Below are 72,089 nucleotides of genomic sequence, written 5' to 3'. Positions count from 1 at the left end.
TTCTCTTGTAAAGTAAGAATTATGATCATGTTTTGTAAATTGTGATGAAATGCACCAGATCTCTCTTAAAACAGTGCTTGTTCCCTGGGGAGGAAGTGGTTTAAGTGTTGCAGCAGCCTGTGCTTCGAGAATTAATTCTAAACGGCTGATAGATATTCCTGGTTCCCAGTGAATGGCATCTCAAGTACATTTTCCACTTACATTACACTTTATTGATGATAATAGGTTTCAGAACTCACACTAGCAGAGACCACAAGAAGCGACTCAGATTTCTCTGGAGAAGCGATATTCTTCAATCTAACAAGTAGAGTAATAGGAGGGTTATTTAGTCTATCAACATTTGCCTTGACTCCTAGCTTCTGGACAATCACTAACCTGGAATTATCCATCCTTGGAACAATTCGTGTTTGTTTCAGGAAGGCCAGTAATAGTTTAGTGATACCAGCAATTAGGTCACTCTTACCTCATAGATTTTATAATTCAAACACTATTATTATTAATCTATATTATATAGGTTTTTATGAAGTCAGGGCATTCCACTGTCTGAGAGAAGATAAATTGTATCAACAATCACAACAAAGCCACTAAAGGGTATACTAAACCAGCAAGTAGGTACATTTTCATAAAGGCTTCTAATTTATTACTATTATAGGAATGTTTCTATTTCTTATACACATTCCTCAAATCTGACGGAAGAATACATGCTTCGTTTAGGTATGCTATGAATAGCGTGCAGATCAGACAGGGACGTAACTACTTCCATAACAGCTGCTAAGCATACCAGCAGCAGAGCCGGGCTCCTCTGCCAGATATGGCAGTACTAATAATATTAACTAGTGTGCAGCAGGCATGGCAGGATGTATTGATGATTTACTTATAGGGCTGGTAGCAGTGGGGTTAGGCCCGGCATACCCATCAGACTCCTTCTGTCCAGTGCAAGTAAGCATCAGGAATCAGAAGGACTCTGAGTTGCGTGGTAAGGAACATAATTACAGTAACCAGCACTACGAGGTTCTTGAGGAGCAAGACCTATAGCAGAGCAGGAATCTATCTAGGAGCAGAAAAAGCCTGAAGTGGAGGGTGCAGCACAGAACATGAGGTGTATTGAGCAGCACAGCCGTGTCAGCATCTGCCATTCTTGATTTCCTTGCATTGGCGTGAGAGGTGCCTAATTTATTAGGAGGCAGAAGCCTGCTAACAAATTAGGCACATCTCTGTCCTGCTCTGCGCCAGAAACTGAACTCTATGCCAGCTACAGACTGGCATATTAGCTATAACTTCTGACTAGGGATGAGCGAACTCGAACTGTATAGTTCGGGTTCGTACCGAATTTTGGGGTGTCCGTGACACGGACCCGAACCCGGACATTTTCGTAAAAGTCCGGGTTCGGGTTCGGTGTTCGTCGCTTTCTTCGCGCTTTTGTGACGCTTTCTTGGCGCTTTTTGAAAGGCTGCAAAGCAGCCAATCAACAAGCGTCATACTACTTGCCCCAAGAGGCCATCACAGCCATGCCTACTATTGGCATGGCTGTGATTGGCCAGAGCACCATGTGACCCAGCCTCTATTTAAGCTGGAGTCACATAGCGCCGCCCGTCACTCTGCTCTGATTAGCGTAGGGAGAGGTTGCGGCTGCGACAGTAGGGCGAGATTAGGCAGATTAACTCCTCCAAAGGACTTGATTAACTGATCGATCTGCAGCTGTGGATCATTGAGCTGCTGATCCTCAATTGCTCACTGTTTTTAGGCTGCACAGACCGTTTGTCAGTCTCATTTTTCTGGGGTGATCGGCGGCCATTTTGTGTCTTGTGGTGCGCCAGCACAAGCTGCGACCAAGTGCATTTAACCCTCAATGGTGTGGTTGTTTTTTGGCTAAAGCCTACATCAGGGTGAAGCTGTCACACCAAGTGCATTTAACCAGCAATAGTCTGTTCATTTTTTGGCCATATACAAAATCAGGGGCAAGCTGCGCCTGTCACCAAGTGCATTTAACCCTCAATGGTGTGGTTGTTTTTTGGCTAAAGCCTACATCAGGGTGAAGCTGTCACACCAAGTGCATTTAACCAGCAATAGTCTGTTCATTTTTTGGCCATATACAAAATCAGGGGCAAGCTGCGCCTGTCACCAAGTGCATTTAACCCTCAATGGTGTGGTTGTTTTTTGGCTAAAGCCTACATCAGGGTGAAGCTGTCACACCAAGTGCATTTAACCAGCAATAGTCTGTTCATTTTTTGGCCATATACAAAATCAGGGGCAAGCTGCGCCTGTCACCAAGTGCATTTAACCCTCAATGGTGTGGTTGTTTTTTGGCTAAAGCCTACATCAGGGTGAAGCTGTCACACCAAGTGCATTTAACCAGCAATAGTCTGTTCATTTTTTGGCCATATCCCAGTCTAATTCTGTCACTAAATCCATACCGGTCACCCAGCGCCTAAATACTAGGCCTCAAATTTATATCCAGCTAAATCTGTCCCTAGTGCTGTAGCTGGGCGAGTTATTTAGTGTCCGTTCAAGCACATTTCTTGTTCTGGGTTGAAATACAATTCCCAATTTAGCAATTTCATAATTTAGTGGTTCCTGCTATATCAGAGCTCTTTGAAATCTATCCCAAAAAGGGTATATAATATTGAAGGTGCACATAGGGTCATTCAGAGTAACTTCACACACACCCGCTACTGTGTATTTCCAAGTCTAATTCTGTCACTAAATCCATACCGGTGACCCAGCGCCTAAATACTAGGCCTCAAATTTAATTCCCTCTAAATCTCTCGTTACCCACCGCTGTACTGTTGTTGCTGGGCAAGATATTTAGTGTCCGTCAAAGCACATTTTTTGTTCTGGGTTGAAGTACAATTCCCAATTTAGCAATTTCATAATTTAGTGGTTTCTGCTATATCAGAGCTATTTGAAATCTATCCCAAAAAGGGTATATAATATTGAAGGTGCACATAGGGTCATTCAGAATAACTTCACACACACCCGCTACTGTGTATTTCCAAGTCTAATTCTGTCACTAAACCCATACCTGTCACCCAGCGCCTAAATACTAGGCCTCAAATTTAAATCCCTCTAAATCTCTCGTTACCGTTGTCCTGTTGTAGCTGGGAAAGTTATTTAGTGCCCGTCAAAGCACATTTTTTGTTCTGGGTTGAAGTACAATTCCCAATTTAGCAATTTCATAATTTAGTGGTTCCTGCTATATCAGAGCTATTTGAAATCTATCCCAAAAAGGGTATATAATATTGAAGGTGCACATAGGGTCATTCAGAATAACTTCACACACACCCGCTACTGTGTATTTCCAAGTCTAATTCTGTCACTAAATCCATACCGGTGACCCAGCGCCTAAATACTAGGCCTCAAATTTAATTCCCTCTAAATCTCTCGTTACCCACCGCTGTACTGTTGTTGCTGGGCAAGATATTTAGTGTCCGTCAAAGCACATTTTTTGTTCTGGGTTGAAGTACAATTCCCAATTTAGCAATTTCATAATTTAGTGGTTTCTGCTATATCAGAGCTATTTGAAATCTATCCCTAAAAGGGTATATAATATTGAAGGTGCACATAGGGTCATTCAGAATAACTTCACACACACCCGCTACTGTGTATTTCCAAGTCTAATTCTGTCACTAAACCCATACCTGTCACCCAGCGCCTAAATACTAGGCCTCAAATTTATATCCAGCTAAATCTGTCCCTAGTGCTGTAGCTGGGCGAGTTATTTAGTGTCCGTTCAAGCACATTTCTTGTTCTGGGTTGAAATACAATTCCCAATTTAGCAATTTCATAATTTAGTGGTTCCTGCTATATCAGAGCTATTTGAAATCTATCCCAAAAAGGGTATATAATATTGAAGGTGCACATAGGGTCATTCAGAGTAACTTCACACACACCCGCTACTGTGTATTTCCAAGTCTAATTCTGTCACTAAATCCATACCGGTGACCCAGCGCCTAAATACTAGGCCTCAAATTTAATTCCCTCTAAATCTCTCGTTACCCACCGCTGTACTGTTGTTGCTGGGCAAGATATTTAGTGTCCGTCAAAGCACATTTTTTGTTCTGGGTTGAAGTACAATTCCCAATTTAGCAATTTCATAATTTAGTGGTTTCTGCTATATCAGAGCTATTTGAAATCTATCCCAAAAAGGGTATATAATATTGAAGGTGCACATAGGGTCATTCAGAATAACTTCACACACACCCGCTACTGTGTATTTCCAAGTCTAATTCTGTCACTAAACCCATACCTGTCACCCAGCGCCTAAATACTAGGCCTCAAATTTAAATCCCTCTAAATCTCTCGTTACCGTTGTCCTGTTGTAGCTGGGAAAGTTATTTAGTGCCCGTCAAAGCACATTTTTTGTTCTGGGTTGAAGTACAATTCCCAATTTAGCAATTTCATAATTTAGTGGTTCCTGCTATATCAGAGCTATTTGAAATCTATCCCAAAAAGGGTATATAATATTGAAGGTGCACATAGGGTCATTCAGAATAACTTCACACACACGCTTCTGTGCATTTCCAAGTCTAATTCTGTCACTAAATCCATACCGGTGACCCAGCGCCTAAATACTAGGCCTCAAATTTAATTCCCTCTAAATCTCTCGTTACCCACCGCTGTACTGTTGTTGCTGGGCAAGATATTTAGTGTCCGTCAAAGCACATTTTTTGTTCTGGGTTGAAGTACAATTCCCAATTTAGCAATTTCATAATTTAGTGGTTTCTGCTATATCAGAGCTATTTGAAATCTATCCCTAAAAGGGTATATAATATTGAAGGTGCACATAGGGTCATTCAGAATAACTTCACACACACCCGCTACTGTGTATTTCCAAGTCTAATTCTGTCACTAAATCCATACCGGTGACCCAGCGCCTAAATACTAGGCCTCAAATTTAATTCCCTCTAAATCTCTCGTTACCCACCGGTGTACTGTTGTTGCTGGGCAAGATATTTAGTGTCCGTCAAAGCACATTTTTTGTTCTGGGTTGAAGTACAATTCCCAATTTAGCAATTTCATAATTTAGTGGTTTCTGCTATATCAGAGCTATTTGAAATCTATCCCTAAAAGGGTATATAATATTGAAGGTGCACATAGGGTCATTCAGAATAACTTCACACACACCGCTACTGTGTATTTCCAAGTCTAATTCTGTCACTAAATCCATACCGGTGACCCAGCGCCTAAATACTAGGCCTCAAATTTAAATCCCTCTAAATCTCTCGTTACCCACCGCTGTACTGTTGTTGCTGGGCAAGATATTTAGTGTCCGTCAAAGCACATTTTTTGTTCTGGGTTGAAGTACAATTCCCAATTTAGCAATTTCATAATTTAGTGGTTTCTGCTATATCAGAGCTATTTGAAATCTATCCCTAAAAGGGTATATAATATTGAAGGTGCACATAGGGTCATTCAGAATAACTTCACACACACGCTTCTGTGCATTTCCAAGTCTAATTCTGTCACTAAATCCATACCGGTGACCCAGCGCCTAAATACTAGGCCTCAAATTTAATTCCCTCTAAATCTCTCGTTACCCACCGCTGTACTGTTGTTGCTGGGCAAGATATTTAGTGTCCGTCAAAGCACATTTTTTGTTCTGGGTTGAAGTACAATTCCCAATTTAGCAATTTCATAATTTAGTGGTTTCTGCTATATCAGAGCTATTTGAAATCTATCCCTAAAAGGGTATATAATATTGAAGGTGCACATAGGGTCATTCAGAATAACTTCACACACACCCGCTACTGTGTATTTCCAAGTCTAATTCTGTCACTAAATCCATACCGGTGACCCAGCGCCTAAATACTAGGCCTCAAATTTAATTCCCTCTAAATCTCTCGTTACCCACCGGTGTACTGTTGTTGCTGGGCAAGATATTTAGTGTCCGTCAAAGCACATTTTTTGTTCTGGGTTGAAGTACAATTCCCAATTTAGCAATTTCATAATTTAGTGGTTTCTGCTATATCAGAGCTATTTGAAATCTATCCCTAAAAGGGTATATAATATTGAAGGTGCACATAGGGTCATTCAGAATAACTTCACACACACGCTTCTGTGCATTTCCAAGTCTAATTCTGTCACTAAATCCATACCGGTGACCCAGCGCCTAAATACTAGGCCTCAAATTTAAATCCCTCTAAATCTCTCGTTACCCACCACTGTACTGTTGTTGCTGGGCAAGATATTTAGTGTCCGTCAAAGCACATTTTTTGTTCTGGGTTGAAGTACAATTCCCAATTTAGCAATTTCATAATTTAGTGGTTTCTGCTATATCAGAGCTATTTGAAATCTATCCCTAAAAGGGTATATAATATTGAAGGTGCACATAGGGTCATTCAGAATAACTTCACACACACGCTTCTGTGCATTTCCAAGTCTAATTCTGTCACTAAATCCATACCGGTGACCCAGCGCCTAAATACTAGGCCTCAAATTTAAATCCCTCTAAATCTCTCGTTACCCACCGCTGTACTGTTGTTGCTGGGCAAGATATTTAGTGTCCGTCAAAGCACATTTTTTGTTCTGGGTTGAAGTACAATTCCCAATTTAGCAATTTCATAATTTAGTGGTTTCTGCTATATCAGAGCTATTTGAAATCTATCCCTAAAAGGGTATATAATATTGAAGGTGCACATAGGGTCATTCAGAATAACTTCACACACACGCTTCTGTGCATTTCCAAGTCTAATTCTGTCACTAAATCCATACCGGTGACCCAGCGCCTAAATACTAGGCCTCAAATTTAAATCCCTCTAAATCTCTCGTTACCCACCGCTGTACTGTTGTTGCTGGGCAAGATATTTAGTGTCCGTCAAAGCACATTTTTTGTTCTGGGTTGAAGTACAATTCCCAATTTAGCAATTTCATAATTTAGTGGTTCTGCTATATCAGAGCTATTTGAAATCTATCCCTAAAAGGGTATATAATATTGAAGGTGCACATTGGGTCATTCAGAATAACTTCACACACACCCGCTACTGTGTATTTCCAAGTCTAATTCTGTCACTAAACCCATACCTGTCACCCAGCGCCTAAATACTAGGCCTCAAATTTAAATCCCTCTAAATCTCTCGTTACCCACCGCTGTACTGTTGTTGCTGGGCAAGATATTTAGTGTCCGTCAAAGCACATTTTTTGTTCTGGGTTGAAGTACAATTCCCAATTTAGCAATTTCATAATTTAGTGGTTTCTGCTATATCAGAGCTATTTGAAATCTATCCCTAAAAGGGTATATAATATTGAAGGTGCACATAGGGTCATTCAGAATAACTTCACACACACGCTTCTGTGCATTTCCAAGTCTAATTCTGTCACTAAATCCATACCGGTGACCCAGCGCCTAAATACTAGGCCTCAAATTTAAATCCCTCTAAATCTCTCGTTACCCACCGCTGTACTGTTGTTGCTGGGCAAGATATTTAGTGTCCGTCAAAGCACATTTTTTGTTCTGGGTTGAAGTACAATTCCCAATTTAGCAATTTCATAATTTAGTGGTTTCTGCTATATCAGAGCTATTTGAAATCTATCCCTAAAAGGGTATATAATATTGAAGGTGCACATAGGGTCATTCAGAATAACTTCACACACACGCTTCTGTGCATTTCCAAGTCTAATTCTGTCACTAAATCCATACCGGTCACCCAGCGCCTAAATACTAGGCCTCAAATTTATATCCCGCTGAATTTGAATACAATACATTGGGCCAAATAATATATTTGTTGTTGTGGTGAACCATAACAATGAGAAAAACATCTAGTAAGGGACGCGGACGTGGACATGGTCGTGGTGGTGTTAGTGGACCCTCTGGTGCTGGGAGAGGACGTGGCCGTTCTGCCACATCCACACGTCCTAGTGTACCAACTACCTCAGGTCCCAGTAGCCGCCAGAATTTACAGCGATATATGGTGGGGCCCAATGCCGTTCTAAGGATGGTAAGGCCTGAGCAGGTACAGGCATTAGTCAATTGGGTGGCCGACAGTGGATCCAGCACGTTCACATTATCTCCCACCCAGTCTTCTGCAGAAAGCGCACAGATGGCGCCTGAAAACCAACCCCATCAGTCTGTCACATCACCCCCATGCATACCAGGGAAACTGTCTCAGCCTCAAGTTATGCAGCAGTCTCTTATGCTGTTTGAAGACTCCGCTGGCAGGGTTTCCCAAGGGCATCCACCTAGCCCTTCCCCAGCGGTGAAAGACATAGAATGCACTGACGCACAACCACTTATGTTTCCTGATGATGAGGACATGGGAATACCACCTCAGCATGTCTCTGATGATGACGAAACACAGGTGCCAACTGCTGCGTCTTTCTGCAGTGTGCAGACTGAACAGGAGGTCAGGGATCAAGACTGGGTGGAAGACGATGCAGGGGACGATGAGGTCCTAGACCCCACATGGAATGAAGGTCGTGCCACTGACTTTCACAGTTCGGAGGAAGAGGCAGTGGTGAGACCGAGCCAACAGCGTAGCAAAAGAGGGAGCAGTGGGCAAAAGCAGAACACCCGCCGCCAAGAGACTCCGCCTGCTACTGACCGCCGCCATCTGGGACCGAGCACCCCAAAGGCAGCTTCAAGGAGTTCCCTGGCATGGCACTTCTTCAAACAATGTGCTGACGACAAGACCCGAGTGGTTTGCACGCTGTGCCATCAGAGCCTGAAGCGAGGCATTAACGTTCTGAACCTGAGCACAACCTGCATGACCAGGCACCTGCATGCAAAGCATGAACTGCAGTGGAGTAAACACCTTAAAACCAAGGAAGTCACTCAGGCTCCCCCTGCTACCTCTTCTGCTGCTGCCGCCTCGGCCTATTCTGCTGCTGCCGCCTCGGCCTCTTCCTCCGCCTCTGGAGGAACGTTGGCACCTGCCGCCCAGCAAACAGGGGATGTACCACCAACACCACCACCACCACCTCCGTCACCAAGCGTCTCAACCATGTCACACGCCAGCGTTCAGCTCTCCATCTCACAAACATTTGATAGAAAGCGTAAATTCCCACCTAGCCACCCTCGATCCCTGGCCCTGAATGCCAGCATTTCTAAACTACTGGCCTATGAAATGCTGTCATTTAGGCTGGTGGACACAGACAGCTTCAAACAGCTCATGTCGCTTGCTGTCCCACAGTATGTTGTTCCCAGCCGGCACTACTTCTCCAAGAGAGCCGTGCCTTCCCTGCACAACCAAGTATCCGATAAAATCAAGTGTGCACTGCGCAACGCCATCTGTAGCAAGGTCCACCTAACCACAGATACGTGGACCAGTAAGCACGGCCAGGGACGCTATATCTCCCTAACTGCACACTGGGTAAATGTAGTGGCAGCTGGGCCCCAGGCGGAGAGCTGTTTGGCGCACGTCCTGCCGCCGCCAAGGATCGCAGGGCAACATTCTTTGCCTCCTGTTGCCACCTCCTCCTTCTCGGCTTCCTCCTCCTCTTCTTCCACCTGCTCATCCAGTCAGCCACACACCTTCACCACCAACTTCAGCACAGCCCGGGGTAAACGTCAGCAGGCCATTCTGAAACTCATATGTTTGGGGGACAGGCCCCACACCGCACAGGAGTTGTGGCGGGGTATTGAACAACAGACCGACGAGTGGTTGCTGCCGGTGAGCCTCAAGCCCGGCCTGGTGGTGTGTGATAATGGGCGAAATCTCGTTGCAGCTCTGGGACTAGCCAATTTGACGCACATCCCTTGCTTGGCGCATGTGCTGAATTTGGTGGTGCAGAAGTTCATTCACAACTACCCCGACATGTCAGAGCTGCTGCATAAAGTGCGGGCCGTCTGTTCGCGCTTCCGGCGTTCACATCCTGCCGCTGCTCGCCTGTCTGCGCTACAGCGTAACTTCGGCCTTCCCGCTCACCGCCTCATATGCGACGTGCCCACCAGGTGGAACTCCACCTTGCACATGCTGGACAGACTGTGCGAGCAGCAGCAGGCCATAGTGGAGTTTCAGCTGCAGCACGCACGGGTCAGTCGCACTACAGAACAGCACCACTTCACCACCAATGACTGGGCCTCCATGCGAGACCTGTGTGCCCTGTTGCGCTGTTTCGAGTACTCCACCAACATGGCCAGTGGCGATGACACCGTTATCAGCGTTACAATACCACTTCTATGTCTCCTTGAGAAAACACTTAGGGCGATGATGGAACAGGAGGTGGCCCAGGAGGAGGAGGAGGAGGATGAGGAAGAGGGGTCATTTTTAGCACTTTCAGGCCAGTCTCTTCGAAGTGACTCAGAGGGAGGTTTTTTGCAACAGCAGAGGCCAGGTACAAATGTGGCCAGCCAGGGCCCACTACTGGAGGACGAGGAGGACGAGGATGAGGAGGAGGTGGAGGAGGATGAGGATGAAGCATGGTCACAGCGGGGTGGCACCCAACGCAGCTCGGGTCCATCACTGGTGCGTGGCTGGGGGGAAAGGCAGGACGATGACGATACGCCTCCCACAGAGGACAGCTTGTCCTTACCCCTGGGCAGCCTGGCACACATGAGCGACTACATGCTGCAGTGCCTGCGCAACGACAGCAGAGTTGCCCACATTTTAACCTGTGCGGACTACTGGGTTGCCACCCTGCTGGATCCACGCTACAAAGACAATGTGCCCACCTTACTTCCTGCACTGGAGCGTGATAGGAAGATGCGCGAGTACAAGCGCACGTTGGTAGACGCGCTACTGAGAGCATTCCCAAATGTCACAGGGGAACAAGTGGAAGCCCAAGGCCAAGGCAGAGGAGGAGCAAGAGGTCGCCAAGGCAGCTGTGTCACGGCCAGCTCCTCTGAGGGCAGGGTTAGCATGGCAGAGATGTGGAAAACTTTTGTCAACACGCCACAGCTAACTGCACCACCACCTGATACGCAACGTGTTAGCAGGAGGCAACATTTCACTAACATGGTGGAACAGTACGTGTGCACACCCCTCCACGTACTGACTGATGGTTCGGCCCCATTCAACTTCTGGGTCTCTAAATTGTCCACGTGGCCAGAGCTAGCCTTTTATGCCTTGGAGGTGCTGGCCTGCCCGGCAGCCAGCGTTTTGTCTGAACGTGTATTCAGCACGGCAGGGGGCGTCATTACAGACAAACGCAGCCGCCTGTCTACAGCCAATGTGGACAAGCTGACGTTCATAAAAATGAACCAGGCATGGATCCCACAGGACCTGTCCGTCCCTTGTCCAGATTAGACATTAACTACCTCCCCATAACCATATATTATTGGACTCCAGGGCACTTCCTCATTCAATCCTATTTTTATTTTCATTTTACCATTATATTGCGATGCTACCCAAAGTTGAATGAACCTCTCCTCTGCCTGTGTGCTAGGCCTAAATATATGCCAATGGACTGTTGCAGTGGTGGCTGACATGAAGCCTGATTCTCTGCTATGACATGCAGACTAATTCTCTGCTGACATGAAGCCAGATTGTCTGTTACGGGACCTCTCTCCTCTGCCTGGGTGCTGGGCCTAAATTTATGACCATGGACTGTTGCAGTGGTGGCTGACGTGAAGCCTGATTCTCTGCTATGACATGCAGACTGATTCTCTGCTGACATGAAGCCAGATCGTCTGTTACGGGACCTCTCTGCTCTGCCTGTGTGCTAGGCCTAAATATATGCCAATGGACTGTTGCAGTGGTGGGTGACGTGAAGCCTCATTCTCTGCTATGACATGCAGACTGATTCTCTGCTGACATGAAGCCAGATTGTCTGTTACGGGACCTCTCTGCTCTGCCTGTGTGCTAGGCCTAAATATATGCCAATGGACTGTTGCAGTGGTGGGTGACGTGAAGCCTCATTCTCTGCTATGACATGCAGACTGATTCTCTGCTGTCATGAAGCCAGATTGTCTGTTACGGGACCTCTCTGCTCTGCCTGTGTGCTAGGCCTAAATATATGCCAATGGACTGTTGCAGTGGTGGGTGACGTGAAGCCTCATTCTCTGCTATGACATGCAGACTGATTCTCTGCTGACATGAAGCCAGATTGTCTGTTACGGGACCTCTCTGCTCTGCCTGTGTGCTAGGCCTAAATATATGCCAATGGACTGTTGCAGTGGTGGGTGACGTGAAGCCTCATTCTCTGCTATGACATGCAGACTGATTCTCTGCTGTCATGAAGCCAGATTGTCTGTTACGGGACCTCTCTGCTCTGCCTGTGTGCTAGGCCTAAATATATGCCAATGGACTGTTGCAGTGGTGGGTGACGTGAAGCCTCATTCTCTGCTATGACATGCAGACTGATTCTCTGCTGACATGAAGCCAGATTGTCTGTTACGGGACCTCTCTGCTCTGCCTGTGTGCTAGGCCTAAATATATGCCAATGGACTGTTGCAGTGGTGGGTGACGTGAAGCCTCATTCTCTGCTATGACATGCAGACTGATTCTCTGCTGACATGAAGCCAGATCCTCTGTTACGGGAGCTCTCTCCTCTGCCTGGGTGCTGGGCCTAAATTTATGACAATTGACTGTTGCAGTGGTGGGTGACGTGAAGCCTGATTCTCTGCTATGATATGAAGACTGATTCTCTGCTGACATGAAGCCAGATTGTCTGTTACGGGACCTTTCTCCTCTGCCTGGGTTCTGGGCCTAAATTTATGAAAATTGACTCTTACAGTGGTGGGTGACGTGAAGCCTGATTCTAGGCTATGATATGAAGACTGATTCTCTGCTGACATGAAGCCAGATTGTCTGTTACGGGACCTTTCTCCTCTGCCTGGGTTCTGGGCCTAAATTTATGAAAATTGACTCTTACAGTGGTGGGTGACGTGAAGCCTGATTCTCTGCTATGATATGAAGACTGATTCTCTGCTGACATGAAGCCAGATTCTCTGTTACGGGACCTCTCTCCTCTGCCTGGGTGCTGGGCCTAAATTTATGACAATGGACTGTTGCAGTGGTGGCTGACGTGAAGCCTGATTCTCTGCTATGACATGCAGACTGATTCTCTGCTGTCATGAAGCCAGATTGTCTGTTACGGGACCTCTCTGCTCTGCCTGTGTGCTAGGCCTAAATATATGCCAATGGACTGTTGCAGTGGTGGCTGACGTGAAGCCTCATTCTCTGCTATGACATGCAGACTAATTCTCTGCTGACATGAAGCCAGATTGTCTGTTACGGGACCTCTCTCCTCTGCCTGGGTGCTGGGCCTAAATTTATGACAATGGACTGTTGCAGTGGTGGCTGACGTGAAGCCTGATTCTCTGCTATGACATGCAGACTAATTCTCTGCTGACATGAAGCCAGATTGTCTGTTACGGGACCTCTCTCCTCTGCCTGGGTGCTGGGCCTAAATATATGCCAATGGACTGTTGCAGTGGTGGCTGACGTGAAGCCTCATTCTCTGCTATGACATGCAGACTAATTCTCTGCTGTCATGAAGCCAGATTGTCTGTTACGGGACCTCTCTGCTCTGCCTGTGTGCTAGGCCTAAATATATGCCAATGGACTGTTGCAGTGGTGGGTGACGTGAAGCCTCATTCTCTGCTATGACATGCAGACTGATTCTCTGCTGACATGAAGCCAGATTGTCTGTTACGGGACCTCTCTGCTCTGCCTGTGTGCTAGGCCTAAATATATGCCAATGGACTGTTGCAGTGGTGGGTGACGTGAAGCCTCATTCTCTGCTATGACATGCAGACTGATTCTCTGCTGACATGAAGCCAGATTCTCTGTTACGGGACCTCTCTCCTCTGCCTGTGTGTGCTGGGCCTAAATATATGCCAATGGACTGTTGCAGTGGTGGCTGACGTGAAGCCTCATTCTCTGCTATGACATGCAGACTAATTCTCTGCTGACATGAAGACAGATTCTCTGTTACGGGACCTCCCTCCTCTGCCTGGGTGCTGGGCCTAAATATATGCCAATGGACTGTTGCAGTGGTGGCTGACGTGAAGCCTCATTCTCTGCTATGACATGCAGACTGATTCTCTGCTGACATGAAGCCAGATTCTCTGTTACGGGACCTCTCTGCCTCTGCCTGTGTGCTAGGGCCTAAATATATGCCAATGGACTGTTGCAGTGGTGGGTGACGTGAAGCCTCATTCTCTGCTATGACATGCAGACTGATTCTCTGCTGACATGAAGCCAGATTGTCTGTTACGGGACCTCTCTGCCTCTGCCTGTGTGCTAGGCCTAAATATATGCCAATGGACTGTTGCAGTGGTGGGTGACGTGAAGCCTCATTCTCTGCTATGACATGCAGACTGATTCTCTGCTGACATGAAGCCAGATTCTCTGTTACGGGACCTCTCTCCTCTGCCTGTGTGTGCTGGGCCTAAATATATGCCAATGGACTGTTGCAGTGGTGGCTGACGTGAAGCCTCATTCTCTGCTATGACATGCAGACTAATTCTCTGCTGACATGAAGACAGATTCTCTGTTACGGGACCTCTCTCCTCTGCCTGGGTGCTGGGCCTAAATATATGCCAATGGACTGTTGCAGTGGTGGCTGACGTGAAGCCTCATTCTCTGCTATGACATGCAGACTGATTCTCTGCTGACATGAAGCCAGATTCTCTGTTACGGGACCTCTCTCCTCTGCCTGTGTGTGTGCTGGGCCTAAATATATGCCAATGGACTGTTGCAGTGGTGGCTGACGTGAAGCCTCATTCTCTGCTATGACATGCAGACTGATTCTCTGCTGACATGAAGCCAGATTCTCTGTTACGGGACCTCTCTCCTCTGCCTGTGTGTGCTGGGCCTAAATATATGCCAATGGACTGTTGCAGTGGTGGCTGACGTGAAGCCTCATTCTCTGCTATGACATGCAGACTAATTCTCTGCTGTCATGAAGCCAGATTGTCTGTTACGGGACCTCTCTGCTCTGCCTGTGTGCTAGGCCTAAATATATGCCAATGGACTGTTGCAGTGGTGGGTGACGTGAAGCCTCATTCTCTGCTATGACATGCAGACTGATTCTCTGCTGACATGAAGCCAGATTGTCTGTTACGGGACCTCTCTGCTCTGCCTGTGTGCTAGGCCTAAATATATGCCAATGGACTGTTGCAGTGGTGGGTGACGTGAAGCCTCATTCTCTGCTATGACATGCAGACTGATTCTCTGCTGACATGAAGCCAGATTCTCTGTTACGGGACCTCTCTCCTCTGCCTGTGTGTGTGCTGGGCCTAAATATATGCCAATGGACTGTTGCAGTGGTGGCTGACGTGAAGCCTCATTCTCTGCTATGACATGCAGACTAATTCTCTGCTGACATGAAGCCAGATTGTCTGTTACGGGACCTCTCTCCTCTGCCTGGGTGCTGGGCCTAAATATATGCCAATGGACTGTTGCAGTGGTGGCTGACGTGAAGCCTCATTCTCTGCTATGACATGCAGACTGATTCTCTGCTGACATGAAGCCAGATTGTCTGTTACGGGACCTCTCTGCCTCTGCCTGTGTGTGTGCTGGGCCTAAATATATGCCAATGGACTGTTGCAGTGGTGGCTGACGTGAAGCCTCATTCTCTGCTATGACATGCAGACTGATTCTCTGCTGACATGAAGCCAGATTCTCTGTTACGGGACCTCTCTCCTCTGCCTGTGTGTGTGCTGGGCCTAAATATATGCCAATGGACTGTTGCAGTGGTGGCTGACGTGAAGCCTCATTCTCTGCTATGACATGCAGACTAATTCTCTGCTGTCATGAAGCCAGATTGTCTGTTACGGGACCTCTCTGCTCTGCCTGTGTGCTAGGCCTAAATATATGCCAATGGACTGTTGCAGTGGTGGGTGACGTGAAGCCTCATTCTCTGCTATGACATGCAGACTGATTCTCTGCTGACATGAAGCCAGATTGTCTGTTACGGGACCTCTCTGCTCTGCCTGTGTGCTAGGCCTAAATATATGCCAATGGACTGTTGCAGTGGTGGGTGACGTGAAGCCTCATTCTCTGCTATGACATGCAGACTGATTCTCTGCTGACATGAAGCCAGATTCTCTGTTACGGGACCTCTCTCCTCTGCCTGTGTGTGTGCTGGGCCTAAATATATGCCAATGGACTGTTGCAGTGGTGGCTGACGTGAAGCCTCATTCTCTGCTATGACATGCAGACTAATTCTCTGCTGACATGAAGACAGATTCTCTGTTACGGGACCTCCCTCCTCTGCCTGGGTGCTGGGCCTAAATATATGCCAATGGACTGTTGCAGTGGTGGCTGACGTGAAGCCTCATTCTCTGCTATGACATGCAGACTGATTCTCTGCTGACATGAAGCCAGATTCTCTGTTACGGGACCTCTCTCCTCTGCCTGTGTGTGTGCTGGGCCTAAATATATGCCAATGGACTGTTGCAGTGGTGGCTGACGTGAAGCCTCATTCTCTGCTATGACATGCAGACTGATTCTCTGCTGACATGAAGCCAGATTCTCTGTTACGGGACCTCTCTCCTCTGCCTGTGTGTGTGCTGGGCCTAAATATATGCCAATGGACTGTTGCAGTGGTGGCTGACGTGAAGCCTCATTCTCTGCTATGACATGCAGACTAATTCTCTGCTGACATGAAGACAGATTCTCTGTTACGGGACCTCCCTCCTCTGCCTGGGTGCTGGGCCTAAATATATGCCAATGGACTGTTGCAGTGGTGGCTGACGTGAAGCCTCATTCTCTGCTATGACATGCAGACTAATTCTCTGCTGACATGAAGACAGATTCTCTGTTACGGGACCTCTCTCCTCTGCCTGGGTGCCGGGGCCTAAATATCTGAGAATGGACTGTTCCAGTGGTGGGTGACGGGAAGCCAGATTCTCTGCTATGGAACCTCTCTCCAATTGATTTTGGTTAATTTTTATTTATTTAATTTTTATTTTAATTCATTTCCCTATCCACATTTGTTTGCAGGGGATTTACCTACATGTTGCTGCCTTTTGCAGCCCTCTAGCTCTTTCCTGGGCTGTTTTACAGCCTTTTTAGTGCCGAAAAGTTCGGGTCCCCATTGACTTCAATGGGGTTCGGGTTCGGGACGAAGTTCGGATCGGGTTCGGATCCCGAACCCGAACATTTCCGGGATGTTCGGCCGAACTTCTCGAACCCGAACATCCAGGTGTTCGCTCAACTCTACTTCTGACACTTTCTGGCGAAAGTAAATGCAGTGGACTGTGCAAAGCCCTGCCCACTTCTGATAAGCACCACCCCTTTTCTCGACAATTCGTAAAAGTGCCAATAAGGCTAAAAAGTCACAAATTATGGCACACATATGGCACGCGCCATAAGGTGCCACTTTTTTTACACCACAATTATGGCGTAATTAGCTTAATAAAGGTCCCTCTATGTGTCTCTGGGCCCTGAGGACTGGAACTTGTGGCACCAGCAAGCAAACAAGTGTGTTACTGTCATAGGTTCGGTAGTGTGCTAGCCAGTAGTAACAAGTTTTGATGCTGTCAAAAAGAGAAACAATATAAAATATTGTAGTTTGATACCTTTTAAAGGTGATAGAAAACAGAGTGTAAGTTAAAGAAGTAGAGGGGCAGGAGGGAGGACACTGGCAGCATGTACGAGCTTATGAATCCTGCTTACTGGCCTTAAAGGGGTATTCCCATCACATACAATGGGGGCATATCGCTAGGATATGCCCCCATTTGCAACAAAAAGGAAACTTGATCCAGCACTTGTGGGATGGTTGCTCCAACTTTATTGGTGAATATCAAACACATACAGTGGACCCCTCTGCACACTGACCACCCTTCAGTTAACACGTTTTGACCACTCCTCGCTCTTAGTCATAGCTCACTGTTTGGTCTATACCTCCAGCTTAAATACAGTCGTAGCCAAAAGTTTTGAGAATGACACAAATATTAGTTTTCACAAAGTTTGCTGCTAAACTGCTTTTAGATCTTTGTTTCAGTTGTTTCTGTGATGTAGTGAAATATAATTACACGCACTTTATACGTTTCAAAGGCTTTTATCGACAATTACATGACATTTATGCAAAGAGTCAGTATTTGCAGTGTTGGCCCTTCTTTTTTAGGACCTCTGCAATTCGACTGGGCATGCTCTCTATCAACTTCTGGGCCAATTCCTGACTGATAGCAACCCATTCTTTCATAATCACTTCTTGGAGTTTGTCAGAATTAGTGGGTTTTTGTTTGTCCACCCGCCTCTTGAAGATTGACCACAAGTTCTCAATGGGATTAAGATCTGGGGAGTTTCCAGGCCATGGACCCAAAATGTCAACGTTTTGGTCCCCGAGCCACTTAGTTATTACTTTTGCCTTATGGCACGGTGCTCCATCGTGCTGGAAAATGCATTGTTCTTCACCAAACTGTTGTTGAATTGTTGGAAGAAGTTGCTGTTGGAGGGTGTTTTGGTACCATTTTTTATTCATGGCTGTGTTTTTGGGAAAAATTGTGAGTGAGCCCACTCCCTTGGATGAGAAGCAACCCCACACATGAATGGTCTCAGGATGCTTTACTGTTGGCATGACACAGGACTGATGGTAGCGCTCACCTTTTCTTCTCCGGACAAGCCTTTTTCCTGATGCCCCAAACAATCGGAAAGAGGCTTTATCGGAGAATATGACTTTGCCCCAGTCCTCAGCAGTCCATTCACCATATTTTCTGCAGAAGATGAATCTGTCCCTCATGTTTTTTTTCGGAGAGAAGTGGTTTCTTTGCTGCCCTTCTTGACACCAGGCCATCCTCCAAAAGTCTTCGCCTCACTGTGCGTGCAGATCCGCTCACACCTGCCTGTTGCCATTCCTGAGCAAGCTCTGCACTGGTGGCACTCCGATCCCGCAGCTGAATCCTCTTTAGGAGACGATGCTGTTGCTTGCTGGACTTTCTTAGACGCCCTGAAGCCTTCTTAACAAGAATTGAACCTCTTTCCTTGAAGTTCTTAATGATTCTATAAAATGTTGATTGAGGTGCAATCTTAGTAGTCACAATATCCTTGCCTGTGGAGCCATTTTTATGCAATGCAATGATGGCTGCATGAGTTTCTTTGCAGGTCACCATGGTTAACAATGGAAGAACAATGATTTCAAGCATCACCCTCCTTTTAACAGGTCAAGTCTGCCATTTTAACCCAATCAGCCTGACATAATGATTTCCAGCCTTGTGCTCGTCAACATTCTCACCTGAGTTAACAAGACGATTACTGAAATGATCTCAGCAGGTCCTTTAATGACAGCAATGAAATGCAGTGGAAAGTTTTTGGGGGGATTAAGTTAATTTTCATGGCAAAGAAGGACTATGCAATTCATCTGATCACTCTTCATAACATTCTGGAGTATATGCAAATTGTTATTATAGAAACTTAAGCAGCAACTTTTCCAATTTTCAATATTTATGCAATTCTTAAAACATTTGGCCACCTGTATCCACAGGGAGGGGGAGGAGAATAACGCCAGAGGGCGAAACCAAACAAATACACCCTAGTGACATCTCTCACCATTAACCACATGTACAGATCAATCTCCATCTTGAGATAAATACAATAAGGTTCCATACATACAAAAATTAAAAGTTCAACATCCAGGTAATCACAGAGTAGACAAATGAATGAAAAAGAAAGCATCTCATGCAATATAAATCCTTCTGATCAAACCTGGCAAAATCGCATAGTGAGAACAAAGCATATAAAATAAGGTTAAAAGCAATTGTCAATGAATGTGGGAAAACAAGTGTACATATAAAAAATGGAATTGCACCTATATTTTGGGCTAATTTTTCTGCAATCCCAATATGCTAACTCTTGTTTGTTCCAGATTCTATATGGCTTATTCTCAATACATTATGGTATATAAACTTAACAAATGATAACTAGTATACACAAATTATCTCTCTCCTGAGATCGAGTCCCAATGGAGACCTTGTTCCTAATTTGAAGATCCAGTAAGCTTCACGCACCAATAATTTGGATTTCATATTACCACCTCTTAAAGGGACTCTAACTTTTTCGAAGGCAAACGTGCGAAAACTACTTAAACTGCGGCTATGGCTTAGAAATGCCTGTGGCATGTACATTAGTAACATAATTTAAATGTTCCCGCAATCTAAATTTGAAGCTCCTGCTGGTACTCCCCACATACAACAATTTGCAAGCTATGCACTCAATAATTTATATGACCCCTGAAGTGTTACAATTTTTATGATCTTTTATATAAAACACTTCATTATTATTGTACTAGTCCATTCCTCACAAAATGGCGGGTTTGGCATTAGAATATTATCTCCATAGGTAGAGCGCAATCCTTTTAGAGATAGTATTGTCTGGTATGGCAGATTCATTGACGATCTGCTATTAATCTGGAGTGGGAGTGTGTCTGCCATAGCAGATTTTATGGCTTATATCAATAATAACCCATACAATCTTGGTGTCACGAGGGTATCGAGAACCACGCCTGACTCCGTTATACCCGGGGTCAGGAAGTCGCAGCGGTTGGCTGCACGCTCTATTTAAGATAGGGCTGTTTTCCTTATAGTAGCTTTCTGGGTTTGCTTTGCAAACCCTTTTGGCTCACTCAGGGATCCGTAGCTCCTTCTCCTCAGCTGTTCCTTGTCCAGCACTCCCAAACCTCCTTATATTCCTCTCTCACACTTCTCTGGTTGCCAGAGATAGAGCTTCCTGCCTGGACATCTATCCTGACCCACTGGAGCTGTGTTGCTGCGTTCTCTGACTGTTGATTCAGAACGCTACCCTCCGGATCCCTGTTGGACCTTTGTGGACAGTTGTTGTCGTCCACCTGGGTGTTTGTGTTTGTCTGTGTTTGTCTGTCCTCTCCCTGGTGTTTCCCTCTTAGTGCAGTGGTGAGGACTAGCGATCCCACCGGCCCGTTCACTATCTAGGGCTCATTTCAGGGAAAGCCAGGGTTTAGGCACGTGATCGCCGCACGGGTGAGGAACCCGTCTAGGGACGTCAGGGCAGTCAGGTGCCAGCCGCAAGGTGAGTTAGGGGTCACCACCTTTCCCTTTCCCTTAGGCAGGGCTTTCCCTGTTTTCCTCCCTGTGCGTGACACCGGTCATTACATTATCTCTGGCCCTTATTTTGTGTAGGTAAAAAAAAAAAAAATATATATATATATATATATATTTATGTATTTTTTTATTTTTACCTACTTAGAATCCAGTATGGATCAAATTGCTGCTCTGTCCAAACAATTTCATGGCCTGTCTTTGGAGGTGGTAGGATTGAAGGCGTCGGTCCTCCAGCAACAGCAGCAATTACAACTGACCGCAAGCCCAGCGGTTGCTACTGGTAACCAGGTTGTTGCGGAACCCAAGGTCCCTCTCCCTGACAGATTTTCTGGGGGAAGGGACAAGTTTTTGGCATTCTGTGAGGCCTGTAAGTTATATTTTAAACTGCGCCCTCACTCCTCTGGTAATGAAGATCAGCGGGTGGGGGTTGTTATTTCCCTGCTGCAGGGGGACCCGCAGTCCTGGGCGTTCTCTTTACCTACTGATTCCCAGGCTCTTCGGTCAGTGGATGAGTTTTTCGGGGCCTTGGGTCTCATATATGACGACCCTGACCGAGTAGCACTGGCTGAATCAAGATTACGGAGACTCTTACAAGGAGAACGGCCGGTAGAGGAGTATTGCTCTGAATTCCGTAGGTGGGCTACGGATACCCAATGGAACGACCCGGCTCTCAGGAGTCAGTTCTGCTCTGGGTTATCCGAAAGGGTTAAGGATGCGCTTGCATTATATGAGACCCCCTTTTCCCTTGATGCGGTTATGTCCCTTTCTATCCGTATAGAGAGACGCCTTAGGGACAGGTTGAAAGAACCGGAGAAATTGGTAACTCCTCTCAAGCAGCAGTTAGTCTGTACGGACTTAGACGAGCCTATGCAGCTAGGAGGAACTACTCGTCAGGTCCGTCCTCCTGAGGCTCGCCGTAGGCGTAGGGTTTGTTTTTTTTTGTGGGGAGAGGGGTCATTTCATTAATGTCTGTCCTTCTTTCCTCAGAAACAAAAGACCGTCGGAAAAACTACTAACCCCAGGCTGTGTGGAGGATGTCAGCCGGGGGGTATACGTCTCCTCCATACGTACATCGCAATTTGTGTTGCCAGCGGTTATTGTTTTTGGTGATAAGACGGAGACTATTTCTTTCTTTTTAGACAGTGGAGCAGGGGTAAATTTGATAGATGCCCATTTTGCCCGCACTTTGGGTTTGTCTCTCTGTACGTTACAGAGACCCATTCCCATATTTGCTATTGATTCTGCTCCCCTGTCTCAGAGAAACCTCACCCACATTGTTCATAATATACACCTTCGGGTAGGGGACCACCATAACGAGATGCTTTCAGGTTATGTTCTGGAGGGGCTTCCCACTCCGGTGGTGCTGGGTCTTCCCTGGTTGGTAGCGCACAATCCAGTAGTGGATTGGCAGGCCAGGGAGATATTGGAGTGGAGTGAGCAGTGCAGAGAAAATTGCTTAAATAGCAATTGCTTAGTTGCCTCCATAACTACCCTACCTACATTTATTTCGGATTTTGAGGATGTTTTTTCTGAAAAGGGTTGTCAGAAGTTACCACCTCATCGTCCTTATGATTGCCCGGTTAACCTTATTCCCGGCGCAAAATTACCCAAGACCAGGTTATATAATCTTTCGGGTCCAGAGAGACAAGCCATGAAAGATTATATCTCCGAGAGCTTGGCTAAGGGACACATCAGGCCCTCTTCTTCACCCGTGGCTGCAGGGTTTTTCTTAGTTAAAAATAAAGATGGGGGCCTGCGTCCTTGCTTAGATTTTCGCGAATTAAATCGGATAACCATCCGAGACCCATACCCTCTTCCTCTCATTCCTGACCTGTTTAATCAGATTGCGGGTGCTAGGTGGTTCTCCAAACTTGATCTTAGGGGGGCCTACAATCTGATTCGTATTAAGGAGGGGGATGAGTGGAAGACAGCGTTTAACACCCCTGAGGGGCATTATGAAAATCTAGTTATGCCTTTCTGTCTGACCAATGCTCCTGCCGTCTTTCAACATTTCGTTAATGACATTTTTAGTCATCTAATCGGCAGGTTTGTGGTAATATACCTAGATGATATTTTAATTTATTTGTCTGATCTGAGAACACATGAGGAGCATGTCAGACAAGTACTGCAGGTCCTACGGACGAATGAATTATATGCTAAGATTGAAAAATGTGTCTTCGCCATTCAGGAAATACAATTCCTGGGGTATTTTTTTATCTGCTTCAGGTTTCCGTATGGATCCTAGGAAGGTCCAGGCAATTTTAGATTGGGATCTTCCTGAGAACCTCAAAGCACTACAACGGTTCTTGGGCTTCGCGAATTTCTATAGGAAATTCATTAAAAATTATTCACTTATTGTAAAACCGCTTACTGACATGACTAGGAAGGGGACTGATTTTTCTAAATGGTCTGACGCCGCTAAAGTTGCTTTTTCCTCTCTAAAAGAGAGGTTTACCTCAGCACCTGTACTAGTCCAACCTGATGTCTCTCAGCCTTTTATTGTTGAAGTCGATGCGTCAGAGGTGGGAGTGGGGGCGGTGCTGTCTCAGGGTCCGTCTCCTGGCAAATGGCGTCCTTGTGCTTTCTTTTCGAAAAAACTATCTGCAGCAGAAAAGAACTACGATATTGGCAATAGGGAACTATTAGCTATTAAACTTGCGTTTGAGGAGTGGCGCCACTTCTTAGAGGGGGCAGTCCACCCCGTCACTGTGATTACGGACCACAAAAATCTCCTGTACCTCGAATCAGCTAAGCGTCTCACCCCTAGACAGGCTAGGTGGTCGCTATTTTTTACCAGGTTTAACTTTGTTATTACCTATCGTCCTGGGGCAAAGAACACCAAGGCTGATGCACTATCTCGTTGTTTCCCTGGAGGGGGTAATGTGAGTGATCCGGTGCCCATTCTACAAAGAGGAGTGGTTGTCTCTGCGGTACACTCTGTTTTGGAGGGGAAGGTGTTAGAAGCCCAGGGGGACGCCCCGGTCTCTTGCCCCTCAGAGAAATTGTTTGTACCGTTGAACCTACGTTTCGAATTATTAAAGGAACATCATAATTCGGCACTTGCTGGGCACCCGGGTAGTAAAGCAACCTTGGAGCTATTGTCTCGTCGTTTTTGCTGGCCAAGGTTGCGTCAGGATGTATTGGATTTTGTGTCTTCTTGTTCTACCTGTGCGCGCGCAAAAGTTTCACATACACGTCCTGCAGGGTCTCTATTACCACTCGTCATTCCCAATAGACCGTGGACACATCTGTCAATGGATTTTATCACTGACTTACCTTTGTCTGCGGGTAAAACAGTGATTTTGGTAGTAGTGGACAGGTTTAGCAAAATGGTACACTTCATTGCGTTACCCGCACTACCTAATGCTAAGACTCTTGCTCAGGTATTCGTCAGTGAAATCGTGAAGCTTCACGGGGTCCCCTCCAATGTTGTTTCGGATCGGGGTACCCAGTTTATTTCTAAATTTTGGAAAGCTTTTTGTTCCCGTTTGGGGGTACACTTGTCCTTTTCCTCAGCTTTCCATCCTCAGTCGAATGGACAGACTGAGCGAACCAACCAAAACCTTGAGACATATCTAAGATGTTTTGTGTCTGGAAACCAAGAGTTGTGGTCATCATATTTACCGTTAGCTGAGTTTGCCATAAATAATCGTCGTCAGGAATCCACTGGCAAGTCACCATTTCTTGGTGCATATGGTTTTCATCCCCAATTCTGTACTTTCAAAGAGGGGGGGTCTTCTGGGGTTCCCGAAGAGGAACGTTTTTCGTCATCTCTTTCATCTGTATGGCAGAAGGTGCAAGCTAACTTGAAAAATATGGGAGGTAAATACAAATGCATGGCTGATAAGAGACGGTCGCCAGGTCCGGACCTAGGAGTGAATGACTATGTGTGGTTGTCTACTAGTGTCATGGAACCATGAACCAGACGTACAACAAGAGATAAGTGGAAATAAGAAGGCTTTATTGAAAATCAAGCTGTAAGGCAATAGTCCAAACGGAGGGCTAAACCGAAGCAGGGTCTTGCGAAGCCAGAGGTCAGGAACCAGAAGGGTAGTCAGACGAAGCCTGGATCAGGAACCAGCAGGGTAGTCAGACGAAGCCAGGATCAGGAACCAGCAGGGTAGTCAGACGAAGCCAGGATCAGGAACCAGCAGGGTAGTCAGACGAAGCCAGGATCAGGAACCAGAAGCAGCAGCAGTCTTAGAAGCATGTGAACACAGGGGGACCAAGCAAGGAACTGAAGCCACAGACCTCCTATATATATGAGCTAGGCATCCAGCTCCTCCCAGTGGGAAGGAGAAGCCGCAGGGTGGGAGGCTACAAGAAATCCAGAAACCAAGATGGCCGCCAGCACATGTCAAACGAAGGAGAACAGCAAGAAGGTAAGACCATGACAACTAGGAATATTAAATTGAAGGTTCCCTCTTGGAAACTGGGTTCTAGGTTTATTGGCCCTTACAAAATTGTAGCCATCATCAACCCCGTGGCTTTTCGCCTGGAGTTACCTCAGTCGTTACTCAAAAAATAGGTTCCACCTCTAGAACCATCACCGCTGCCACCCCCTCCTGTTGTCATGGATGGTAATCTAGAATTTCAGATATCCAAAATTATTAATTCTCGTCGGGTCCGCCGCTCTCTTCAATATCTGGTGCATTGGAGAGGTTACGGTCCCGAGGAAAGAATGTGGGTTCCTGCGTCTGAGGTAAAAGCCGACAGGTTAGTTCGGGTTTTTCATGCCTCTCATCCTGAGAGACCTGGTCCTGAGTGTCCGGAGGCCCCTCGTAGAGAGGGGGGTACTGTCACGAGGGTATCGAGAACCACGCCTGACTCCGTTATACCCGGGGTCAGGAAGTCGCAGCGGTTGGCTGCACGCTCTATTTAAGATAGGGCGGTTTTCCTTATAGTAGCTTTCTGGGTTTGCTTTGCAAACCCTTTTGGCTCACTCAGGGATCCGTAGCTCCTTCTCCTCAGCTGTTCCTTGTCCAGCACTCCCAAACCTCCTTATATTCCTCTCTCACACTTCTCTGGTTGCCAGAGATAGAGCTTCCTGCCTGGACATCTATCCTGACCCACTGGAGCTGTGTTGCTGCGTTCTCTGACTGTTGATTCAGAACGCTACCCTCCGGATCCCTGTTGGACCTTTGTGGACAGTTGTTGTCGTCCACCTGGGTGTTTGTGTTTGTCTGTGTTTGTCTGTCCTCTCCCTGGTGTTTCCCTCTTAGTGCAGTGGTGAGGACTAGCGATCCCACCGGCCCGTTCACTATCTAGGGCTCATTTCAGGGAAAGCCAGGGTTTAGGCACGTGATCGCCGCACGGGTGAGGAACCCGTCTAGGGACGTCAGGGCAGTCAGGTGCCAGCCGCAAGGTGAGTTAGGGGTCACCACCTTTCCCTCTCCCTTAGGCAGGGCTTTCCCTGTTTTCCTCCCTGTGCGTGACACCGGTCATTACACTTGGATTCACTCACCACTTTGATGCACATACTGTTAATTTTTGTGATCTAACATTGATGGGTATTCATAATAAAAAAATTGAAACAACAACTTATCGTAAAAAAAATTGCTGGTAGTACAATCATGATAGCCACGAGTCATCACCCAGCTCATATTGTTAAAGCTATCCCCGTGGGGGAATTTTTGCGGGCTCGCAGAAATTGCAGTACTTCTCAAGCTTTTTTCAAAGAATCTCAAATCATTGAAGCACTCTTGACAGATAGAGGATATAAAAAATGGATGATAGCTAGAGGTCGAAATATAGCGACGAGTAAAAATAGGAAGGATCTGCTTTTTAAACCTAAAAACAACAAACCAGTTACGAATGCCTCAGCAAAACCAACATTAATATTGACATACAGTCATCAGTTTTCATTAATAGAAAGAGCTATCAAAAAATGTTTACCAATCTTATATGAAGATAGTACGTTGCACAGGGTATTGGAAGATGGTTGTAGGGTGGTAGCCAGAAGACCACCTACTCTGGCGAGTTTTTTCAGCGCCTTAAGAAAAATACCAAAAACAGTGAGAAGATGTGGCTAAAGTATTTGGGATTTACCAAGTGCGGTAGTCACCCATGTAGGACTTGCAAATATGTGCAGGTTACCAACAATTTTCATAATGCACAAAATAATTAAGTGTTTTATATAAATTGTAACACGTCAGGGGTCATATAGATTATTGAGTGCATAGCTTGCAAATTGTTGTATGTGGGGAGTACTTCAAGACTAGATTGCTGGGAACATTTAAATGATGTTACTAATGTACATGCCACAGGCAATTCTAATGCTGCTAATCACTTATTCACAAGTCATAGCAGCAGTTTAAGTAGTTTTCGCACGTTTGCCTTCGAAAAAGTCCCTTTAAGAGGTGGCAACATGAAATCCAAATTATTGGTGCGCGAAGCTTACTGTATCTTCAAATTAGGAACAAGATCTCCATTGGGACTCAATCTAAGGAGAGAGATAATGTGTGTATACTAGTTATCATTTGTTAAGTTTATATACCATAATGTATTGAGAATAAGGCCTCATGCACACAACAGTATTCTTTCACTGTCCGCAAAACGGGGTTCCGTTGGTCCGTGATCCATGACCTTTTTTTGTCCGTGGGTCTTCCTTGATTTTGGGAGGATCCACGGACATGAAAAAAAAGTCGTTTTGGTGTCCGCCTGGCCGTGCAGAGCCAAAACGGATCCGTCCTGAATTACAATGCAAGTCAATGGGGACGGATCCGTTTGACGTTGACACAATATGGTGCAATTGCAAACGGATCCGTCCCCCATTGACTTTCAATGTAAAGTCTGGAGTCCCTTTATACCATCTGATCAGAGTTTTCTCCAATCCGATGGTATATTTTAACTTGAAGCGTCCCCATCACCATGGGAACGCCTCTATGTTAAAATATACTGTCGAATATGAGTTACATCGTGAAAACTCATATCCGACAGTATATTCTAACACAGAGGCGTTCCCATGTTGATGGGGACGCTTCTAGTTAGAATATACTACAAACTGTGTACATGACTGCCCCCTGCTGCCTGGCAGCACCCGATCTCTTACAGGGGGCCGTGATCAGCACAATTAACCCCTCAGGTGCCGCTCCTGAAGGGGTTAATTGTGTGTATCATAGCCCCCTGTAAGAGATCAGGGCTGCCAGGCAGCAGGGGGCAGACCCCCCTCCCCAGTTTGAATATCATTGGTGGCCAGTGCGGCCCCCCCCTCCCTCCCTCTATTGTAATAATAGCATTGGTGGCCAGTGTGCGCCCTCCCTCTATTGTAATAATAGCATTGGTGGCCAGTGTGCGCCCCCCGCCACCCCGGCCGGACACAGACATCGCAGCAGCCAGCAGGTAAGTATGATGCTTCTACTATTGCTAAGTAACCATGGCAACCAGGACTGCAGTAGCGTCCTCGTTGCCATGGTTACCGATTGGAGCCCCGCGATTAAACTGGGACTCTGATCGGAACTACGCTGCCACCAATGATCGGGGGGGGGGGGAGAGGGGAGGCCGCACACTGCCACTAATGTATTAAAAGAATAGAGGGAGGAAGGGGGGGCACCGGGGCGCACACTGCCACCAATGTTAATGCAATAGAGGGAGGGAGGGGGGCCGCACACTGTGCCACCAATGCAATTATTACAATTATTATTATTATTACAGAGGGAGGGAGGGGGGGGGCCGCACTGGGCCACCAATGAAATTTAAACTGGGGAGGGAGGGGTGTCTGCCCCTTGCTGCCTGGCAGCCCCGTATCTCTTACAGGGGGCTATGATACGCACAATTAACCCCTTCAGGTGCAGCACCTGAGGGGTTAATTGTACGGCCCCCTGTAAGAGATTGGGTGCTGCCAGGCAGCAGGGGGCAGTCATGTACACAGTTCGTTGTATATTCTAACTAGAAGCGTCCCCATCACCATGGGAACGCCTCTGTGTTAGAATATACTGTCGGATCTGAGTTTTCACAAAGTGAAAACTCAGCTCTGAAAAAGCTTTTATGCAGACGGATCTTCAGATCCGTCTGTATGAAAGTAACCTATGGCCACGGATCACGGACACGGATGCCAATTTTGTGTGCATCCGTGTTCTTTAACGGACCCATTGACTTGAATGGGTCCGTGAACCGTTGTCCGTCAAAAAAATAGGACATATTTTTTTGACGGACAGGATACACGGATCACGGTCTCGGCTGCAAAACTGTGCATTTTCAGATTTTTCCATGGACCCATTGAAAGTCAATGGGTCCCCGAAAAAAAACGGAAAACGGCACAACGGCCACGGATGCACACAACGGTCGTGTGCATGAGGCCTAAGCCATAAAGAATCTGGGACAAATAAGAGTTAACATATTGGGATTGCAGGAAAATTAGCCCACAATATAGGTGCAATTCAATTTTTTATATGTACACTTGTTTTCCCACATTCAATTGCTTTTACCCTTATTTTATATGCTTTGTTTACACTGTGCGATTTTGGCAGGTTCGATCAGAAGGATTTATATTGCATGAGATGCTTTCTTTTTCATTCATATTTGTCTACTCTGTTATTACCTGGATGTTGAACTTTTAATTTTGCATGTATGGAGCATATTGTATTTATCTCAAGTTGGAGATACATCTGTACATGGGGTTAATGATGAGAGATGTCACTAGGGTGTATTTGTTTTGTTTCGCCCTCGGGCGTTATTCTCATCCCCCTCCCTGTGAAAACAGGTGGGGGAGGTGTATTTAAGCTAAGACCGAGGAGTGGTCGAAACGTGTTAACTGAAGGTCAGTGTCAGTGTGCAGAGGGGTCCACTGTATGTGATTGATATTCACCAATAAAGTTGGAGCAACCATCCCACAAGTGCTGGATCAAGTTTACTTTTTGTTGTAAATACAAGACCAACCTGGTTGGATCCGTGCGCTGGGAATTCGACACATAGGTTGAGCTGGATTTGTTGTTTGTGTCTCCAATATATGCCCTCATTGTCTGATGGGTGCGGGTCCCACCTCTGGAGCGGGGAGAGCTGTGGCTGGAGGACCCCGGATTTCCCGGGGTCTGTCCACCACCAAGCGCTGCTCCCCTCTGCTCTTATAGAAGTGAATGGGAGCGCACCATGCATATGAGGCCCCTGCTCCCATTCATTTCTATTGGGCAGACGGAAATAGCCGAGCCAGCACTCGGCTATTTTCGGCGGCCCCATAGAAATGAATGGAGGGTGGCTGCGCATGCGCAGTGCACCCTCCATTCATTTCCCTGCTCTGTACTCATTGTACCCACCATTGGGACCTGCACCTATCAGACAATGGGGGCATATCCTAGCGATATGCGCCCATTGTCTGAGATGGCAAAACCCCTTTAAACAACATTTGGGAAAGTGCTGCTGAACTTTGGGGTTCTCTGTATGACCTCTTAAGAGATTCAGAATCTGTTTTGTAGTTGTCTCTTGTTCAGGTTATGGTGAGTGTGTGTGGTTTTGACTAGCGGCAAGAGGCGGGTTTGCTAGAGAGGTGGGAGGTTGTGGGGAGTTCGCTGAGACAGGGCCATTCAAAGAGTTATGCCCCTGTAATTAGATTATATGTGGGCCCAGCCTTTTCTAGTTATGCCCCTGTAATCAGATTATATTTGGACCCAGTCGTTTCTAGTTATGCCCCTGTAATCAGAGTATATTTTGGCCCAGCCTTTTCTAGTTATGCCCCTGTAATCAGATTATAATTATTTCAATGGGTCCACAAAAAACACTGTGTGCTATCCACATCTGTATGTCCATTCCGTAGCTCCGCCCAAAAAAAATGGAACATGTCCTACTCTTGCCCATTTTGCAGACAAGGATAGGCATTGTTACAATGGATCCGCCAAAAAAACATATTCCATACGGAACGTCATTCGTTTTTTTTGCGGATCCACAATTTGCGGACAGCAAAACACATACGGTCATGTTAATGTAGCCTAAGGTTCAGATGTTTTCTGGGAGAGCTCCATTTGTACTCCAGTGTCATTGTGGCATACAAATTGACGGAACCTTAATAATAAATATGATTAGACTAAAAAATCCATACGTATTTGTGCAACAAATTTAACAAATGACATGCAACATTTTGTAATTTTTTTGTAAAGAACAAATGCAACCCATCACAGACACTCCAACAAAGTGAAAGCAAAAAGTTGCATATCAGAATATTATACCCTTAGACTACAGTATACGGTATACTTGTATAAAGATGTATGCACCAAATTTATCAATGTGGCTCCTGATGGATAATACATTTAGTGAATCTTAAGACATTTTTGTATAATTTAACATCTCCTATTGGTTGGCTTAGTGCATGCCAAAATATTGCAAGAAATTGTTGCCACACTTCTTCCTCACAGTGGTGCATCCTTTGGTGTGAAGCATGCCATTTTCTTGAAGCAAATTAGACCAGAATTCTGGTGCATTCTTCAGCTACCCTTGAAGCTATAAGACTGTTGGTAAATAGGGATAAAACCCCTGGGGGGATGGGCCACCCGGTCAGGCCTACTCACAACCCATTCCCTTAAATAAGAGACCGACAACCATTTTACTTTTAATGCTGGGTGATGATCGGCCACAGCTTACTTTATTTAATCATAACACCATAACTGTAAATGGCGCAGTATGCCAGCCGCTGGCCTCCCAGCGGGCAAGTCTGCCTTGTGCCATAACCAACTCCATACTGAATTATATACCGCCAGCTGTGACTTGTGTTCATAACATCAAAAAATATCATTTATATTTCCATCAACATCCTTATTTTCTTTTTCCTTTTTTTTTTTTTTTATTCTACTTTTTTTTTTTTTTTTTAGTCTTTTTATTTTTTTTTTTTGAAAAATACCTCGCGTGAGGAAAACGGATGCAATACATCAAAACCATCAACCTTTTCGGGGAGGGCGGGTGGGAACCAGCACATCCGCCGTCAAGAGGAAGTGAAACGCTCAATCCCAGGAATATATAGCCCCTCAGCACCGCCCCATTCCCACTGGCTCATGGGAAGGCCTCTGCTCACAAACCCTTAAAGGGGCCATGACCCCATTATTTACTCGGGGGCAGAGGGGATCAGGGAGTACCACCAGTCTCTTATCACCCTCCATAGGCTGTCGGGCGCTCCCCAATACATTATAACTTTGGAACGTTCAAGCAAGAATATGGTAACATTTAACTGCAGACAATGAAATGCTAATGGTGGGATGTGTATTTCAGCAGAATACGGACCACATCTGTAAAAGGTACACAAGCTACATGAGTTTTAGGTTTAATAGGTATAAAAGCATATTCACTAATGAATTACTTATGTATGAGTACTATAAGGGTCCATTCACACGTCCATTGTTTCTTTCCTGATCTGTTCCGTTTTTTGCGTAACAGATCAGGACCAGTTCTGGACCCATTCATTTTAAATGGCTCCTGAAAAAAATCGGACAACACAATGTGTGCTGTCCGTTTCCGTTGTTCTGTTCAGCATGTCCGATTAAATATAAAACTTGTCCTATTCTTTTCGGCAAAAATCGGATCCTGGTACAATACAAAGTCAATGGTTCCGCAAAAAACAGATGACATTCGTATGTCATTACGTATGTCATCCGTTTTATGCGGAATCCGTTCCTGGAAATTAAATCCTGCCCACAGAAATCACGTATTCACTTTTTTTTTTTTTTTCAAAGAAATCCAAACAACTTTATTTGCTTTGTGAAATTTATACATGTTTCCGTTTTTTGCGGATCCGCAAAAAACGGATGACATACGGAAACATTTTCAGGAACAACGGACCCGCAAAAAACGGACCGAAATTCGGGATATAGAAAAATAATGACGTGTGAATGTAGCCTTAGGCGTATTGTAACTATTATCAGGCCAAGGTTTTGCTATGATTGCTATTAACAACAACCATTTACAACCTTTACATTTGTAATCGTTATGTTAATTATTATGAACCACTAATTAGAACAGAGCAACAATGACTCAAGAGTCCATGGAAAAAACCTTTGCTGCACAAAGTTCATACCACATGCACCAAATATCCAATATTGTACGGTCATTATATGCTGTATTTTTTAGTAACATTTTACTTTATATTGAGGCAGTTTCTGCAGACTGTCTAAATTGGTAAATTAAATGACTCAAGCTATGAGGTATTGACAGGTAGATATTCCCATGGGTAAACCAGCTTAGTACATAATCCCCACTGTTTTTAATAGCCTTTTTTTCTGAAATGCTGCACATGGAAAGTATTTTCTTGTGCTGTAGTTATTCTAAGGGTACTTTCACACTTATGTTAAAGTTTTCTGGTATTGAGTTCCGTCACAGGGTTTTATCCTAATGCATTCTGAATGGAAATCATTCAATTTAGTATGCATCAGAAGGTCTTCAGTTCAGTCCCTCTTACGGTATTTGGCCGGAGAAAATACTGAAGCATGCTGCGGCATTTTCTCAGGCCAAAATTCCGGAACACTTGCCGAAACATAGAAATGTATTAATGCCGGATCCAGTACCAAGTGTTCTGGAAAACAGGATCCGGTTTCCCAGCATGCGCAGACCTTTAAAAATTTGAAAAAAATAAATACCGGATCCGGTTTTCTGGATGACACCGGAGAGACGGATCCGGTATTTCAATGCATTTGTCAGACGGATCCGGATCCGAAAACAAATGCTATCCGTTTGCATACGGATTTCCGGATCTGGCAGGTAGTTCCGGCAACGAAACTGCCTGCCGGAATCCTATAAGGCACGTGTGAACGTACCCTAACACTATGATAAAAAAACTGAAAAGATAATTTTTCATTGGTTAAAGCCAACTCTTTTATCCTCAGATATACAATGATAATCGATAAAGGCATTGTCCAGTTTTAAAAAAAAAAACATTTTCAAATACTTTATTGGAGAATTCTGAATACATAGAGCAGGATCTCTTGTAAAGGACCCTCATCTGTAGGGTACAGTGGAGATTGACTACAAAGAGGGCCTCTCAATCTGGAGGACCAGGCATGTCTCTGGATCTGCAAGTGCTTCACTGATTTCAATACATAACATGTAATGCTTCATTTATCCTGTGGTGGCACTGCAGGGAAACTGAACACTTGCTGTCAGGTTACCCTTCAGATTTAAACTGATTGATGGAGGTCTCAGCTGTGGTCAGTCTTTTAGTGGAGGACGTTTCTAATGAAAATATATTGTAAAACATGGAAAACTTCCTGGATGATCATATTTTCTTGATTTATTCTTTATTTGTGGACATCCTTGGGCAAAAATGTAGTGCATCCCTCCTCTCCAGTAAAGCCACCATATGACGCGTTATTAAAGGGCGCCAATATTAATAGGATTCACTGAAAAGGTATATAGGGCAGTCAGGATATTCCCCAAAGTCAACCATGGATTGGGCAATCCGTTTTGTAGCATGTTTTATGAATTGCTCTTCCCTGAACAGAGCTGAAGTGTTCGGCAGCTGCTTAATCCCCTCTCCCTATGGCACTAGCATTCTTCCATTGAGCAGTATAGGAAGATGTAGCATGGACAGTGCAGAAAAAGCATAAAAATATAAAAACACAAATGTAGACACATACTGTATATGGGATAAACTACCTTGTTCCATAGAAAGTCTGTAGGAAAATCGTAGTTTCATTGCCTAGTAAAATAAGGTTACAATTTGAACTGTCAAATGTAAGGATTTGGATTGTGAGCTTTTTGTTTCTCTGTCACACACTCAAACCTTTCCGAGGAAACACAGGAAGAAATGCGCATCAGAGGGAAAGGAGGAGGACGCACATACACCTAACACATGTCAGGATAGCTTTTGGGACTACTTCACGTTACTGTTTATATATGTATGTATGTGCAATGAATTTAGTCTATATTGGCATTATGCATTGCACAAGTTCATGTCGTTGCTGTTTGGATAGTGGCTCGAGTATGCTCCTTTGTGATCCATAAGGACACTGCTCATTAGCAGCTGCCTATTGTGGGTCTCTCCACTCTCCATTATTATTTTACTTTTGTCTTTTTTGTCTATGTGTTATGTAGTTGTTATTAAAGAGATATTTTTCATTATACAGAATTACTTTATTCTTAAATGAATATCCATCTTGCACATTTTCCTATCACAGACTACAGGGAGCATTGTCTCCTGCTGGCAATGTTATATTGCCGCAACAAAATGTCCTCGACTAATGAAAAACGTTACACTGTAACTCTATGCAGTATGTTACAATGCATGCAGTTTTTATTGTAAATGAAATTTTATATTCCACTTGACTTCAGAAGATTGATGTCTTTTGCTGCAAGCACTAAGGAGGTTAATTTTATTCTAATCTGACATTCAAGATATATATTCGGATTTATCACGCCAAAAGGTTGAAATACGAACGTATCAATCAGGTAACCAATGTATACATTGATCATAAAGTCTCATCATGCATAAACATATAGAGAAATATTCCCAACATAGTGTCAGGGTACTATATCAGTGCCATTATCATCTATCCTCGTCTAGGGAGAGCTAATCCATCTTGCCAGATAGGCCATCCATGATCAGGAAAAATGTACTTCTACCTCCACAGAACCTTTTGTGTGCAGTGACATAAAAAAATGCCCTCAAGATAATAAACGGAGCTCTTAAGAAAGTAGCGGAAATAATGTGCAAAGAGTCTTCATAAATTCAAGAATAATCTTTCCTGTTAATGAACCTGTAGCAAACTCTTTCAGTTACCTAGAATGGAGCAGCTGCTGACTATATCAGCACAGTCCATCAGTAAATTGCCTTTAGAAAACATGTATGTACAGTGGGGAACAGAAGTATTTGAACACCCTGCGATTTTGCAAGTTCTGCCACTTAGAAATAATGGAGGGGTCTGAAATTCACATTGTAGGTGCATTCCCACTCTGAGAGACAGAATATAAAAAACAAACAAACAGGAAATCACATTGTATGATTTTTAACCACTTCAGCCCCGCTAGGTTAAACCCCCTTCATGACCAGGCCACTTTTTACACTTCTGCACTACACTACTTTCACCGTTTATCGCTCGGTCATGCAACTTACCATACAAATGAATTTTACCTCCTTTTCTTCTCACTAATAGAGCTTTCATTTGGTGGTATTTCATTGCTGCTGGCATTTTTACTTTTTTTGTTATTAATCAAAATGTAACGATTTTTTTGCAAAAAAATGACATTTTTCACTTTCAGCTGTAAAATTTTGCAAAAAAAACGACATCCATATATAAATTTTTCGCCAAATTTATTGTTCTACATGTCTTTGATAAAAATAAAATGTTTGGGCAAAAAAAAAAAATGGTTTGGGTAAAAGTTATAGCATTTACAAACTATGGTACAAAAATGTGAATTTCCGCTTTTTGAAACAGCTCTGACTTTCTGAGCACCTGTCATGATTCCTGAGGTTCTACAATGCCCAAACAGTAGAAAACCCCCACAAATGACCCCATTTCGGAAAGTAGACACCCTAAGGTATTCGCTGATGGGCATAGTGAGTCCATAGAACTTTTTATTTTTTGTCACAAGTTAGCGGAAAATGATGCTGATTTTATTTTATTTTTTTCTTACAAAGTCTCATATTCCACTAACTTGCGACAAAAAATAAAAAATTCTAGGAACTCGCCATGCCCCTCACGGAATACCTTGGGGTGTCTTCTTTCCAAAATGGGGTCACTTGTGGGGTAGTTATACTGCCCTGGCAATTTAGGGGCCCAAATGTGTGAGAAGAACTTTGCAATCAAAATGTGTAAAAAATGACCGGTGAAATCCAAAAGGTGCACTTTGGAATATGTGCCCCTTTGCCCACCTTGGCAGCAAAAAAGTGTGACACATCTGGTATCGACGTACTCAGGAGAAGTTGGGGAATGTGTTTTGGGGTGTCATTTTACATATACCCATGCTGGGTGAGAAAAATATCTTGGTCAAATGCCAACTTTGTATAAAAAAAATGGGAAAAGTTGTCTTTTGCCAAGATATTTCTCTCATCCAGCATGGGTATATGTAAAATAACACCCCAAAACACATTCCCCAACTTCTCCTGAGTACGGCGATACCAGATGTGTCACACTTTTTTGCTGCCAAGGTGGGCAAAGGGGCACATATTCCAAAGTGCACCTTTCAGATTTTGCAGGCCATTTTTTACACATTTTGATTGCAAGGTACTTCTCACACATTTGGGCCCCTAAATTGCCAGGGCAGTATAACTACGCCACAAGTGACCCCATTTTGGAAAGAAGACACCCCAAGGTATTCCGTGAGGGGCACTGCGAGTTCCTAGAATTTTTTATTTTTTGTCACAAGTTAGCGGAAAATGATGATTTTTTTTTTTCTCTTTTTTTCCTTACAAAGTCTCATATTCCACTAACTTGCGACAAAAAATAAAAAATTCTAGGAACTCGCCATGCCCCTCATGGAATACCTTGGGGTGTCTTCTTTCCAAAATGGGGTCAGTTGTGGGGTGTTTGTACTGCCCTGGCATTTGAGGGTCTCCGCAATCATTACATGTATGGCCAGCATTAGGAGTTTCTGCTATTCTCCTTATATTGAGCATACAGGTAATGAGATTTTTTTTTCCGTTCAGCCTCTGGGCTGAAAGAAAAAAATGAACGGCACAGATTTCTTCATTCGCATCGATCAATGTGGATGAAAAAATCTCTGCCAAAAAAAAAAAATGGAGGGGAAAGGCGTCTGCCAGGACATAGGAGCTCCGCCCTACATCCATACCCACTTAGCTCGTATGCCCTGGCAAACCAGATTTCTCCATTCACATCAATCGATGTGGATGAATAAATCATTGGCGGGATTTTTTTATTTATATATATATATATATATATATATATATATACAGTCATGTGAAAAAATTAGGACACCCTTTGAAAGCATGTGGTTTTTTGTAACATTTTTAATAAAAGGTTATTTCATCTCCATTTCAACAATACAGAGAGATTAAAGTAATCCAACTAAACAAAGAAAACTGAAGAAAAGTCTTTTCAAGATCTTCTGTAAATGTCATTCTACAAAAATGCCTATTCTAACTGAGGAAAAAGATAGGACACCCTCACATGTATTCCCTCTTAAATTGGCTCAGATCTCACACAGGTATATCACACCAGGTGCACATAATTAGTAGATCGTTACTCTGCATGTTGAATGAGGCTTGCCCTATTTAAACCTCAGACATTTAGTTTGGTGTGCTCCTGACTGTTGAAGTGAGAGTGAGCACCATGGTGAGAGCAAAAGAGCTGTCAGAGGACTTCAGAAAAAAGATCGTAGCAGCCTATGAGTCTGGGAAGGGATTTAAAAAGATCTCAAAAGATTTTGAAATCAGCCATTCCACTGTCCGGAAGATAGTCTACAAGTGGAGGGCTTTCAAAACAACTGCCAACATGCCCAGGACTGGTCGCCCCAGCAAGTTCACCCCAAGAGCAGACCGCAAGATGCTAAAAGAGGTCTCCAAAAACCCTAAAGTGTCATCTCGAGAACTACAGCAGGCTCTGGCTACTGTTGATGTAGAAGTACATGCCTCTACAATCAGAAAGAGACTGTACAAGTTTAACTTGCATGGGAGGTGTGCAAGGAGGAAACCTTTGCTTTCCAAGAGAAACATCGAGGCCAGACTGACATTTGCCAGAGATAAAGTTGACAAAGACCAGGACTTCTGGAATAATGTTCTTTGGACAGATGAGTCCAAAATTGAATTATTTGGACACAACAGCAGAGGACATGTTTGGCGTAAACCAAACACAGCATTCCAAGAAAAGAACCTCATACCAACTGTGAAGCATGGAGGTGGAAGTGTCATGGTTTGGGGCTGCTTTGCTGCAGCAGGACCTGGTCAGCTCACCATCATAGAATCCACGATGAATTCTACTGTGTATCAGAAGGTGCTTGAAGAACATGTGAGACCATCAGTTAGAAAATTAAAGCTGAAGCGGAACTGGACCATGCAACATGACAATGACCCAAAACATACTAGTAAATCAACCAAAGATTGGCTGAAAAAGAAGAAATGGAGAGTCCTGGAATGGCCAAGTCAAAGTCCAGATTTGAATCCCATTGAGATGCTGTGGGGTGACTTGAAAAGGGCTGTACGTGCAAGAAACCCCTCAAACATCTCACAGCTGACTATTGAGGAGTGGGGTAAAATTTCCTCAGACCGATGTCGAAGACTGGTAGATGGCTACAAGAACCGTCTCACTGCAGTTATTTCAGCCAAAGGAGGTAACACTCGCTATTAGGGGCAAGGGTGTCCTATCTTTTTCCTCAGTTAGAATAGGCATTTTTGTAGAATGACATTTACAGAAGATCTTGAAAAGACTTTTCTTCAGTTTTCTTTGTTTAGTTGGATTACTTTAATCTCTCTGTATTGTTGAAACGGAGATGAAATAACCTTTTATTAAAAATGTTACAAAAAACCACATGCTTTCAAAGGGTGTCCTAATTTTTTCACATGACTGTATATATATACAAAGTGCTTGCCAAAGCATAGGAACGCCGCCTCCTCCTCAGCTCGTATGCCTCGGCAAACGTATCTGTCACTGCAGAGGAGAAAATCCCGTCTTGCAGCGCCGCATACACCGACTTGCGTGTAATCTGACAGCAGCGCAATGCTTCTGTCAGAATGCACATCGGTGCTGCAGCTGGTCGATCGGTTGGTCCACCTGGAAGGTAAAAAAAGAAAAAAAAAAAAAAAAAAGAAAAAACCAGGCCACAACGCAATAAATTTATTAACTTTGGAACAGAACATGTAACTTTAACTTTTGGAACTAAACATTAACCTGTTTGCTTACCTGTTTTTTTTTTTTGTTTTTTTACCTTTATAGAACAAACCTCTCCTTCCCCATGGGACAATGTGCAAAGCGCAAATCGCCCAAAGATGAAATGGAAAGGAGACGTTTGCAGCAGCAGTGAGTGAATGGGCCCTAATAGCCCTGTGTGCCTATCCTGGTGAGATGATCCCTATGCTAATAGTGTACCTGTGAGTGGTACTTCCGGAAACACTCTCCAAAGCATAGGGCAGGGTGGTCCGGACAGTCAGGACAGAAATAGCGGGTGTCACGCCTTATTCCACTCCTGCTACAGACACGACATCTTTTTCGGGGTGACGGTTGGGTGAGGTACCAGGAACGACATTGGGGAAATGTCGCTCGTGTAGACGGCTAACTACACTGGTGGTTGGGGCCACGGAACCTCCTGGATACAGGAGGTTCTCGATGATCTCTTCCTGAAATTTGAGGAAGGATCCAGTTCTCCCAGCCTTACTGTAGAGAACAAAACTATTGTACAGAGCCAATTGAATTAAATATACAGACACCTTCTTATACCAGCGTCTGGTGCGTCGGGAAACTAAATACGGAGACAACATCTGGTCATTGAAGTCGACCCCTCCCATGTGGAGGTTATAGTCGTGGACTGAGAGGGGCTTTTCAATGACACGGGTTGCTCGCTCAATTTGTATTGTCGTGTCTGCGTGAATGGAGGAGAGCATGTAAACGTCACGCTTGTCTCTCCATTTCACCGCGAGCAGTTCTTCGTTACACAGTGCGGCCCTCTGCCCCCTTGCAAGACGGGTGGTAACGAGCCGTTGGGGGAAGCCCGCGCGACTAGTTCGCGCGGTACCACAGGCGCCAATCCGTTCTAGAAACAAATGCCTAAAGAGGGCCACACTTGTGTAAAAATTGTCCACATAAATATGGTACCCCTTGCCGAATAAGGGTGACACCAAGTCCCAAACTGTCTTCCCACTGCTCCCCAGGTAGTCAGGGCAACCGACCGGCTCCAGGGTCTGATCTTTTCCCTCATAGACCCGAAATTTGTGGGTATAGCCTGTGGCCCTTTCACAGAGCTTATACAATTTGACCCCATACCGGGCGCGCTTGCTTGGGATGTATTGTTTGAAGCCAAGGCGCCCGGTAAAATGTATCAGGGACTCGTCTATGCAGATGTTTTGCTCTGGGGTATAAATATCTGCAAATTTCTGGTTGAAATGGTCTATGAGGGGCCGAATTTTGTGGAGCCGGTCAAAAGCAGGGTGGCCCCTGGGACGGGAGGCGGTGTTGTCACTAAAGTGCAGGAACCGCAGGATGGCCTCAAAACGTGCCCTGGACATGGCAGCAGAGAACATGGGCATGTGATGAATCGGGTTCGTGGACCAATATGACCGCAATTCATGCTTTTTTGTCAGGCCCATGTTGAGGAGGAGGCCCAGAAAAGTTTTAAGTTCAGAAACTTGGACTGGTTTCCACCGGAAAGGCTGGGCATAAAAGCTTCCCGGGTTAGCGGTGATAAATTGTGTGGCATACCTGTTTGTTTCGGCCACAACTATGTCTAAAAGCTCCGCAGTCAAGAACAGCTAAAAAAATCCCAGGGCCGAACCGATCTGAGCCGTCTCAACCCGAACTCCAGACTGGGCAGTGAAAGGGAAAACTACAGGTGCGGCTGAAGTTGGGGACTGCCAATCAGGGTTTGCCAGCACCTCTGGGATTCTAGGGGCTCTACGGGCACGTCTTTGCGGTGGCTGCGACGGGGTCACTACTGCACGTGCCACCGTACCAGCTTCAACTGCCCTTCTGGTGCTCGCTACTTCACCAGGTTGTACGGCAGTGCTGGTACTAGGTCCAGGGAGGGCTGGGCTGCTGGTGTATGCCTCACCACGTAATCCGACAGCACCAGCCCCACTCTGCTGCTCTTGAAGCGGATCCTGCGCAACCTGCGGTCTAGCGACACGGGGCCGGGTACGCCTGGTGGTATCAGGGACCTCAGCCTCCTCGTCCGAACTTTGGGTCAGAGAGCCACTGCTTTCTACAGGTTCGTATTCTGACCCACTGGATTCATCAGATGAGGGTTCCCACTCCTCATCCGACTGGGTCAGAAGCCTGTAGGCCTCTTCAGAGGAATACCCCCTGTTAGACATGTGGGCAACTAAATTTAGGGGTATTCCCTGAGACTACCCAAAAAAAAAAGCAAGCCTGTCTTACAAAGGGGAGGCTAGCGAAGTACCGGAGGCCGCTGCGGTTGATAAAAAATATCAAAACTGATTTTTTTATCGCCGCAGTGCGTGTAAAGTGAATGTGCAGTGATCAAAAAAAAAATTTTTTTTTGTCACTGCGGTGGGGCGGGTGTGGGCGAACGCACGTGTGGGCGACCGATCAGGCCTGATCGGGCAAACACTGCATTTTGGGTGGAGGGCGAACTAAAGTGACACTAATACAATTATAGATCTGACCGTGATCAGTTTTGATCACTTCCAGATACTATAAAAGTAGGTGGGCTGGGCGCTAACTGATCGCTAACTACCTAACCAAGGGACCTAAACTATACCTAAAACCTAACGGTCAATAACAGTGAAAAAAAAAAGTGACAGTTTGCACTGATCACTTTTTTCTTTTCACTTGTGATTGACAGGGGTGATCAAAGGGGTGATCAAAGGGTTAATTGGGGTTCAGGGGGGTGATCAGGGGCTATAGTGTAGTGTTTGGTGTACTCACTGTGAAGCCTGCTCCTCTGCTGGATCCAACCGACGAAAAGAACCAGCAGAGGAGCAGGCAGCCATATATCAGATCATATTTACAAATATGATCTGCTATATGGCTCTGTGATTGGCTTTTTTTAAAATCAGCAACCTGCCAGCCACGATCATTGGCTGGCAGGTTGCTGACGAAATGGTCCTGAACGAAATGCCGGCGCGAACTGCGCACGCGCGGGCGCATACTCGCGTCATCTCGCGTCTCGCGAGATGACGCGTATATGCGTGTCTGTGCGCAGCGCTGCCACCTCCGGAACGCACATGTGCGTTAGGCGGTCCGGAGGTGGTTAAAGAGTTTATTTGTCTTGCACTGCTGAACGTAAGTATTTGAACACCTGAGAAAATCTGTGTTAATATTTGGTAAAGAAGCCTAAACAAAGGCAATTACAGAAGTCAAACGTTTCCTGTAGTTCTTGACCAGGATTGCACAAACTGCAACAGGGATTTTGGCCCACTTCTCCACACAGATCTCCTCTTGATCTGTCAGGTTTCTGGACTGTCGCTGAGAAACACAGAGTTTAAGCTCCCTTCAAATATTTTCTATTGGATTTAGGTCCGGAGACTGGCTAGGCAACTCCAGAACCTTGATATGCTTCTTATGGAGCCACTCCTTGGTTATCCTGGCTGTGTGCTTCAGGTTGTTGTCATGTTGGAAGACTCAGGTCATGTGATGACTTGAGCAGGGGAACCTTCCGTGCAATGATTTGAAACAATGACGGTGTAGTGTTCTACCGACAGTGACCTTTGAAACTGTGGTCCCAGCTCTCTTTATGTCATTGAGCATCTCCTGCCTTGTAGTTCTGGGCTGATTCCTCACCTTTCTTATCATCAGTGATACCACATGAGGTGAGATCTTGCATGGAGCCCCAGTCCGAGGGAGACTGACAGTCGTCTTTAGCCTCTTTTTCATTTTCTAACAATTGCTCCAACAGTTGATCTATTTTCACCAAGCTACTTGGCAATCGCCCCATAGCCCTTTCTAGCCTTGTAGAGGTCCACAATTTTGTCTCTGGTGTCTTTGGTCTTGCTTATGGTAGTAGTTGGCGTCTGACTGACTGTGGGGTGGACAGGTGTCTTTAAAGAGCTCAGATAGGTGCTACTAAGTTAGATTAATGAGTTGGTAGTGGTGGGCTTTTTAAAGGCACAGTATAACAGGTCTTTGAGAGACATAATTCTTGCTGTTTCTCAGGTGTTCAGATACTTATGTTCAGCAGTGCAAGACAAATAAATTCTTTAAAAATCCTACAATGTGATTTCCTGAATTTATTTTTTAAATTCTGTTTCTCAGAGTGGGAATCCACCTACAATGTGAATTTCAGACCCCTCCATGATTTCTAAGTGGGAGAACTTGCAAAATCGCAGGGTGTTCAAATACTTATATTCCTCACTGTATGGTATAAAATATACTTAATCTTTTATTCTTATCAACATTCTTCATATTTTATTCTATATCATTGCCCGTTTCTCCTGTTTCCATACTGGAAGAATAATATTGTTTCTGTAATACTTCATGGTTGACCTACAGTATATGATTTTTTGACCCATATAAGCTTATTCTAAAATCTTCCAATGCATTCCTAGTCTAACTTCCTAGGTTAATTGTATGTGAGCGCCGCTGTTTAGGCTCATTACACTGCAGTAAAATCTGATTTCACTTCACATGTGAAATAGCATTATAAAATACGCAGTAAATGCATTCAGTGCCTTCAGACGTGAGGGGTTTTTCATATGCGTTAATACAAATTAACTATGTCAAGCTTGGGCAGTCTTGACTAGCCACGGGAGGGGGGGTTTGTAGGAATTTGCTCATAAAGGGGCACTGTTTAAAAATTTACAATGGGACCCAGCCTTTTTTAGTTACACCCCTGATATATGATATTATGAGGCTAGTTAATTTCATAGGGGTCAGTAAAGGGGAGAATAAAGGAAGCATCCATTCCCACTCTCCCTACACTGACCGACGATAAAGCACAGACAATCTGCTATGCGGCTCATCCATGCCATCAAACAGCAACCATACTGACTGGCTACCCCATTGTAAATTTTCTGGGTTGACCATTTTGGGCAGGCAAGTACCATCTATTTGTGGCTGATAATTGCTGGTACGACATTCAATTTGCACTGTACTTGAGGAGAAACGCATATTTATAATTTCTTTTACATCAAATGTGAAGGGATAATTTGCTCCCACTAATCCAACTATACCTAAATGTATTATCAAGTAGCTAAGTGGAGCAGCTGAAATTGCTGAGCACCGTATCGTGTCCATTTATGCAACAAATACTTATTTATTTATCTAATTGTTGATGCCTATTGATATACTGCATGGCTGTCCCCTGATGAGCCCATCTTATTGTGCTGGGCGAAACGCGTTGGTATTAAGGGACCTATACTATACATGTGTTGTTATTTTCTGACACTGAAGGTGTCTTTTGAACACAATTGGATACTGTGGAAATTGTATCGGACATCTAATGGACTGCTGTTCTGTATTCAGCACTTCTTTACCATTTATTTTTTATTTTTTTTGTATTCGGCATTGATTTATGAATTTGATGTATTCAGCGTTTATTATTTGATGTACTCAGCGTTTATTATTTTGTCTATCTAGTGTAGTTCATTGAATAGACCCGTTTGGCACCTTATCTTGGTTTGCCTCCACGATCTGTGTTCAGGGCCATCCTAGGGTTTATAGGAGGTTCCTGAATACGGGATCGCCCCTATCGGGGCGGCCATTCCATTTTACAGGCAGGCTTAAGAGTATAGGGTGAGAATACGGGAAAGGTTGCTATCTGACCACTGCCAGCCTACCTGTTTATACTGTCCCCACTGACGATCATTATGTCTTTATCCATTTATTTTTTTGTTTGATATATTTTTGTGGGGGTAATTTTAGCTAGTTTAATAAAGGCTATGTTTTAGATTTGGAGTGCTACTCTGTGAATATTCTATTTGTATATATACCACTTCAGGATATTTACCCTCTGATGGATTATTGTCTTAGCTGTGATTCCTGGTTTATATATCTGCATGGTTCACCTCCTCCTGTTATATAAAGCTTACTATTTCCTTGTTACTGAAACAAATATTCATATGAAACTTTTCTCACCATGATTTTTCTTATTAACTTAGCCATCATGTTTTTTTTTATGAACAAAGTACAGCCAAATCAAGGTACCTTTTCACTTGGAGAAACAGTGAATAAGTCTGAAAATTAAGAATATTCCATGACGTGTGTTTACCCCTCCAAAAATCCCACCCAAATGAACCTTAAAGGGAATCTGCCACATGGTTTGAGCATATTAAAGTGTTACTACTGCCATGTACAATAAAATACCTTATTTCTTGCTGTAGTCTTCATTTTTTGTTTCATGGTTTCATTAGCGATAAAATCCACTTATTCGGTTATGCAAATGAGTGTCCAAGGTGCCCAAAGAGGCGTTATTATCCTTCTCTGGAGCCCAGTAACTCCTCCCCCCACTACAGTGCCCAGCCCGCCTTCCTTTACCCTAAGTTCACACCTGAGCGTTTTACAGCGCGTTCCTACGCGCTGTAAAACGCTCAACAAGGAGAAACCAATGCTTCCCTATGGGAATGGTTCTCACCTGGGCGTTTTACAGCGCGTACGATCGCGCTGTAAAACGCCCGACGCTCAAACAAGTTCTTAAGCTTTTTTGGGGCATTTTGTCGCGCGTTCCCGTACATAGATATTCGGGAACGCGCGACAATGTGTGTTCGCCTGTCTCTGTATGCGCGATTGTAAACGCTCCTTTCAGAACACTCAGGTCTGAACCCAGGGTAAGAGCCGAAGCACGCCTCTTCCAGCATAAGTATCTGCCCACAACTTTGCCGCCACCCCCCGCCACTATGTCATTATTTGGATGTAACTACGCCCACAGATTCCTTGCGTCCGCTCGGTGAAATCTCACGCAGGCGTAGTACTGCGGACAGCCTGCGTGATGTAGAAGCTTATGCTGGAAGAGGCGTGCTTGGGCTGTAAAGGAAGGCGGGCTGGGCACTGTAGGGGGAGTTCCTGGGCTCCAGAGAAGGATAATAACGCCGCTCTGGGCACCTTGGACGCTCATTTGCATGACAGAAAAAGGAAGCCCAGGAATTTTTTGCTAATTAAAAATTAAGACTACAGCAAGAAATGAGGTATTTTATTGTACATGGCAGTAGTAACACTTTAATATGCTTAAACCATATGACAGATTCCCTTTAAGGCCTCTTGCACAAGAACGTTTTTGTTTTCCGTTTACATTCAGTTTTTTTTTGCGTTCCGTATACGGAACCATTCATTTCAATGAATCTGCAAAAAAATGGAAGGTACGCCGTATGCCTTCCATTTCCGTATTTCCGTTCAATTCAAAGATAGAACATGTCCTATTGTTGTCCGCATAACGGACAAGGATAGTACTGTTATATCAGGGGCCAGCTGTTCCTTTCTGCAAAAAACGGAATGCACACGAACGTCATCCGTATTTTTTGCGGATCCGTTTTCTGCGCACCGTAAAATACTGAAAAATCCATACGGTCGTGTGCAAGAGGCCTAAGAATGAGTCCAGACTTGACGAATATATTACATATGGATTTTTCAGCAAATTTGAGTTGGAGTTTCTGCATATTTCACCATTTACAACATGCCTCAAAGGGATTGTGCCACCATTAACCCTTTTATTTGCCAGGGTGTTGGGACATTATGCATGAAACAGAAAATTATACAAAAAGCCTATACCCACACATTTTCTGAAAGTAGAAACTGGGCACAATGTTGAAATACCACTCAGCAATTTATACACACTGATACCTTTATACAATTTTGCATCAAAATATTTATCATGAACACTACGTAAAAGTTTATAGTAGAAGCAGGCTTGGACTGGCCCACAGGGGTACAAGTGAATTCCCCCGGTGGGCCTCTGCACAGGTTGCGCATAACACAGTAGACTTGCTGCACTACATACATATATTCAACGTACAGCACCTCAACCAGCCTATGTTCATATAAAAACTTGATCTATATATATTCAAGGACATATATACAGTATGTATGTATGTTCCGTGATCACTCAAAAACGCACCCATCGATTTCAACGAAACTTGGTATACACATCCCTTGCTACCTGGAAAGAAATCTTGTGGGGGTCACAGCTCTCTAGGAAGTACCGTTCCTGAGATATTCCCAAAAAATAACCTGCATTAGCCAATACAAGCCTGTAAGTCTTTCTCTTCATATCCCAACTGCCATCCACACGGTCACATGTCCCTTATCAGCCAATAGAAGCTCATAGTCTCTTAGTCTCCACATACACACGGTTTTACTTCAGGTTTCCATAACAACCCAGCAATTTTTTTTCACTGCTGTAGGTCAGCTTTAGTCTAGGGCTACACGACGACATCTGTCGCGCGACAATAATATCTATGTCCAACAACCTATAAAATATACGGATTACGTTCCTTGAGAAGTGTACCCCCAAACCTATATATTTAATGAAATCAGAAAATATGATGATCACAGTTGTCTTGATGGGTTGTTTGACAACCATGTCCACCTTTATGTAACTTTGTAACAAACAGGATTTTTTTTTAAAATAATGCATCAAAACAAACATTTTCACCTAAAAGTCACAGTCAGCAGAGGTTTACACACAAAAACAATGAAAGATTATATGTCACGGTGTACAAAGCTCATATATACCACAATTGTATGCATCAAGACGAGATTGTGCTCTTAAAACACTGAAACAGAGGCCATACAATATTTAGCCATCATTCACAAATGCATTTAAAATGCATACTGCCCATGGCAACTTTGCAGCCAACAGTGATTATAGACAAAAATTGGAAGAAAATTCATAATTAATAACTAAAATGTGTAGTCTAGCAAGGTATGCATATAAAATATATTCTGCAGAAAAAAATTGTAAGATTTATTTATTTTATGCACTTGTATATTGCTACTATATTCCACAGCGGTTTACAGACATTAGCATCACACTGTCCCCCATGGGGCTCACAATCTAAGATCAGTATGTCTTTGGAGTGTGGGAGGAAACCAGTGTTCCCAGATGAAACCCACACAAACATGGAGTGAACATGCAAACTCCATGCAGATGTTCTCCTTGGTTGGATTCGAATCCAGGACCCCAGCGCTGCAAAGCACCAGTGCTAACCACTAAGTGATATAAATTGTGCTGAGAAGCAATTATAGATCAATGCATAGCATAGGGATGTTCCGATCCATGTTTTTTTTTTCCTCCTATTTAGCATTTTATCATAGTCTGTCTCTTTCCGATGACAAGCACTCGTCCCATTCGCCCCAGTGGCATTTAATTAGCAGGATATCGCAGAAAGGTTTATAAACATCTACTAAGTCTCAGTTTGCAGTCTCTGAGACCACATGGAAAGGTGAGCTTTTAAAATCTGTTCACATGGTGCAGGGCTGCATAGTGGCTGTTGTTGTGATGCTGTGCCTGTGGGTTGGTGCTGCTCAGTCCCATGGGGGCTTAGTCTGACAGCAGGGGTGCTATTGGACAACTGGGTTGTGTCACCTGCTATGTAGATTATTACTTAGAATACTATTATTTATGCTGAGAAGTGATATGAATTGTGCTAAGAAGCAATTACCGTATAGATCAATGCATAGCATGGGGACATACATGTTTTTTTAGTACATGTTTTTTTAGTTTAGTACATGTTTTTTAGTTTTTTTTTTCTTTTTATTCCATGCAGATATTGTCCTTGGTCGGATCCGAACCTAGGACCCCAGCGCTGCAAAGCACCAGTGCTAACCACTGAGCCACCGTGCTGCCATTATGATGAACTTTCTGAAAAGCCACTGAATACAGTTTTTTTTTTAAACTTTAGTATTTAAACATTATTATTTATGGTGACAGTGAATGAAAATGTATTTTCTGACAGATGAAAATCTTTCCAGTTTATCACAAATATATTAGATTCCTTTCTAGTGATAATTGTTATCGCTAGAAAAGCCGTCTGTCTATTATACTTTAAAGATTGGATATGAATAAGATAAGGAGAGTGCAAAATGTTAACTTTATTGATGTTTGTGAGTTTGTGGCGTGAGTGCTTGGTGCATCTTATTTGGTGTTGTGATTCTGGTAACATATGGTTCATGGCCTCAATGAATAGCCTAATTAGGCACAGATGGGTATTTCAATGAGCAAGTATTTCTTTTCACTTATTTACTGGTAAAAATAAGACCTCCCATATTGACAATCATACAGCAAGTATGCTCTCTGATTGATTAGGGAAGGGGGATTGATGACATGCACAAAAGTCCATATTATCCTCCCTCTGGGTTTAATTTAATCTTGGATTTTGGAGCACTTCATGCTTCCATCTGCTGAAAAGCTTTATGGAGATGAAGATTTCATTTTTCAGCACGACCTGGCACCTGCTCACAGTGCCAAAACCACTGGTAAATGGTTTACTGACCATGGTATTACTGTGCTCAATTGGCCTGCCAACTCTCCTGACCTGAACCCCATAGAGAATCTGTGGGATATTGGGAAGAGAAAGTTGAGAGACGCAAGACCCAACACTCTGGATGAGCTTAAGGCCGCTATCGAAGCATCCTGGGCCTCCATAACACCTCAGCAGTGCCACAGGCTGATTGCCTCCATGCCACGCCGCATTGAAGCAGTCATTTCTGCAAAAGGATTCCCGACCAAGTATTGAGTGCATAACTGAACATCATTATTTGAAGGTTGACTTTTTTTGTATTAAAAACACTTTTCTTTTATTGGTCGGATGAAATATGCTATTTTTTTGAGATAGGAAATTTGGATTTTCATGAGCTGTATGCCAAAATCATCAATATTAAAACAATAAAAGGCTTGACTACTCAACTACTTCAGTTGTGTGTAATGAATCTAAAATATATGAAAGTCTAATGTTTATCAGTACATTACAGAAAATAATGAACTTTATCACAATATGCTAATTTTTTGAGAAGGACCTGTATAAGATACATCCTTGGCTACTCAACTGCCACCCTGCAAGGACATATGAGATATGACTTTGGCAGGGAAAGGGATAAATGTTTTAACAAAATTCAGCATGAAACAAGTTACTTTTGTAATTTACTTTCTGTTACAAAATGCTTCAGTTGTGTGATATTCTGTTTATTTAATTATAGTATCATAGTGCCCCTGTGTGTGCAATCATTATATAGTAATGTGTACTTTCTCCTACCGAGGTGGTCACATGTGTTTAGGGTAGTATTTTACATCAGTACATCGGTCATGGCATAACTCTGTTAAATAGACAATATCATTTCAACCAACTTGTTATAAATCAATAATACAATCAAACATCAAAAAAACTTTGTAGTATATCTGATTAAATAAAATGATAATTTCTTCAATTATGAGTCACTTCTCCCCTCCTGCCTCTGACACTTATTCATTCTCAATTCACTGTTAAAATGCATATTGAGAGTTGAGATCCTTCACTGAGCGATTAGGTTTAGGAATGAGCGAACCCAATGTTTTGGGTTCGGGTTCGGCGTTCGGGCGGCGGAGGAATTCCGTTATGGATTCTGTTACCACGAAATATAACGGAATTCTATGATGGAATTCCAAAAGTAAGCCTTTAAGAGGCATTCCGTTTTGCATTGCATCATAATAGAAGTCTATGGGGAGCATAACGGATCCGTCTGGTTTCCGTTATGCAGGATAGAACTTTGTTTTCCATCCTGCATAACAGAAACCAGACACATCCGTTATGCTGCCCATTATGAAGGAATGCAAAACAGAATGCCTCTTAAAGGCTTACGTTTTGCATTACATTATAGAAATCTGTTAGGACAAATTCTGCATTACGACAGTTCAGTCACGTCTACCACTAGCAGTTGGTGGAGCATATAGGCATGATACTGAACAGTCACATCACATCTACAGGCACGGTTCGGAAGCTTGTCACATCATAAGCACTAGGGGGCTTGGGTCAGTTACAGGTGTCAATACTAGGGGGCTGTTTCAGTTGGTTATATTGTCATTTGTCTTGTTTTAGTTGCACGATGTCTCATAACTCGGACATCGAGGGCACGTCTTCATTGCATGGAAGCATGGATCAACAGTCTGTACGGACCACCGTTCCTTCGATAAGATCTTGGACCATCCCCAAGCTGACGGCGGAATTACTGAATAGAGGAATTCCTTTCCTAGCTGGAAAGCAGGAAAGCAGAACTTTACCGCCTACTCTCTTCAGAGTCAGCAGGTCCTGGTCAGGACGTAGTGTGACTCAGCTGCATGCAGTTATCAATTCTATGGCCATGTCCATTGCAGACGTCCAGGCTAGGCTGGAGACGGTGGAAAGTAGGGGGGTGGCAGCTAGTTTATCCGTGCAGAGACCTTTGGGGGCCTCAACATCGCAAACCAGTGTGGCTGCTGGTTTAGTTAATCTTTCCTCTATAGCACCATCACATTTTATCCCAGCCAACATTCGCCAGGACATCCTAGAGAGTAAGGACGTTATTTTAGCGTTGTTACTTATAGCAACACATGAGGTGCCTGATAATAAGACGATAGCCTGTGGTGAAGTGTCCATTGTTCTAAAGTCCAAAGATGTCAAACTCAATAGAAAGCTAAGTGTGGCAGAATTTGTCTTAGCGTTTAGTTTATTTCGGGATGTGGTCTCTTCAGTTAGCCCACATAGGAGGGAGGAGTTGGATCTTTATTTATACAAGGTGGTGGATTTAGGGTATAAATACGGTGGTACGGTGTTTTATGACTACCACCGTTCATTTTCAGCCAAGGCAGCGGCCATCCCGGCGCTGTGCCAACATGTCATTGACTGGTTGATTGTCAACACGGAGCTGTTCTGCCACCACTTTGCGGGTCTTAGAGCCCCGGCGCGTGCCACGTGTAGTTCCTACTCACATACAAAGGAATGGTGTTCCAGTCTTAGTATACCGACAGAGACCTCACAGACTAGGAACATTCCGGGTCCATCGACCAGCAATGGCAGGGTTGTGTCAGGGATGGATAAATTGGGACGACCAATTAAATATCTGGGCAGGTCACAAGTGTGTAATAATTTTAATTTCTCGGCGTGTCACTACAGCTAGTGTAGGTTGTTACACTTATGTTCTATTTGTTTTAGGGCTCAACCCCGTGTGGCTTGTCCTCAGAGGAATAACCACACGGCATGATTAGGCGCGGTAGACGCGGAACTGCTTAATTATTATTTAAGAGTCCATCCGGAATCCGTCTGGGTTAAATATGCGGTGAACGGGCCTAGTGTATTCATACGGGCCTAGTGTATTCAGAATTGGGACCTAACCTGGGTAAGGTTATTTAACATATTTATTAGCAGATGCCTGAAACCTATCTTGACCCAGGTTAAAATGAATACTTCACTTTTATTATTGCATAAACTAAAATTGAAGTGTGAGCGAGTGCAATTTTTTTTATTTTTATTTATCAGCTCCTTACCCCCCTCACTGATCAATACTCATATCCACCTGTGGAGTGGCGACTGTATTTTTAAATTCTTTTTGGTTCATAAATAAAAAAAATTGCACTCGCTCACACTTTTAGTTTATGTAATAATAAAAGTGAAGTATTAATTTTAACCTGGGTCAAGATAGATCATACGGGCCTAGTGGCGCTACCTCCGTTCTCATATGAGTGTAGGAACCTGCTGTCGGCCCGCAAAGACCTAGTGTCAGTCTCGGAGCTGATATAGACCGAATTGGAAAAGGGTTATTTGATAGGTCCATTTAGTCAGCCCCTCTTCGACTGTTGGAGGGTAAACCCTGTGGGGGTAGTAACCGGGAAATTCTCCAATAAAAAAAAGGTTAATTTATGATTTGTCAGCACCACATTCTTTACCCATCTCTAGCCTGAACTCCTTGATACCATCGAAGGAGTTCTCTATGAAGTACTCTTCCATTGACGAGGCTATCCAGGTCATACCTTTCTTAGGTAAAGGCACATGGTTGTCAAAAGCAGACATTACAGACGCCTTTAAATTACTTCCCTTACAGCCTGAGTTATGGCAGTAGCACGGTATCAGGTGGGAAGGTTGGTATTATTTTTCTAATAAGTTGACCTTCGGGTCAAAATCCAGTTCGTGGTTGTTTGACCAATTTGCTAAGGCTCTACACTGGATTTTGATATGCTAACCATGTCATTCATTATTTGGATGATTTTGTCTTAATCAAACCCCCGTCACGAGCCCCCCGGGATCTGCACGTATTACTTACTGTATTCAAAGATCTCAAAGCACGAGTGGCACCGCATAAGGTGGAAGGCCCTAGTACTTTAATTACCTTCTTGGGGATACAGCTGGATACAGTAAAGATGCAAGCCAGTCTTCTGCAAGATAAAATATGCAGAATCAGAGAGGTGGTACACAGGTTGGCACATGTCAGGGTCACCACGAGGGAAAACCTCCAGTCCCTTCTGGGTATGTTAAATTTTGCTAAGCGGATTATTCCTCAAGGGAGGACGCTTATTTCTAGGCTGCTGAAACTGCTTCCATCAGCCCCAGATCAAGACAGTTCAATCCACTTAGATGTGGGACACTGATGTGGGACACCTTTTTGACACAGTGGGATGGAATATCTCTGTTTGTTCCTGCAGTGTCAAATCAGTCCCCCTTGGTATATACAGATGTGGCCTCGTCGGTAGGGTTCGCAGCCATATGGGGAAGACACTGGTTGGCCAGTCCTTGGCCACCTTAGATAGCGAACATTCCGGGGTTCGGTCAGTTATCCCCTTTGTTTGAGATCTACCCCATAGTGGGGACAGCGCAGGTCTGGGGTAGGCAATGGAGGAATCATACAGTCTTGTTTTTGACGGATAATGCTGTGACTGCAGACATTCTTTTGAAGGGCAGGTCAGGTTCCATAGAGATAATGTCGTTCGTTAGAAGGTCTGTTTGGCTGGCACTACAGCATGGATTTAATTTTATTTGTACACACATTAGTGGGGAAAAGAATGTAGCAGCAGACGCTCTGTCCCAACTTAACTTTTGGCTCTTCTTCCAGGTATACCCAGGGCCAGACTCCTTGCCAACACCAACCCCTCATCACAGTCAACTGGTGATGGACTAGAATTACACCTCGCTACAGCTAGGAGTCTTGTGGCTAAGTCGTTGTCCAACAACACGCTTTAAGTATATGAGACTGCTTGGGGGTTGTTCAACAAGTTTAAGGAAACTTACCCACCTGGGGGCATGGGGCACATAGCCTACTTGATGGCGTTTATTGCTTTTTGCCACTCTCACCTCAAGTTAGCACATAGCACCATCAAATTATACCTTGCTGGCATACAGCATCACTGCTAAGTCCTACACCCCGATCAGCAGTCTCTGTTTTCAGCACATCCTGTAAAGGCCTTATTGAAGGGCATTCAGAAGGTGACAGCTAAAAGCTATCCTACTCGACAGCCGTTATCAGGGCGGATGTTTAGATCTTTGTCTGACTTGCTGCAGAAAAATCCCTTTGGCCATAGCACTAGGCTGTTGATTAAAACGGCCATGTATTTGAGTTTTTATGGGTTCCTCAGGCCTAGCGAGTTTACACATTCCGCTTCATCTAAGCGTTTTTACGTAAAGGACAACTTGTGTGGTGTAACACCTGTTATGTCTTAACTTTAAGTTCTTCGAAAACAGCTCAGCCTGGGGAACTGGTGGAGGTGAAGTATTTTCCCACCGGGAACAGTTGTTGTCCGGTCAGGGTTCTTCGTGGATGGTTGGAGTACGTCAGGGCTGCTTCAGCGGACTCGCCACTGTTAGCATTTAATGCTGCACCCCTTAGAATTCAGACCTTCATTAAATATATCCGACTACTGCTAGTGAATATGAGGGTCAATCCTATGTCCATCACGGGCCACTCCTTCAGAATTGGAGCAGCGTCAGCTGCTTCTAGAAACGGTGGCGTCTCTAGCTTTCAAATTTTTGTGGGGCACACTGGGGGCCAGGACAAAAGTAGGGGGGGCAGCTATAACAACGATACATTTATACAAGTACGCTTAGAAATGCTGCGATACTTTACCCAATACCTAAAGCCGCAACAGGGAAGAAAAGTCCAGCTGTCTGTGGATGACACTTTTATAGAGAAGGGGATCTGTGGATGACACTGCTGTGGGGGGGATCTGTGGATGCCACATACCGTATATAGCATCTTATGCTATATGTGTCATCCATAGATCCACCCCATGACAGTGTCATCCCCATTTTCCCCTCCATAACAGTGTCATCCACAGATCTCCCTCCCTATAACAGTGTCATCCACAGATCTCGCTCCCCGCCTCTCACAGGAGTGTACATATATAACGTAAACATATTTCACACGAACAGTTACTTGGCTTGGCCCTCGGGGATCTCGGACGCCACTTCAACACTTGGCCGGGGGCTCGGTGGAGCTGATGTTGTGTTTTATCCTAATGAGACAGATTTCATAATAAGGATTTGGAGAAGGGGCAGAGGGATAGCATAGCAGGGAGAGGCTGGTGCTGCTACTAGGGGGTCATACCATGGGGGGGTAATAAAACCCACCATAATGCCCGCCAGTAGAAATAATTCTCCTTATAATGTGACAGTGCAAAAATACCCCCTTATGCCCCCAGTTGAGCTAATGTTCCCCATAATGTGCCAGTATAAAATACCCCTATATAGTGCCCCCATTAAATGCCTCCATAGTGCTCCTCTCCCCCCTTCCTGCTAGTGCCCCCCATAATGTACCAGTATAAAATGCCCCATATATCGTGCCCCAGTAGATGCCCTCAGTGTCCCCCATAATTTGCAAGTATAAAATACCCCTTCTTAGTGCCCCCGTAGATGACTACATAGTACTCCTCTCCCCCTTCCCCATAGTACCCACCATAATGTGTCCCAGTATAAAATGGTACTGTACAGAGCCCCCCATATAAAACACCCCTTCTTTGTGGCCTCAGTAGATGGCCCTATAGTGCCCACCAATAATGTGCCAGTAATAAGTGCCCTCAATAACGTGCCACTGCCAGTAACAAGAGCCCCCCAATGTGCCAGTAATAAGCCCCCATCACGTGCCAGTAACAAGAGCCCCCATCACATGCCAGTAATAAGCCCCCCAATGTGCTAGTAATAAGCCCCCATCATGTGCCGGTAATAAGCCCTCCCATTACGTGCTAGTAATAAGCCCCCCATTACGTGCCAGTAATAAGCCCCCCATTACGTGCCAGTAATAAGCCCCCCATTACGTGCCAGTAATAAGCCCCCCATTACATGCCAGTATTAAGCCCCCCCATCATGTGCCAATATTAAGCCCCCCCATGTTCCTGTATTAAGCCCCCCATCATGTGCCAGTATTAAGCCCCCCCATCATGTGCCAGTATTAAGCCCCCCATCATGTGCCAGTATTAAGCCCCCCATCATGTGCCAGTATTAAGCCCCCCCATCATGTTCCAGTATTAAGCCCCCCTCCTGAGGAAGCGAATAACACGCGAAATGCGCGTCGAGGAGCGCCATTGCCCTGGTGTCAGCCCCAGCTTTTTCGGTATGTACCCCCATTACTGAGTGCACCGCCTGGTAGTTAGACTTGTCTGTTCTGGACCTCGGTAGTGTTGCCTTTATGTATATTGGGGCATCCACGTATTTACACATATACCTCATGTCCTTTGATTGATTACATTCATTAGGATATTGTTTATATTTCTTTCACTGTATATTTGAAGTATTCTTATCATGACCATTGTGACTGGGTTGACAGCAGGGTGATGTAGGACTGTGTTTGGTCCCCGCCTATTTACATATAAGTATTATAAATCATGTACATTTTAATTAATACATTAATAAAATTGATTTTCATTATTCTATATTGGTGTGTTTTGCACTCCTCATTTGTTGTGTCATTTTGTATGTTGCGGGAGTGTATCGTTTACATTCAGACAGTAGGTGATTCACCCCCCCATCATGTGCCAGTATCAAGTCCCCCCCATCATCATGTGCCAGTATTAAGTCCCCCATAATCATGTGCCAGTATTAAGTCCCCCATCATCATGTGCCAGTATTAAGTCCCCCCATCATGTGCCAGTATTGTAATAAGCCCCCCCAATGTGCCAGTAACACAATTGTAAAAAAAAACAAAAAACTTATACTTACCTCAGTGTAAGCTATGCGATGCAGGCCTCTTCCGACCTGTGTCCCGCGCTGTAAGGCTCAGGCGGCGGCCTCTGATAGGCTGCAGGCACTAGGCCGGCAGCCTATCAGAGGAAGGGGAAGGGACACAACTCTCCCTCCCCTGCACCGCCGCAGCACAGGCAGATTACAATAGAGATGAGTGCAATGGAAGCACTCATTTCCCTGTGCCCGGCGGCGGCGGCTCACTTGGGGGGGCATCTTAGTTTGGGGGGGGCACATGGGGGGGGCACAGCATGATGTAGGGGGGGGTTCATATTATTCAGAGATTGGGTAGATGAAAATCATCTTGCTATGTGCGGTACATTCCAGACCCTGTGGCATAACTCTACTGCTAAGCGTAGCTAGGGTGATAGCCGATCCGAGCACAAGTGATAGGCAAATTCATTTGCTGGATTTGTGGGAGGGGAGGCTGATTGACGGCCCTATTTATACTCACCTGCGTCCTCAGGCTGACGTCGACTCGGCAATGTTTCACCCACCCATCCACACCATCTTACAATCATTCATATTAGGATTGCCCCCTTTAGGCGGCCCTACTCCGGCAGTTCTGGTATAACTCTACTGCTAAGCGTAGCTAGGGTGAGATAGGTTAGGTACTTTCTGATAGCCGATCCGAGCACAAATATAAATAATTGTTTTTTGATTTAGTGGGCAAATACTGTGCACGGGCAGTTTATTTCCTGTTATTAGTTTTTTTTATGCAGTTAAATGAAAACAAAATAAAATTAAAGCCTAATAAATTAGTCATTTATTTGCTAAGTAAATATGGAAGCTTTGGAGCATTGCACCATACACAGGGGAAGGGAAGACATAAACAGGTTGTCTCACAAAAAATAGTCTACAGATTTTAAACAAATACGTGTCTCTGAAAATTTATTGCAATTGCATTAATTGCAATAAAGAATTTATCATAGCCACTGAGTTATAAACAAAGTTACCTGCATAGCGCCACCTGTTTTTTTTTTTTTTTTTTTTTATTTCTTTGTCCTGCTCACTGAGATGGCCGCACATGCTCAGTTTCATCCTTCAACTGCCTCCTGAGTTGTGATAGGGTAAGAGCTGCAGCAGAATGGACACACCCCCTTAGCTGCAGCAGAATAGACACTCCCCTTGAGCTGTCAGCTTGATATAAATTTAGCAGAGCAATGAATGGAGAGATCTTGTATCATCATATGATCATTAGCTAAAATCAAAGTTAGGGCGAGCACTCAACACTTGGCACCAGTTAGTTGTGGATAAAATGTTTATTAAATCACAATAATAACGCGTATATTAGAAATATAAACTAAAAACTTCCATTAAAATAAAATACATAACAATTCACATAAGAAACCGTTACTAAAATTCAAAATCACTGGTATAAATATAATCAATCTGGGCAGTTAATGACAAAATTGCATATCAAATTTCCATGTGCACTCTAAAATGATTCATAAATATCGCTCAGTCGAGATCTATATTCAACATCTGTATAGTCTGAACGAAATGTGCATTTTTATCCCAACATAAAATATTTTAATATTTTTCTCGCTCAAATGTCTTTTATATATATTTTTATATTTTAAAGTGTATTTTACATTTTATGAACATTATTTATGTCAATTACATATATAGTATACCATTATTTTCATTTATACATTATCTTAAATTGTTAAAATTGGATATTTAAATGAATGACGGGTTTTAGATCAATATATATAGTAAGAAAAAACGAAGAAACAGTATCTATATATAGTATTTTTATTTTTATTATTGAAGTTTTAGCACAAATATCACTATTGTAGTATTATATGTCACTTATCCAGAAAAATGACAATTTCTTGCATATGCAACCTGCAATTTCAAATTGGTTTTTTGCAAAGTATAGAAAATGCTAAAAGGAATCTGTAAGATGAAAAACGCATGTATGTGAAAAAAACCGCACCAAAAACACATATAAAGAAACGCATGCGTTTTCTTCCAAGTTGAAAGTCATTCCAGTTATCCAGGATTTGGTGCAATCTTTGGACATAAAAAGCGGAGAAACACAGGTGTTGTTGTACCACTGACGAAGGGATAGAGTTCCCGAAACGCGTCTGGGCACACACCTGTGAAAGAAATCTCCGCAATCTATGCATGGCCATGCAAATATTAATATAAGCAGAAGAATCTGAACTATCGAGACGCCGAGCACAGAATCTTGTGTACCATTCAGGACGTATACCTCCTCCGAAACTCCGCGAAATCCCGCGAGATCAGAGAACAGTACATCACAATAGCTACAAGCTAGACGCCGGAGCTGCTCTCTGCCGCTGAATTATTCAACACCCTCACAGAAGCGTCCGTATGGTTCAGAGTGGAAGGTAGGAACATCACATTTGTATCCTGCTAAGTTTACACGGTACTTTATCAAACCATCGTTACTTAAGATACCAAAGTACGTGTTCACACAGGAACGGCTTGATTCGCCCGCTTATTATTATCATTGGAGTGATATCCGTGAACTGTCCTGAATTGCGCATGAAAATTGAAGCGCACTTTTTGTTACTAACTACTCAGATTGGCTACATTTGCACGACCTGACTTATTCGCTCATCACCAACACTGGAGCGATATTTATGAATCATTTTAGAGTGCACATGGAAATTTGATATGCAATTTTGTCATTAACTGCCCAGATTGATTATATTTATACCAGTGATTTTGAATTTTAGTAACGGTTTCTTATGTGAATTGTTATGTATTTTATTTTAATGGAAGTTTTTAGTTTATATTTCTAATATACGCGTTATTATTGTGATTTAATAAACATTTTATCCACAACTAACTGGTGCCAAGTGTTGAGTGCTCACCCTAACTTTGATTTTAGCTATTTCTCATTAATAGAGGAGGGGTGTTCCTCTTTACTGGGCTAGTAGCACCTGATCCAGAACTCTGCCTGAGGTGAGCCACCATTTTGAGTCTACAGATTTATAATTACCAAATCACCCTTGTGTGAGCTCCCTCGGACAGGATTATGGACATTTGGCACCATTTGGAAACAAAGAGGCTGAGAGCCGAGACTTTTAAATTTAATGATGTTAAAAATGCACATCCAGAAGATAGAGATATGTCGGATATTTTTCGTGAATTAGAAGGACTTTTACAAAAACAGCTTAAACAACATTGGGAAATCAGGTCCCTCCAACAATATTTGGAGAACGGGGATATACCAAAAGGTCTCCTATGTAATAAAATCCCTGCACAAGATTTAATTGGCGACAAATTTGAAGAAGAATGGAATGCCTTATTGACTTCACATTCAATGTCGCTTATTAAATTAATTATTAAAAGAAGAATGGAAATATTGGGTGATCTTAACATTAAAATCACAACCCTTAAAGAACAGGTTGAGAAATTACCAAAAAATGAGGAATTCGAGAATTGGCAAGGAAGATTATGTAGGGGTCTGGACAGGATAGAAAATGAAATAATAAATAGAAAAGGAAGGAAACACCAAAATTCCCAGAAAAATTCCCAGAAGAATCACCAAATAGAAAAAAGTAGGGACCACCCAAATGTATTTGAGGAGAACCCCTTTAATAATAAAGACAGAGAGGAAGACAATACACATAACAGATATGCGGTAACGGTTAATAACAGATATGACCAACTATCCAATGAACCTTTTTTAGATCATACCCCAGCACATCACAAGACACGAATAAGACACAGAGAACACACTCCCCCAACCCACATTCAGGAATCACCGACACACAGATACAACTTGAGACACAAGAATCATTATTCCACACAGGAGAATCACCAGCACCACAATCCCCAAGGCAGAGTTTACAACACATATCCCTTAAGGAACCAAAGGGACTCCAGGAAAAACTATCACCAAGATCACACGGAAGTAAGAAAAAAACCAGAAGAAGTTCAAGAAAGAACAAGATATCACAGGAGACATTGATAAATAAAAACACTACAATAATTAATTTAAGTTCAATTAATCTTAGTAATTCACAAATAAAACTATTGGAAAAAGGTCTGAAATTTGCGCCAACTGAAAAACTAGACAAATTTTCGGCATACATAGGGATCCAAAAATACATAAGAAACATATGTTTAAAAAAGCATTTTAAAAAAAATCCAATAATGAAGAATACATCGACACAATCAGATAGATCCATTTTAAAAAATAAATCCACTTTTTTTCCCAGACATGAAATTAGTGCTGAAATGGCCACGTTTCAAAGAAATGTGGAAGAAGATATACGTAAATTGAAAGTAGGATTTACATGCCAGGATAATCTAACAAGACAGGAACATCATGCTATTAGACAATTACAAAAAAATGAAGCCATCACAATACGACCCGCAGACAAAGGGGGGGCAGTGGTCGTTTTAAATACTGCAGATTATAATGAAGAATGCCTACGCCAACTAACTGATAGCGAAACATATATTCAGTTGAAAAAAGACCCTCTAGATGGCTTTGAGCAAGACCTGAAACTATTGTGTTTGAAATGTCTTGAATGTACAGTAATTTCCAAACAAGAACACGATTTTATTTTGGGGACACAAGGGAGACTACCAGTCTTCTATTGTCTCCCCAAAGTACACAAAAGTCTGGATAAACCACCAGGCCGACCGATAGTTTCGGGTATTGGCTCAATATCGTCTAATTTATCTAAATATATAGATGTACAGATGCAACCGGTAGTGAAGAAAACAGCCTCCTACATTAAAGATACAACCCACATAATTAAAATATTGGAAGAAATGCAAATTGAAACAGGGTGGATTATGGGCACTCTTGATGTCCAGTCACTATACACTGTGATTGACCATCAACAAGGTACATCAGCAGTAGGGGAACAACTAAGAAGAGATGGAACAATGGACGAAGCTTGTATTGAATTCATTTTAGAGGGTATCAATTACATCTTGACCCATAACTATTTTTATTTTGAAGGTAATTTTTACCTACAAAAGTGCGGAACCGCCATGAGAACCAGATTCGCCCCCAGCTATGCCAATCTGTTTTTGGCAGAATGGGAATATAATGTCATCAAGCCCCGGCTGGGGGTGGATCTGGTCCTATGGCAGAGATTTATAGATGATGTCATCTTCATTTGGAATAAAAGTAGAGAAGAATTAGATCTTTTCCTAGAAGAAATTAATCACAACCAGCTAAACTTGAGATTTACTGCAAATATTGCAAATGAAACAGAATTCTTGGATCTTAAAATTAGAACAAAAGAACAAAGGTACATTTGCAATACATTCTCGAAGCCTACCGCAAAAAATAGTTTCATACAGTTTTCCAGTTGCCATTTGCCGAATTGGTTAATTAATGTGCCCTACGGCCAGTTCCGTAGGATAAAAAGAAACTGTACACAAGATGAAGATTTTGAGGAGGAAGCGGTTAGGATGAAAGATCAATTTATGGAAAGACAATACCCCGAAAAAGTAATCAATCTAGCTCTGGAAAAAACTAGGAAACTAGATAGAAGTACCTTTTTCACGAATAAAACAAGTAAGACTGAGGCAATACAAGACAGTGAGGTTATTAATAATAAAATCATTTTCCCATTTAATAACAGCCACAAACGGCTACAGAAAATCATTAAAACCCATTGGCATCATATTTTAAGTGACAAAAAGATAGGCCACTTACTACCAACTAACCCGGCATTAATATTCACCAAAGTGCCTAATTTAGGTCTAAAAATAGCCCCATCAATTAAAAACCATAAAATAATGAAAAAGGAGAACACCATCTTAGGCACTTGGATGAATCTAAAGGGCTTTTTTTAAATGCGGGAAGTGCATGGCATGCAAGGTTAATCCCATGTGTAGAAAAATTACTACTATCTCTTCTACACAAAACAAATATACATGGGAGATTAAAGATTGCCTAACTTGCAACACAACAGGAGTCGTCTACCTTATTCAATGCCCCTGTAGGAGACAATATATAGGGAGAACTAAACGTCCCTTGAAGACCAGGCTAGCTGAACATATAGCTAATATCAAAAAGGGATATGACAAGCATTGTCTATCAAAACATTATAAAGATGTACACAATAAAGATCCCACAGGCCTGGTATTCATGGCATTGGAAAAGGTAGACAGACACTGGCGTGGTGGAAATTACATCAAACAGATGTCTAGGACAGAATCCAAACATATTTATCAATTTGGATCTCTGTTGCCAATGGGCTTGAATGCTGAACTAGAGATTTTTGGATTCTTGTAGACTGGGTGCCCCCATTCCGACTCTTGCGACTCAGTCAGGCCGTTTATCGACACTGAGTCGTGGACTCGGCTGCGGGCCCCCAGTCGTACACCCTATCAGTCGAGATCTATATTCAACATCTGTATAGTCTGAACGAAATGTGCATTTTTATCCCAACATAAAATATTTTAATATTTTTCTCGCTCAAAAGTCTTTTATATATATTTTTATATTTTAAAGTGTATTTTACATTTTATGAACATTATTTATGTCAATTACATATATGGTATACCATTATTTTCATTTATACATTATCTTAAATTGTTAAAATTGGATATTTAAATGAATGACGGGTTTTAGATCAATATATATAGTAAGAAAAAACGAAGAAACAGTATCTATATATAGTATTTTTATTTTTATTATTGAAGTTTTAGCACAAATATCACTATTGTAGTATTATATGTCACTTATCTAGAAAAATGACAATTTCTTGCATATGCAACCTGCAATTTCAAATTGGTTTTTTGCAAAGTATAGAAAATGCTAAAAGGAATCTGTAAGATGAAAAACGCATGTATGTGAAAAAAACCGCACCAAAAACACATATAAAGAAACGCATGCGTTTTCTTCCAAGTTGAAAGTCATTCCAGTTATCCAGGATTTGGTGCAATCTTTGGACATAAAAAGCGGAGAAACACAGGTGTTGTTGTACCACTGACGAAGGGATAGAGTTCCCGAAACGCGTCTGGGCACACACCTGTGAAAGAAATCTCCGCAATCTATGCATGGCCATGCAAATATTAATATAAGCAGAAGAATCTGAACTATCGAGACGCCGAGCACAGAATCTTGTGTACCATTCAGGACGTATACCTCCTCCGAAACTCCGCGAAATCCCGCGAGATCAGAGAACAGTACATCACAATAGCTACAAGCTAGACGCCGGAGCTGCTCTCTGCCGCTGAATTATTCAACACGCTCACAGAAGCGTCCGTATGGTTCGGAGTGGAAGGTAGGAACATCACATTTGTATCCTGCTAAGTTTACACGGTACTTGATCAAACCATCGTTACTTAAGATACCAAAGTACGTGTTCACACAGGAACGGCTTGATTCGCCCGCTTATTATTATCATTGGAGTGATATCCGTGAACTGTCCTGAATTGCGCATGAAAATTGAAGCGCACTTTTTGTTACTAACTACTCAGATTGGCTACATTTGCACGACCTGACTTATTCGCTCATCACCAACACTGGAGCGATATTTATGAATCATTTTAGAGTGCACATGGAAATTTGATATGCAATTTTGTCATTAACTGCCCAGATTGATTATATTTATACCAGTGATTTTGAATTTTAGTAACGGTTTCTTATGTGAATTGTTATGTATTTTATTTTAATGGAAGTTTTTAGTTTATATTTCTAATATACGCGTTATTATTGTGATTTAATAAACATTTTATCCACAACTAACTGGTGCCAAGTGTTGAGTGCTCGCCCTAACTTTGATTTTAGCTATTTCTCATTACTAGAGGAGGGGTGTTCCTCTTTACTGGGCTAGTAGCACCTGATCCAGAACTCTGCCTGAGGTGAGCCACCATTTTGAGTCTACATCATATGATCATCATGATCCAGTGCAGTTACAGGGTATATAAGACAGGCATATACAAATCATTATGACGTTTCGGCCTGTCTGCGCCTTCTTCAGCAGTCTTAATCTAAAACAAAGCAATACGTACTTCTGTCAGCAGTGGGGTACATGCATAGAGATCAAAAATTGATGATGAAAAAAATTATAAAAAAGATTTTTTGTATAGAACACAAAATCAGAACATAGTAAAGAAATATAAAGGTGTGAAGGAACTAAAAGTAAGAGACAGCTTGTTAACATCTGAGAGTGAACAAAATCGTATAACCAACTATGGTATAGAGGTTGTAATAATGGCATGGTCATATACAGGAATGCGGTCTGTTGTTCTCATAGTAGGTCACAAGACCTTACTGACTCGTAACCTTGTTTGGCCAATATATATGTATAAGTAGTATATATGTATGTATATATATCTGTCTGTGTGGCCAGTAGAGGTCTAATGAACTAAACAGCACTAGCAGGAGCAGCAACAAGGTAGGCATATTGCAGAGGTAATATTATTAGATACATATTCAAATAGTTATATATTCAAATGGTGGGAAGGTTGTTCGGGCAGCAAGGGGTTAAGGCACCATCAGTATTTACCTGTAGCTGGCTCCCTGTAGTAAGTGGCGCTGGATGCTGGGCAATATCATGGAGAGCGCGCCCTTAAAACAACGAGGGACGCCGGGCACGCTGGTCACGTGCGGCGTAAGTCACGTGACACGAGCGGAGCCGACGTGCGTTCCACCTGCGTGTCAAATGCTCAAGCCAGAAGTGTGCTGCGCTGTTAGATCTGGAGAGGCGGGAAATTCCGGGTCATGTGGTGTTTATGTCTTTTTTTTTTAAATAAATATATCTTTATTTTCATTTACATTTATACAAAAAGAAACGTACACATTCCAATCACATCATAGATATAAATATCTTCAAGTCACATCTTCAGAAGTACGTTTCCATTTTTTCCTGAACAATTATTTTGTACTATTTTTCTCCCCTTCCCCCATTACCCCCAATCTTTTCCTTTTACTTTGCCTTTACCCTCCCCCCACCCTTATGAGAGGGGGGGGGGGGCGTGTATAGAAAGAAAAGAAAAAAAAATTATAATAATAAAAATTAGGTAAATCCTGCCCTAAAGCATCCATTTTTTCCAAAGATCCTCAATATTTTTTCCGTGGCCCTCCATCAATGTTTCTTCCTTACTAAAATTATCCACCATTTTCCTTCATTGTCTCACCATCGGAGGATCTGCCCCCACCCATTTCTTAAGTATAAGGAGTCTAGCTTGAAATAGCACTTTACAGAGAACCACACGTATATCTCTATTTAAATTCAGATGTTTAGTTGCCCCTAAAATGCAAATCACCGGGTCTTCCGGTATATGAACCTTCAGAATTACCTGTACTGTCTCCAAAATTTCCCTCCAATATCTAATCAACCTTGGGCATCTCCCGAAACAATGTATTAAATCAGCATTCTCTCCCCCACATTTTGAACATGCATCCGAGACTCTCACACCCATTATCTTCAATAACCGTGGGGATCGGTGCAACCTATGCACTACAAAAAACTGTGAGATCTTATGTGAGCCCCTATTGGAAACCATTGAATAACTTCTAAGGGCATGTTCCCATTTATCTTCAGTAAGGGATTGGAGTTCGTCCTCCCATTTTTTTCTAGCAAGTATTAAAATTTGTTTCTTTTTGCTCTCCATCAATATCTTATATCTTCTTGCAGTTATACCACCTCTTTCCCCTTCTTTAGTAAATTTATGTATTATATCCGATTTTTCTATTTTATATTTATCCTCTTGAAGGGCTATCCGCAGGGCATTCCTAAGCTGAAAATATTTATACATATCTTTTTGGGGGATCCCAAACTCACCAACTATTGTATTGAAGTCTTTCAATTTACCCTGTTCCAATATCTGACTAAGGTATTTTATCCCTTTTTTTTCCCAGTCTATATAACTCTTAATCGTGTCTAATTCCTTAAGATTTATGTTTTGCCAAATGGGTGTGTAGTGCAGAAACCCTTTAATCTCTAATATTTTTTTAATCTCCACCCATATATAATTTAATAAATTCAGTATTCTATTACTTGTGCTCTTTTTAACCAACATACCGGATTCTAAAACCTCCAAGTGGTTCCACTCTTCTTTCCACCCTAATCTATTTATGACTTGTCTAGCGACCAAACCATTCAAAGTACCTTTTATGTGACCATATTGTGCTATTAAATAATAAAAAAAACAATTTGGAACAGCTAAACCACCCTCACTTACTGGGAGCTGCAACACTTCTTTTTTTATCCTGGGGATAGCACCTTTCCAAAGAAAATCCCCCATTAGACTATCGAGTACCTTAAACGTACTCTGCGGTAACCTCAACGGGGCATTTTGGAGAACATATAGAATTTTAGGGAGAAAAAACATTTTTATCAAGTTTACACGGCCCTGTATTGACATCGGTAAACGACGCCAAATGTGTATTTTAGTCCTAAGTTCTTTTAATAAGGGGAGTATATTTAGTTTTTCATATTCAGCTATATTTCCGGAAATTTGTATACCTAAATATTTAAAGTTGTCTTGTTTCTTTAAAACATGAACCCTTAATTCCCTCTGTAGTTGTACATCACCTAACATCAACATATGTGACTTCCCCCAGTTAATATTTAAACCGGAAAAAGAACCGAACTTATCTATTATATCGAACACCCTATTTAACTGATCCCCAGTGTTATACATAAACAAAAGTATATCATCCGCGTACATCAAAAGTTTTTCTTCTCCACCCTCGTATTGAAAACCTTTAATCTCTCTATCATTTCTTATTATACATGCTAATGGCTCGATTGCAATGGCAAATAGTAATGGTGAGAGAGGGCATCCCTGCCTAGTGCCCCGATATAGGGCAAGAGGCAGGGACAAGCTCCCATCTACCATCACCCTAGCTCTAGGATTGTGGTATATTAACCGAATCCAACTTATAAATTCCTCACCTATACCAACCCTTTTTAATACAGCCCATAGGTAGTCCCATTCTATACAGTCGAATGCTTTTTGGGCCTCCAGTGAGAGCACAGCTTTTTCCCCAGATTGTAATTTATTAGCTTCAATATTTAGAAACAGCCTTCTTATATTTGAATAAATCGTTCTCCCCGGTATGAAGCCTGTCTGATCCAGATTTATAACTCCCCCGATAACTTTCGACAACCTCTCGGCCAAAATCTTTGCCAAAATTTTAACGTCTGTGTTTAGGAGAGATATTGGCCTATAGGATCCCGGGTCAAGTTGTTCTTTGTCCTTTTTTGGAATTAAAGTTATAATTGCCTCCTTCATGGATTCTGGTAAATTCCCCATTCTTTTGGCCTCATTCAATGTTGTTTTTAACTCTGGTAGTAACCCTGGGAGAACTCTTCATATATTTCAAAAGGGAGCCCGTCACCCCCCGGTGCCTTATTCGGCTTTACCTTGCTCAGGACTTCCTTTATTTCGGCCATCAGTATTTATTTTTCTAAGTATTCCTTTTGGGGCTGAGATATCTGTTTAAGAGGTATCTTATCTAGGTATATGTCCAGATCTTGTTTTGAATGTTGTGCCCTAGATTTATAAAGTTCCTGGAAATAATCCAGAAACACTTCTTTAGTTCCTTCCGGTGTAGTGATTATTTCACCCGTTTTATCTTTAATTGCCCCTATCCATGATTTCCCTCTTTGATTTCTTACTATACTTGCCAGAATTTTGCCCACCTTTTCTCCCTCTGAAGCTAGGCTGATCCCTTAAAAAAGTAGTTCTTTCCTACTTCTCTCCATTTGATATACCTTTAATTTTTCTTGGTGTTCCTCCCATATTTTCCTGTTGTATTCTGTAGGCTGTACTATATAGGTCATTCTTGCTACCTCAACTTTTTTTTCTAGTGCATTACTCAGTTCTCTAGTACTCTTTTTCCAATAATTCACCTTTTTGAAAAGCAATCCTCTTAGATATGCCTTGGCAGTATCCCATACAATTAATCTACTAGCAGTGCCATTATTCTCTAGAAAATTTTTTTTTAGTTCTTCCATTATGTTCTCTTTATCTGTAATCCTTGTTAACCACTGGGAGTTAAATTTAAATGGTGGCAAGGTATTTTTTTTTTATCAGATTTAATTTGATAACTACTGCAGTGTGGTCTGATAGGGCCATAGGGAAATACTTTATCTGTTTATGTCACATGTCTCGGGGGAGGTTCTATTATCGTCTCTTGCCAGCATGCCAAATGTGGTGGATTCTAGGGACAGACATTATATCAAACATAGGGGAGAAATGTATACATGCCATGTGTGGATAATATATAGGTATCGAGGCACAATAGAGTCAATGATGCCACTATAGATAATATTTGGTGATCTATAGAGAGACGCATATTTAGAACTATAGGATAAAGTAATGAGTCATATTAAGTGATACACCAGAATATGGGAAAAATGGTACATCTATAGGGAAGAAATATATAATTATTAAACAATTCATGATATTTCTGGACTTGTTGATACAAAAACAATTACATCATATCCCTAATTTAAGGTTATAGTGGGTAGAGAGGTTGGGAGGATAGGAAGGGGGAGTCCACGGATTCCGTATTCTCTCCATTGGCCATTTACGTTGAAAAGATCCTCACTCCATTGATTGAGACGTCCAGATCCTTTCTTCTTGATACAACAGACTTCATTTCTAAATTCGCATATCCGTCTGTGTGGCCAGTAGAGGTCTAAGAAACTAAACAGCACTAGCAGGAGCAGCAACAAGGTAGACATATTGCAGAGGTAATATACCAGGGGTAGCGCCATCCTGGTCGGTTCACTCCTGGTCTGTTTGAGGTGAGGTTTTGTCTATTGTTTCCCCCGGTCTCCATTCATTTTTTTGATTGTTCATCTTCATGCTAGATCTTTGCATGGCCGGGCACCAACATCCAGCTTGGTGTTGGGTCTTGTCATCTATTTTGACCCACCTGTTCACCATATAACCAGAGTTGTCTGCGGGCAGGCTATTTACTTTCTGTATACTTTCATCCCGCTGACCTCTCATATATTTTAGCATCCAGACCGGAGCGCTCCTCCCAGGGTGGCGCCCTTTTCACCTCCCTGCTCCCTCTTTCTCTTGTCCCCCTGCATTTTTTATATGTATTTTATATTTGTCATATTATAATAAAGGATTTATTACATTTATTATCTGGCGCTTTGGCTCCTTCTTTCCGTTTTTTCTGATATGTGCACTCGGGAGCTTGTGCCGAGTTATTTTCTAGGGGTGTGATTGTAGGTATACTGGGTGGGCACGGGCCCCCCCCCCCCCTCTCTTTTCCCCTTTGTGGCACCCCTGGGGTCACCCTTTTGTTTGCTAGTGTAAAAGTAGCCTAAAGCTACAGTCTACTTTACAAACGATGGAATATGTGATCACAACTACAATGCTCTGAACGATATTCGGCGCATCTAAAGGCTCACTGTTGAAATGTCCACTATACCCAGAAATGACTTGTTCGTTGCTTATTCGTACTGGTAATCGCTTCATGTAAAGGAACCTTAAGTCAGTAGAGATGGGTAATAGAGTGCACTACACAGTAAACAGATAAAGACTAATAAGACAAATATGTGTCTGTGTTCTACTAAGAAGGTGGCAGTTTGGGGTGCTGATGGGCCCCCAAGAAGAGTCGCATCTGGGGCTACCTCCCCAAACGACCACATTATAATCCGCCATTGGCTGGAGCATCCTGACAAGCTTATTGGTTTATTGTGTAACCTTTCATACAATGCTGTAGTAATTACCTCCATTTTGGTCTCTGCCTTGTTTATTTATTAGTCTTATTTATTGTAAGTTTAATGGAAACCTGTACAGTGCATGAAATACAGTGCAATCAGCATGTTATAGAGCAGGAGGAGCTGAGCTGAGCAGATTGATATAGTTTTTTAGGAAAAGATTCAGGAAAGTCCTCATGCACACGACCGTGCCATCCGTAAAACGCGGATCTGCAAAAAACGGAAGCCGCCCGTGTGCCTTCTGCAATTTGCGGAACAGAACGGGTGGCCCATTGTATAAATGCCTATTCTTGTCCGCAAAACGAACAAGAATATGACATGCTAAAAAATCTTTTGCGGGGCCACGGAACGGTGCAATGGATGCAGACGGCACAAGGAGTGAATGGGTCCACACCCGAGCTGCAAAAAATGCAGCTCAGGTGCGGACCACAAAAACGGTCGTGTGCATGAGGCCAAATATTGTTCATATCCGTGGATATAATTCATACAAAATGCACCTTGGACAGTGCAGGACATATTTCAATGCTTTACTTATAAGATGTATAAATCCAAAGGTAAAAGTGCATGCAGCGTGATCCCAAGCAGGTGCGTCATTTCAGAGTACTCCCCCCTTACTCAACAAGGGGGCATACCCTGAACTGTCACATCTGCGTGGAATTGATCAGGATTCACTTCCACCTTTATCTCTGTTTAGATTGCCATTTGGACTTATTCACATTTGGACTATCTTGATATGAATATTTCCCTACTATTTGTGATGTATGTATTGTGTCTTGGAAGTAAAGCATTGAAGCGTATCCTGCATTGTCTAAGTTGTGTTTCCTTATAGAATGTAGTAACATGAGTTGTAAAAGTAAAAAATCTCTTTCTTGCCTTACATGGATCCAGTGCTCTCCCTATTTAT

The sequence above is a fragment of the Bufo gargarizans genome, chromosome 1 (assembly GCF_014858855.1).
Source record: "Bufo gargarizans isolate SCDJY-AF-19 chromosome 1, ASM1485885v1, whole genome shotgun sequence".
Taxonomy (NCBI): Eukaryota; Metazoa; Chordata; class Amphibia; order Anura; family Bufonidae; genus Bufo; species Bufo gargarizans.
The sequence above is the reverse complement of the archived record's forward strand: the minus strand, read 5'-3'. Positions refer to the sequence as shown.